This window comes from Staurois parvus, unplaced genomic scaffold, assembly GCF_062004578.1.
Source record: "Staurois parvus isolate SC_StPar_1 unplaced genomic scaffold, SC_StPar_1.0 ptg001035l, whole genome shotgun sequence".
NCBI lineage: Eukaryota > Metazoa > Chordata > Amphibia > Anura > Ranidae > Staurois > Staurois parvus.
In genome coordinates, this window is record NW_028318831.1 from 498,951 (window position 1) to 571,039 (window position 72,089).

At 46.5% G+C, this 72,089-nt stretch overlaps 1 protein-coding gene across 1 annotated transcript; it reads right to left on the reverse strand.

Annotated features, from left to right (window-relative positions):
• Positions 1–37,858: 37,858 nt before the first annotated feature.
• Positions 37,859–53,345, reverse strand: LOC149441037 (serine protease 53-like). Its single transcript, XM_089657851.1, has 14 exons — positions 53,313–53,345; positions 51,482–51,542; positions 49,576–49,738; positions 48,837–49,129; positions 48,519–48,685; positions 48,008–48,251; positions 47,645–47,795; positions 46,413–46,675; positions 45,945–46,105; positions 45,455–45,695; positions 43,053–43,215; positions 42,264–42,532; positions 40,422–40,564; positions 37,859–40,279 (listed from the first exon to the last, which is right to left on the reverse strand). Exons 1-14 carry the CDS (start codon positions 53,343–53,345, stop codon positions 39,572–39,574), a joined length of 3,060 nt encoding a protein of 1,019 aa, XP_089513977.1. The 3' UTR covers positions 37,859–39,571.
• Positions 53,346–72,089: the final 18,744 nt, after the last annotated feature.

A 72,089-nucleotide genomic window follows, 5' to 3' on the forward strand; every position in this document is an offset into this window, starting at 1 on the left:
TTCTCTAAGTCTTTGGGCTACATAGTAGTTTTAGGCCAGTGAATTCACTTGGACTTGTGTTCAATGTTACTACTTTGTATTGTGAGGTCAGAGAAGGGCTTTGAGATGGGCGCTTTAGTCAGTGACCTATTCATATATATATATATTTTTTTTTCCTTTGTGAGCATTGGAACATCTCTTCATCTCTTGCATCAGGAAGTTTGTTTAGAAGTTCTGAAGGCTGCAAATCTCTGAAGGGCTGTGTGATGTCTGAGCCCTCATCCAAATAGGGCCCTTTTTCTAATGGGGACTACCCATTGGGGGGGAACTGATACCCTAAAGCCAGTCTGTGGTCGTCGGAGCCAAGCTCAGCTTTGCACAGGCTGTGGGAGGTAATGGGCTGGTGACTAGAAGTTAACAGGTTGAGGTTTTCGGGCAGTTTTAGGAGATGCACCAAGAATGTGTTACTTTAAAAAAAAAAAAAAAGATTTTTTTTGGATACTTCAAAAACTTGACAAGCATAAAAGGTAAAATATAAATATATATAGAGCTTTATATAGGTATTTGATGAGGATTTCACTGTCATGCCTGATGTTTATAGAACAGTGGATTTGGGATCTACAGAACAACGTGCTTCTGTCTCATTCTGGGTTTATTAGTTTTTGGCATGTTGGGCCCCCCCCCCCCCCTTGGAGGGCCTAATAATATAAAGAGGGCCTCTGAATGTGTGACGGGGGTTAGGCTTGACAAGCATCTCTGTGCAGCTATTTCTTGGGGGGTAGGTGGGGTGTGGGGGGGTTCGGAGAGAAGCGCAGTATTGCAGGTGCCGGACTCTTGTGTCGCATGTTACAGGCACGTGATGGAAATGTCTCTCCATCCCCCCTTTGTTCTTGCCGCCGGTTATTGCGGTTTCTAATGTTCTTCTCTGTTAATTTGTTCTTTTTTTTTATTTTATATAAAGTGTTTTTTTTGTATAGATGTTGTCTGGTTTTTATTGTGTATTGATGTGCCGGTGTCTCTGAAGGGCCTGTATCTGCAGATCTGGTTAGATTTTAAACAATCAAACTGAACCTGTGCTTTGCATATTTTAGGACTAATCAACCTGTTCACTTTTTTCAAGCTGAATGCCAAGAATTCATCAACTTTGCAAAAAGCACAGACACACTGTGAGTTAAAGCGGAGTTCCACTCGACCTATCAAAAAATAAGTCAGCAGCTATAAAAACTGTAGCTGATGACTTTTAAGAAACCGCCACTTACCTGACCCACCATCCCGCAGCCCGTTTCACCGGCCTTCCTGTATTCCAGGAGGCCAGCATCTTCAGTGTGGGCACCCGGCTGTGATAGCTTGCGGCTTCACAGCCGGGTACCCACTGTACATGCGCAAGTAGCGTTGCGCTTCATGAATGATCCTGTAGTCTTCTGGGAACGGTCACGTGTCCCAAAAGACTACAGAGAGGGAGGGAGGACACCTTCCGTTTCCGATCGCCTGGGCAATCGGACTGGAAGTGGGAGCAGGTACTTGTCAAATTTAGGTACCCGCTCCCCAAAGGTGCCAATCCTTTAATGGGGAGCGGGGGAGCAATCCTTAAAGCGGAATTTCCCCTTTTGGGTGGAACTTCGCTTTAAGTCCAATTAGGTGCATGTCGCCTTCCGCACCGATCTCTATTACTTATATGTGACAGGTTTATTGCACTCCGGGAGGTGACACAGGACATTCCAGGCTGTGAGAGGAGAAAAGCCTGCAGAGCAGATATGCATGCCCCTCCCCTCTGCTGCTGATTCACAGAAGCCTTTGTATTATGTGAACACATTCACAAAATACAAAGGCTTCTGTGAATAGGCAGGAGGGGCGGGGTGGGCATAACCATTCCAGTACTATAGAAAGAACTAGGGTCTACCATGAGCAGTGGAATATCTTCCTGGAACACAATAAACCTGTCAGCTGTGAATAATAGAGATAAGTCTCCATGCACCTTGTTAGACGTGACTCGGTATGCCTGCAGTTTTTACAAAGTAGCTGAATTCCTGGAATTCAGCTTTAATCCTCACTGTCCCCCAAGCTTTTTATCTCCAGTGGCTCCCTATCATGTGACCCTTACATCAACTATGGCATAGGGCTCATATGCAGGCTAAAGGCTGACAAATTAAACCTTCAGTCTGCAGATGCCACTGCAGCCTGCTGGTGGGTGGTGTGCCTCTGTTTAATGCTGAAATTGTTGGATACAACTACAGTGTGAAAAAGATCCTTTTTTTTTTTTTTAAACCTACCCAATCAAAAATGGAATATTGCTTCTCCTTAGATGTGGTGGCTGTCCTCCCACGCGAAGAACGTTTTTAGCAGGTACAAAATTACATGTTGAAAGGCAGCGTCCTATTGTGATGATCTTGAAGCACAATCTTACAGCCTTTAAAGCTATCATCTGTAATCTACAAATCCCTCTCACCACCATGTAATGGAGATAGCGGATGACTAAAGTCTACTACACACGATCAGAAAATCGTACGAAAAACACCGCTTTTTAAAGCGATCGTACGATAATCAATGTTTTGTCATTGCACGGCTTTTGTCTGAAATTATTTGAAGGGACAAGCAGAAACTTTTTTCTCGTACAATACCAGATCTTACAATTTTCGGTTGATCAGTACAGTTTTCGTCTGAGAATTCTATGCAAATACATGACATCACTTCCAATTTTTTCCTTTGTCTTACAAGAAATTTTGTAACATTATTAAACTCTTCATTTTCGATATGAGACCAGCATGCAAAAAAACCCAAAAAACAAAAAGACGATCATTCTTCCGATAGTCTCATTGAGGGTACGCAGTTTTATTCGTAATCCGAGTTAGCAGTGCAGATGGAGTGATAAGCATGGCTCCTCCTTAGATACAATGGAGTTGTGAGTGTTGTCAGTCTGACAGGAATTGTTTCTGCCAGGATCTCCAGGTGAAAATAAGGGGCTAAAAAGAAAACCAATCCAGTCACCACAGCTAAGGACTGCAATATATTCCATTTTGTTTTTAGATGTACTTTAAGACTGTGTATAATAAAATATATATATGTATATATATCTCCACAAGTAAAAGTATGCAGATTAGTCAAACAGATATTGTCAAGTTAACTGGCTCATGATTATGTGGCGTAATTTGGCCGGAGTATCTAGGCATCAATGACCTCTGATCATGAAATTATTAGAGGATCTACAGAACATATTGAAAATGACTTTGTAGGCCTTGTTCACATGGGTGTGCTATAGCATGGGCCATGTTTACTCTCACAGGGAGACACAGGTGTTCCATGCATACCCGTGCAGGCAGTCCCATTCATGTCAGTTGGGACACTAGCGGCACAGACACTACTCCCAGTGTGACATATGCGTGGGTGAGGGTGCACATCCCCAAATAGTGTTCATGGATGTTGGAGTGGGAGCAGTGGTGTCCAAATCAGGGGTGGACTGACCATTCGGGCACTGCCTGAGGGCTCAGGGTCAGTACGGGGCCCCATGAGATGCCCCCTAGTACCTTTCATAGGCTTTTTTGGGTGTGGTTTGACTGTGAGGACACGTGCCCCATGATCCCCTATTGCCCGGGGGCCTCATGAGTTGCCCGCCCGCCCCTGGTCCCAATTCACTTGAATGGGATAGGATGCATGTAGTACTTGTGCATCCCTGTGGGGGTAAACACAGCCCTTGCATGAGAATGTGCTGTCTGATGTCCCATGTGAATGAGACCTCAAAGGAAATCTGTGGGGACAGAACTATAGGAGCTACTATCTGTGGGACTGTCATCGTGGCTGACTCATTTGACAGTGAAGCAAGTAGGCAGCCCTGAACTTCTGCCCTCCGATCTTGTTCTAGGTCAGTGACTAGATCAGCCTTTTACCCATGAAGGAACTCTTCCTACAAATGATTATATCTACAGCTCATTGTACCCCTGGCCCAGTGATGGTGAATAAGAGAAGAGCCTCCATCCACTGGTGGTCAGTGTAGTGCCCCCATACGAGAGACAGTGGATAGACTTCTCTTCTTATAGACCACATGATCATTGGTGTCAGTAGAAACTTACCTGAGAAACCAAAAGCACCACTGGTCCATGTTGCAGGCACTGCTGGAGTGGCACGGGCGCTGTACACCATCATGAAAGAGGGCAATGCTCAAGGAACCCGTAGCAAATTCTGGAGGGACCTTAGTTGGGAAAGGTTGGACTAGATCAGAGGTAGGCAACCTGCGGCTCTCTAGCTGTTGTGGAACTACATTTCCCATGAGGCATTGCAAAGATTACAAATTGACAGTTACAGCTATGACTTGCAGAGGCATGATGGAACTTGTAGTCCTGCGGCTCTCAGGTTGCCTACCCCTGGACTAGATCATCATTCAGTGCCCATCATCTAGTATTGTACTGACCTAAACACTTTGGCATGATCTGAGCTTTGGGTGGAATTTATCATGTTGCCAGGATATTGCCACCCATCTCCACCTGATGCCATCTTCCAACCTATTGAGGGTCATGTGCAACACACCCCGACCCACCAATATGAATTATGGCTGAAGTTGCATGGGAAATGTGCAAAACCTTCCTTCAGCAGACAAGCAACTCGACCTTTTCAAGGAACTGATGGCTGACCTCACTGGCCTAGAAATGAGCATTCTACAGATTCAGAGAAAGGTAGACATTTATTTTATACATCAGAGGGCTCTAGGTAATGGTTATGGAGAAAAACAGAAAATTGTATCAAAAACTTGTCGTAATTTTCCTTTCGTGGTGCCAATCCATGGCAGCATGCATGTGGTAGAGTGTTGCCATGTTGGCGCCAGGAAGATGAAAAATATGGTAAGAATTTGATACATTATCCGTCTTTCTGGCGCCAACATGGCAGCATGCCTCCACATGTATGCTGCCATGAATTGCCATCAAAAAATAAAATTATCCTTTTCTTGACACCAATTCATGGCAGCATACTACTACACACATGCTGTCAGGAACACAAAATATACCTGGAAATGAACCTGTTTAGTTTTGGTTAAAGCTCAGTTCTGCGCACAAAAATGTTTGTATATATTTCTCACTAACCCCAAAGCATATAAACCCACTTTGTGTGCACCAAACCCAGATATTACTTTTCAAAAGTAGCCATAACATCATCGCTGTGCTGTACATAGCCTGAGTAGAGCTGTGGGAGGGGCCTAGCAGGCTCCACCCACTCCAGGCTGCCTATAGAAAACTACAGGAGGGGGTGGAGACAAGACCAGTCACCCTGCACAAGAAGAGAGCAGCAGGGAGCAGTCTTTATTCCAGGAAGTAAAGCCTCACGCCGCATTACTGAATGGATCTGGAGAAATTCAAAGGAAAGGAAGACTCTGGCAGGTAGACAATATTTGCCTGTTCCAGATACAGGAACTGAGAGGGAAGTCTCTCCAAAGCAGGGGTGGTCTGACAACTCATGGGGACCCTGGGCAATAGGGGATCATGGGGCCCCTGTGTCTTTGCCCAAACTCAAAAAAGCCTATGAAAAAGGTACCAGGGGCTTCTTCTGGGGCCCCCTACTGACCTCGGGCCCTCCGGGCGGTGCCCGAGTTTCCAAATACTCAGTCCGCCCCTGCTCCAAAGTGAGGAAAATTTCTTCAAATTGTCCCCATTGGAAAATGTTTTGATCTCCCATCACTTCTGGTCTTGGTGAAACCAGTGACTGGGGAAAAAAATGGAGAGGGTGAACTTTTCCAGTGGGTGACATGGCAGTAAAAACCTGACACACGGTCTAACCCTTCCACTCGCCATGTAAGGTTTGGATTTAGATGACCTTCTGGACTGGAGACAATATGGCCGAAGCATCGCCAATTCAACAGCTGTACTTTCGTTCTTCTGAACGATCAAAGTGTGCAGCCAATGATCTCAATTAGCTTCCCATTATGGAATTGTTTCCCAGCTGTGTCACCGTGATGTTACCCTAGTGGCGGTGGGACGGGGCACAGCGGCGGGTGCGCTCACCCCTTAGGCGTTGTGCTTGGCAGCGAGTTTCTGTCTGGATTCCTCTGCGCTGACAGAGAGCGAGGTTTCCCCCTGACGCTGCCGCCAAACCACATGAGCTGCTTTGTGCCACTAGGCAGACAATGGGGACACTGTGACAGGGGCACACCCCACGGGGCGAAACTAGCCCTGTCATTCCCTGGGAGGGGGTCATTCTCTGCCGCAGCAAGGATGACCTCATTCCTGTTTTCCAAATGTGTATTCCCTGTCTGCATGTCACTGTCGTTATGCAAATTATTTACTTTGTTTAAATAATTGATTCTAATTTAGGTCAAGAGCCATGGCTGTACCTGTACTAAAGGTTACACATCAAATCTGAGCGGCTGAGAGCAGCTTCCTATAATCATGGAAAGGTGGTCAAACTACAAAATTAAGACAATGTATCGCAAATTTGTAAATATATTTTCTCATGGTCCGGAATGAGAACGGGTGGGCAGGGTTGGTAAAAGCAGGCGCTTGAGTTATGTTTTGGCCTCCCCTGATCACCAACCTGAAGAAGAGCATGCAACCACCTAGGGCTGCGCACATGCCATGGCTGTGGCAAAAATGATACCAAATGTCATGTTTGGCAGGCAGTACAGCCGCCAAATGTTATCCAGCTAAGTGTATGTGACGCAATTGTGGAAAGTTGGTTCTGCCATTACAGGGTTGAAACAGGCAACGTATCACCGTCTGGCAAACGCCCTCTAAAAGACAATCTACCATGGAAATGTATTTTCTTTTTGCGCTAGCAAGTGGATCTTTAGGTTCAATTCACATCTTTTTTCAAAGGATTAATTCGCCTTTTCAGAAAAAACAAAAAACATAGAATAACACCCTACGACTTGTGGCCATATCAGGTCAATGATGTCACACGTAGACCTGCCCATTTGGCCAGAATGCTTTGGTAATTGGCCCAGAACAGACAGTTTCCTCCTGGGTTTGGCTGAACATGCGCTATATTGCCAAAAGTATTGGGCCAGCCCTCCATATCATGTGATTCAACTGTTCCGATCCCCTCCCAATCATGTGATTCAGGTGTTCCAATCCCCTCCAAATCATGTGATTCAGGTGTTCCGATTCCCTCCAAATCATGTGATTCAGGTGTTCCGATCCCCTCCCAATCATGTGATTCAGGTGTTCCGATCCCCTCCCAATCATGTGATTCAGGTGTTCCAATCCCCTCCCAATCATGTGATTCAGGTGTTCCAATCCCCTCCCAATCATGTGATTCAGGTGTTCCAATCCCCTCCATGGACACAGGTGTATACAATCAAACCCCCAGGCATGCAGACTGCTTCTACAAACATTGGTGAAAGAATGGGTCGCTCTCAGGAGCTCAGTGACTCCAAGCGTGGTCCCGTGATAGGTGGTCACATGTGCAATAAGTCCATCCGTGACATTTCCTGGCTACTAAATATTCCACGCTCAACTGTTAGCGGGATTATAACAAAGTGGAAGCAACTGGGAACAACAGCCACTCAGCCACCAAGTGGTAGGCCACGTCACATGACAGGGCGGGGTCAGCGCATGCTGAAGTGCACAGTGCGCAGAAGTCACCAACTGTCTGCAGAGTCAATAGCTAAAGACCTCCAAACTTGGTGTGGCCTTCAGATGAGCCCAACAACAGTGTGTAGAGAGCTTCATGGAATGGGTTTCCATGGCCGAGCATCTGCATCCAAGCCTTCCATCTCCAAGTGCAATGCAAAGCATCAGATGCCGTGGTGTAAAGAACACCGCCACTGGACTCTAGAGCAGTGGAGACGTGTTCTCTGGAGTGACCAATCGCGCATCTCTGACAAAACTTTTTGGTACATCAGCTCCATGTGCACAGATGAAACGAAGCTGTCAAAGAAAAGAACACCCTACCTACTGTGAACAATGGAGAGGCTCGGTTATGTGTTGGGGCTGCTTTGCTGCAAATGCCATGGGGTGCCTTGTATCTGTGCAGGACATGGTGAAATCTCAAGACTAACAAGGAATTCTGTTACAAAATGTACTGCTTAGTGATGGAAAGCCCAGTGCTGGTCATCCAACAAGCTATAGGAACTCATGTAGTGCCTACGGCCACACCACCCAGAATGCACCTGATCTCCTCTGAACTTGGAGGCTAAGCAGAGTTAGGCTTGGTTAGCCCTTGGATGGGAGATTGCCTAGAAATACGAGGTGCTGGCAGGAGGGAGAGGGGAGCAGTGAAATTATATTATAAATACATATATAAATAGCAAAAAAGTCCAAAAAAATCCAGTATCCAAAAGTGTAGAATAATAATAATAATGGAGCGACATCCAGGAGCCTACGTGCTGACGTCAGGGGCGGACTGACCATTTAGGCACTCGGGCACTGCCCGAGGACCCGGGGTCAGTAGGAGGCCCCATGAGATGCCCCTGGTACCTTTCATAGGCTTTTTTGGGTGTGGTTTGAGTGTGGGCGAGGACACAGGGGCCCCATGATTTCCTATTGCCCGGGGGCCCCATGAGTTGTCAGTCCACCCCTGGCTGACGTCATGCTGCCGCGTCCATGTGACGGTCCGGCGGCCATCTTTTTAAGTGTGGCTGTATTTGTTTTTTAGCTCCACTTGGATGCAATTGCCTTTTACATTATAAATACTACCCCATAAGCAGCTTCTCTTGGACTCCGGTCTGTGAGCTTTCTCCCTTACAGTCCTGAGCCCTCTATGAGGCTGCTTTCACAGTGATGAGCTGCGGTTTACCCCCACCGTGCGTGCGGCGTAGTGCAGCTGCGTCATTCCTGCGAGTTAGCTGCATTTTACCATAGACTTCTATTACATCTTTTGGGTGCGGTGCAGTTTCTGAAGGCGCACCGAAACTCCTTCCACTGCTGGCTTGATGCTCTGGGATGGTGATCAATGGATTGCCAACCCTGGACATGGTCCAGTTTAACCCTTTGCCCAGGAGGAATTTGATCCAGTTTAACCCTTTGCCCAGGAGGAATTTGATCCAGTTTAACCCTTTGCCCAGGAGGAATTTGATCCAGTTTAACCCTTTGCCCAGGAGGAATTTGATCCAGTTTAACCCTTTGCCCAGGAGGAATTTGGCCCAGTTTAACCCTTTGCCCAGGACGAATTTGATCCAGTTTAACCCTTTGCCCAGGACGAATTTGATCCGGTTTAACCCCTTGCCCAGGACGAATTTGGTCCGGTTTAACCCTTTGCCCAGGACGAATTTGGCCCAGTTTAACCCTTTGCCCAGGACGAATTTGGTCCGGTTTAACACTTTGCCCAGGACGAATTTGGTCCGGTTTAACCCTTTGCCCAGGACGAATTTGGTCCGGTTTAACCTTTTGCCCAGGATGAATTTGATCCGGTTTAACCCTTTGCCCAGGACGAATTTGGTCCGGTTTAACCCTTTGCCCAGGACGAATTTGATCCGGTTTAACCCTTTGCCCAGGATGAATTTGGCTCAGTTTAACCCTTTGCCCCGGACGAATTTGGTCCGGTTTAACCCTTTGCCCAGGACGGGTTTGGTCCGGTTTAACCCTCTGGCCACCTTCTATTCTCAGATGTTTAATGCTTGATTGCCTGTTACCTGTTTTCATCTGGTGAGTGTACATCCAAGAGAGGTGGTGGATTCTTTTGTGTGATCATCAGCACCAGGGGCAGACTGACCATTTGGAAACTCGCCCACTGCCCGAGGGCCCGGGGGCAGTAGGGGGCCCCATGAGATACCCCTGGTACCTTTTTCATAGGCTTTTTTGGGTGTGGTTTGAGTGTGGGCGAGGACACAGGGGCCCAGGGGCAGACTGACCATTTGAGCACTCGGGCACTGCCCGAGGGCCCGGGGTCAGTAGGGGGCCCCATGAGATGCCCCTGGTACCTTTTTTATAGGCTTTTTTGGGTGTGGGCAAGGACACAGGGGCCCCATGATCCCCTATTGCCCGGGTGCCCCATGAGTTGTCAGTCCGCCCCTGCAGGGGCCCCATGATCCCCTATTGCCCGGGTGCCCCATGAGTTGTCAGTCCACCCCTGCAGGGGCCCCATGATCCTCTATTTCCCGGGGGCCCCATGAGTTGTCAGTCCGCCCCTGCTCTGCACCTTAATGATACTGCGCCTTATAGTTTCACGGACAATTGCTTCCATTTATGGATATTTGACTATATAATTAGCACGTTTAACCACAGACATCGATGTAGAGTTTTATCCCATTTATATATCTCAGATGTTATATTGGACCATCATTTACTATTGCACTTTACTTCACGGATCACCACGGACATTATTGTATATAGATTCTGCCCGTGATACACTTTACTGTTTGGCATTTGCGGTTTGAGCTGTTTAGCTGATATTTTCATGCTTTTACATGATGCACTTTACTGTTTCACTCAGCTCATTACATTCATGATGCACTTTACCATATTGTTTGATTTTTAGATTTCGCATTTACTAATGTTTTTTGCACTTTTATGTGTTGCACTTTACCATTCCGCAATAATTTTTTTTTTTTAATGCTGCATTTTCTTACATTACTATTGTAGGGGATTGTTACCTTCACCTTGTCTGCTAGCTGCTCCCCAGATATCGCCAGCGCTCACCTATATATTAGATTCTGTTACAGATGAAGATTTGTCAACACTGACATCCTCTAGGTAACCCTTGTGACCAGGGGTGGACTGACAACTCATGGGGCCCCCGGGCATTAGGGGATCATGGGGCCCCGGTGTCCTTGCCCAAACTCAAAAAAGCCTATGAAAAAGGTACCAGGGGCATCTCATAGGGCCCCCTACTGACCCTGGGCCCTCAAGCAGTGCACAAGTTTCCAAATGGTCAGTCCGCCCCTGCTTGTGACAGATCCGAAAAACAAAAGGTCACTTTAGGAGCGTCCGTGGCGCAGACGTCGCACACCACCCCGGTCCGGCAGTAGGGGGCACACAACCATCGCCTTCTGCTGCAGAGTATCATTCCATGGTGGGGGTCTATGTATGTCACAGGATGGAATTCCCAGTGCAGTTGATTCTGAGTCAGAGAGGAGGAATGTTCCTCTAATGAGGAGAATGCTCCAATCTGGGACTGTTCAGGCGGTTTTGGGTTTATCCATTAACAATGGGACGGTGTGAGGTCCCCGGGCACAATGCCGGCCGGTGTTCTCTGGAAATGGCCGGTGACACGTCAGTCACTTTGTTCATCCTCGGGTGACTCAACCGGCTGACAGATTGCAACTTTGTTACACTGAGGCTGGAAGTGAGTCAGTTGGGGGTCCTGGGAGCATCCACATGGCATGACATCATCCTAGACCAGGACAGGATGATGTCATAATGACACACCATCTGCCATAGGCTGCCTTATAATGTCCAACCCCACGCATCTATTCTCACCCGGCCATGTGACCCCTCCGTTATGTAAGGCTCCATTCACAGAGCTGTTCTCTGCCTGTTTGGTGTCATTTACTCAGCGATGTGCCATACATAACTCATAAAGCTGCGGCCGCCATCATGCAGCCCTTTGGTATGTGGTGTGCGGTCCTCGGACCCCAGTCAGAGTGTGAGCAATCATTTGTAAAAGGTCAGCCATGGCAATGATTTGTAACAGTCTCTTGTAACGTGTCCACAATAACTGATTGTTTTCAATCCCCAACTACGGCTAGCATGGCTGCAGTCTCTGACCATGTCCTGTAGTGAGGCTGCGGTCTCTGACCATGTCCTGTAGTGAGGCTGCGGTCTCTGACCATGTCCTGTAGTGAGGCTGCGGTCTCTGACCATGTCCTGTAGTGAGGCTGCGGTCTCTGAACATGTCCTGTAGTGAGGCTGCGGTCTCTGACCATCTTCTGCAGTAAGTCTTCAGTCTCTGACCATCTCCTGTGCTATGTCTGCAGTCTCTGATCGTCTCCTGTACTATGTCTGCAGTCTCTGATCGTCTCCTGTATCATGTCTGCAATCTCTGACCATCTCCTGTAGTATGCCTGCAGTCTCTCCCCATCTCCTGTATCATGTCTGCAATCTGTGCCCATCTCCTGTAATATGTCTGCAATCTCTGACCATCTCCTGTAGTATGTCTGCAATCTCTGACCATCTCCTGTATCATGTCTGCAATCTCTGACCATCTCCTGTATTATGTCTGCAGTCTCTGACCATCTCCTGTAGTATGTCTGCAGTCTTTGACCCTCTCCTGTAGTATGCCTGCAGTCTCTGCCCATCTCCTGTATCATATCTGCAGTCTCTGCCCTTCTCCTGTAGTATGTCTGCAGTCTCTGCCCATCTCCTGTATCATATCTGCAGTCTCTGCACATCTCCTGTAGCATGGCTGCAGTCTCTGCCCATCTCCTGTAGTATGGCTGCAGTCTCTGACCATCTGCTGTAGTAGGTCTGCAGTCTCTGGCCATGTCCTGTAGTATGTCTGCAGTCTCTGATCATCTCCTGTATCATGTCTGCAGTCTCTGCCCATCTCCTGTACTATGTCTGCAGTCTCTGACCCCCTTCTGTAGTGTGTCTGCAGTCTCTGACCATCTCCTGTAGTATATTTGCAGTCTTTGACCCTCTCCTGTACCATGTCTGCAGTCTCTGACCATCTCCTGTAGTATGTCTGCAGTCTCTAGCCATCTCCTGTGCTATGTCTGCAGTCTCTGATCGTCTTCTGTATCATGTCTGCAGTCTCTGACCATCTCCTGTATCATGTCTGCAGCCTCTGACCATTTCCTATAGTATATCTTCATTCGCTGACTATCTCCTGTAGTAGGGCTTCAGTCTCTCTGTCTCCTGTAGTGAGTCTGCAGTATTTGTCAATCTCCAGCAGTACGGGATCAGTCTCTGACAATCTCTTTTAGTAAGTCTGAAGCCTCTGACTATCTGCTGTTGCAAAGTTGCAGTCTCTGATCATCTCATGTAGTATGTAGCCTCTGATCATCTCATGTAGTATGTAGTCTCTGACCATCTCCTATAGTATGTAGTCTCTGACCATGTCCTGTAGTATGTAGTCTCTGATCATCTCATGTAGTATGTAGTCTCTGACCATCTCCTGTAGTATGTAGCCTCTGATCATCTCCTGTAGTATGTAGCCTCTGATCATCTCCTGTAGTATGTAGCCTCTGATCATCTCATGTAGTATGTAGTCTCTGATTATCTCATGTAGTATGTAGTCTCTGACCATGTCCTGTAGTATGTAGTCTCTGATCATCTCATGTAGTATGTAGTCTCTGACCATCTCCTGTAGTATGTAGTCTCTGATCATCTCCTGTAGTATGTAGTCTCTGATCATCTCCTGTAGTATGTAGTCTCTGACCATCTCCTGTAGTATGTAGTCTCTGATCACCTCATGTAGCCAGACTGCAGTCTGCAAAAAAAAAAAAAAAATCAGCTCAGGCTGCAGAACTCTCCTCCTCTCTGGTGCCGTCCCCCCAGTACTTTTTTTCACCACAAGATGTCCTCAGTCTTTGGGGGTTGTGAGTGTGAGCTCTGCAGGCCGCCAATGGCTGGCCAATCTCCCATCTGTAGGGGAATGTACCTATTGATCACTGTTGACACCCCCCCAATCATTGCAGCCGCAGCAGTGTCTATTCCACACACAAACATACATGATGGACAGACACAACCTGAGACTGATCTGCCCCCCCCAGTGTTATTCCAGGCCTTATCGGAGCTGTAATATTATTTGTATGAATGATTCTTTGAGGAAGGAAATCCCTGGAAGATTCGGTCTGGTGTGGAATTTTTTTGGTCTTTTTATGTTGCACAATGGGAGTTCCCCGTCGTAAGATAAACTGAGCGACGGCGTCCACTACATCGCATTTCCCTCTGCCTGGAGGGACGCTTTGATTTCCCCTGACACCGTCGCCTGTGTACTTCATCATGTCCTACATAATGAAGGATGGAGCAAGATTGGGTGCCACGGGCAACAGCTACACCTTGTCCATGATGGCCAATCACACTGCTTCATTCATGCCACCATCCAATGAGAGAGAAGAGGAAAAACCGGTCACTACGGGCAACAGCTACAACTTGTCCATGATGGCCAATCACACTGCTTCATTCATGCCACCATCCAATGAGACAGAAGGGGAAAACCGGTCACTACGGGCAACAGCTACACCTTGTCCATGATGGCCAATCACACTGCTTCATTCATGCCACCATCCAATGAGAGAGAAGGGGAAAAACCGGTCACTACGGGCAACAGCTACAACTTGTCCATGATGGCCAATCACACTGCTTCATTCATGCCACCATCCAATGAAAGAGAAGGGGAAAAACCAGTCACTACGGGCAACAGCTACACTTGTCCATGATGGCCAATCACACTGCTTCATTCATGCCACCATCCAATGAGAAGGGGAAAAACCAGTCACTACGGGCAACAGCTACACCTTGTCCATGATGGCCAATCACACTGCTTCATTCATGCCACCATCCAATGAGAGAGAAGGGGAAAAACCAGTCACTACGGGCAACAGCTACACCTTGTCCATGATGGCCAATCACGCTGCTTCATTCATGCCACCATCCAATGAGAGAGAAGAGGAAAAAACGGTCACTACGGGCAACAGCTACAACTTGTCCATGATGGCCAATCACACTGCTTCATTCATGCCACCATCCAATGAGACAGAAGGGGAAAACCGGTCACTACGGGCAACAGCTACACCTTGTCCATGATGGCCAATCACACTGCTTCATTCATGCCACCATCCAATGAAAGAGAAGGGGAAAAACCGGTCACTACGGGCAACAGCTACACTTGTCCATGATGGCCAATCACACTGCTTCATTCATGCCACCATCCAAAGAGAAGGGGAAAAACCAGTCACTACGGGCAACAGCTACACCTTGTCCATGATGGCCAATCACACTGCTTCATTCATGCCACCATCCAATGAGAGAGAAGGGGAAAAACCAGTCACTACGGGCAACAGCTACACCTTGTCCATGATGGCCAATCACACTGCTTCATTCATGCCACCATCCAATGAGAGAGAAGGGGAAAAACCGGTCACTACGGGCAACAGCTACAACTTGTCCATGATGGCCAATCACACTGCTTCATTCATGCCACCATCCAATGAAAGAGAAGGGGAAAAACCAGTCACTACGGGCAACAGCTACACTTGTCCATGATGGCGAATCACACTGCTTCATTCATGCCACCATCCAATGAGAAGGGGAAAAACCAGTCACTACGGGCAACAGCTACACCTTGTCCATGATGGCCAATCACACTGCTTCATTCATGCCACCATCCAATGAGAAGGGGAAAAACCAGTCACTACGGGCAACAGCTACACCTTGTCCATGATGGCCAATCACACTGCTTCATTCATGCCACCATCCAATGAGAGAGAAGGGGAAAAACCAGTCACTACGGGCAACAGCTACACCTTGTCCATGATGGCCAATCACACTGCTTCATTCATGCCACCATCCAATGAGAGAGAAGAGGAAAAAACGGTCACTACGGGCAACAGCTACACCTTGTCCATGATGGCCAATCACACTGCTTCATTCATGCCACCATCCAATGAGAGAGAAGGGGAAAAACTGGTCACTACGGGCAACAGCTACACCTTGTCCATGATGGCCAATCACACTGCTTCATTCATGCCACCATCCAATGAGAGAGAAGGGGAAAACCGGTCACTACGGGCAACAGCTACACCTTGTCCATGATGGCCAATCACACTGCTTCATTCATGCCACCATCCAATGAGACAGAAGGGGAAAACCGGTCACTACGGGCAACAGCTACACCTTGTCTATGATGGCCAATCACACTGCTTCATTCATGCCACCATCCAATGAGACAGAAGGGGAAAACCAGTCACTACGGGCAACAGCTACACCTTGTCCATGATGGCCAATCACACTGCTTCATTCATGCCACCATCCAATGAGACAGAAGGGGAAAAACTGGTCACTACGGGCAACAGCTACACCTTGTCCATGATGGCCAATCACACTGCTTCATTCATGCCACCATCCAATGAGACAGAAGGGGAAAACCGGTCACTACGGGCAACAGCTACACCTTGTCCATGATGGCCAATCGCACTGCTTCATTCATGCCACCATCCAATGAGAGAGAAGGGGAAAAAACAGTCACTACAGGCAACAGCTACACCTTGTCCATGATGGCCAATCACACTGCTTCATTCATGCCACCATCCAATGAGAGAGAAGAGGAAAAAACGGTCACTACAGGCAACAGCTACACCTTGTCCATGATGGCCAATCACACTGCTTCATTCATGCCACCATCCAATGAGGGAGAAGGGGAAAAACCGGTCACTACGGGCAACAGCTACAACTTGTCCATGATGGCCAATCACACTGCTTCATTCATGCCACCATCCAATGAGACAGAAGGGGAAAAACTGGTCACTACGGGCAACAGCTACACCTTGTCCATGATGGCCAATCACACTGCTTCATTCATGCCACCATCCAATGAGACAGAAGGGGAAAACCGGTCACTACGGGCAACAGCTACACCTTGTCCATGATGGCCAATCGCACTGCTTCATTCATGCCACCATCCAATGAGAGAGAAGGGGAAAAAACAGTCACTACAGGCAACAGCTACACCTTGTCCATGATGGCCAATCGCACTGCTTCATTCATGCCACCATCCAATGAGAGAGAAGGGGAAAAAACAGTCACTACAGGCAACAGCTACACCTTGTCCATGATGGCCAATCACACTGCTTCATTCATGCCACCATCCAATGAGAGAGAAGAGGAAAAAACGGTCACTACAGGCAACAGCTACACCTTGTCCATGATGGCCAATCACACTGCTTCATTCATGCCACCATCCAATGAGGGAGAAGGGGAAAAACCGGTCACTACGGGCAACAGCTACAACTTGTCCATGATGGCCAATCACACTGCTTCATTCATGCCACCATCCAATGAGAGAGAAGAGGAAAGACCGGTCACTACGGGCAACAGCTACAACTTGTCCATGATGGCCAATCACACTGCTTCATTCATGCCACCATCCAATGAGAGAGAAGAGGAAAGACCGGTCACTACGGGCAACAGCTACAACTTGTCCATGATGGCCAATCACACTGCTTCATTCATGCCACCATCCAATGAGAGAGAAGGGGAAAAACCGATCACTACGGGCAACAGCTACCCTTTGTCAATGGCAGCCAATCGCACATAAGTAAAAAAAAGGGAAAGATGAAATGGAATTGGTCTTCATGGGCAACGCCTGCACTTGTTCCACCACCACCAATCCCATTGCTTCCTCCACCTTCCTGGAGGACAATAGATGGAGCAGAATCAGTTGCTATGGGCAATGGGTACCCCTTGGGAGCACCAACTAATTGCACTTTTCATTGGCTATAGAATGGCTGATGAAGCAGAATCAGTTCCCACATTAAACAAGTGCACTTCATGCATAGACATTGATCATGTTGCATCATTCTAAATCAGGGGTCCCCAAAACTACGGCCCAGGGGGCCACAACCAGCCCCATACAATATTTTACATGGCCCTCAGCTAGGGTCAGTGGCAGGGGTGGACTGACCATTCAAGCACTCGGGCACCGCCCGAGGGCCCGGGGTCAGTAGGGGGCCCCATGAAATGCCCCTGGTACTTTTTTTTATATTTTTTTGGGTGTGCTTTGAGTGTGGGCAAGAACACAGGGGCCCCATGATCCCCTATTGCCCGGGGGCCCCATGAGTTGTCAGTCCGCCCCTGGTCAGTGGTGTGTCACTAATGTGCACAGATTGAAGATTGATGTCAGCAGAGGCTGCTTATTGTCTGTGTTTCAACCCCGCCCCCCCCCCCTCCTAATCTGGTGCAAGGGGGACCCTATTGTAAAGGGGACTGTGATAGGGACCCTGAAGTAAGAGGACTCTGATAGGGACCCTGATGTCAGAGGACTCTTATAGGGACCCTGATGTAGGGGGGCTCTATGAGGACCCTGATGTAAGTGGGAGCTGTAATGTAAGGAGGGACTCTACTGGAGATCCTGATGTAAAGGGGACTCTGATGGGGACCCTGATGTCAGGGAGATTCTGATGGAGACCCTGATGTAAAAGGGACTCTGATGGGGACCCTGATCTAAGGGGGGCTCTGAATGGAACCCTTATGTAAGGGGGACTGTAATAGAGACCCTGATGTAAGGGGGCATCTGATGGGGACCCTGATGTAAGGGGGGCTTTGATGAAGACCCTGATGTAAGTGGGACTCTGATGGGGACCCTGTCGTAAAGGGGATTCTGATGGAGACCCTGATGTAAGGGGGACTCTACTGAGGACCCTGATGTAAGGGAAGGGTCTTTTTGGGACCCTGATGTAAGGGAGGCTCTAATGGGGACCCTAATGTAAGCGGGATTCTGATGAGAACCCTGATGTAAGGGGGACTCTGATGGAGACCCTGATGTAAGGGGCCTTAAAAATGTGTAAAACATACGATGTGGCCCTCACACTGAAAGGTTTGGGGGCCCCTGTCCTGGATGAAGAAAGGTGTGGGATTCGTGGCTCTCATCAGTGCTTGTACCTTGTCCATCACGTGGCTTTTATTTCATGTATAAGGAATGGCAGAGGTAACAGACTTGGCTATTGCACTCTGTCTGCCTCCACCAATCACATGACTTCATTTGTGCCCCCCCCCCCAAGAAGAAAAAAAAATAAACTACAATTTCTCCATAGCGACCAATCCCATTGCATCTTCCATGCCCCGGAGGGCAGACCTGGTGGCTGTTCTTTCCCTGTCCCTTCCTCTCAGGATCGTGCAGGCGAGATGCCCGCTGAGCCGGCCACACACACACGCATGATCGCTCCGACATGCCCCGTGTGTGTACGTGTGTGCTGCCGCAGGACCGGCCCGTGCCAAATCCCTGGGAGAGAGAGGCGGGTGATTCACATAATACCTCTAAGGGGGGTGCATTACCGGCCGGTAACCCTACCCCTCCAGCCGCATTGTCCCGGCACCGACTTCCGTCAGCTCCTTTCAAAGCCGATAATTGCAGCGAGCGAGGTGGCGGCTCTGGGGGGTAATGAGGAGGAAGAGTCACCTGTCCGCCCTCTCCGCCGGGCGCCCTCCCCTCCCCCAAATACCTTCTCCTCGACTCACCTCTCCAGCCCGCCCCCCCCCCCCGCCACTCCCGGCCCCCCCGGCCCCCCTCCTCCTTCTCCGCCGTTTCTTAGAAGGAAGCAGCTGGTGAGAATGGAGATTCCTCTGTGAGCGGCGTGGCGGGGGGTGGCGGACGTCCCACTGGACCCAGAAGAGACATGGGGGGGCGGGCGGCTATAAAGTCCCGTCACCTGGCGCAGGTGCAGCACAGGGAGCCGGCCGCAGGATGCTGACAGCAACAGGTGAGTGCCGGAGGAACAACGTGGTACTCTGATACTGAGCATCATTGGATGGGGAGGCAGGAGGAGAGCTGATAGCAGGCAGACCGAGGGATACAATGTAACAGGGACAGAGGGATACAATGTAACAGACACAGAGGGATACAATGTAACAGGGACAGAGGGATACAATGTAACAGGGACAGAGGGATACAATGTAACAGAGACAGAGGGATACAATGTAACAGAGACAGAGGGATACAATGTAACAGGGACAGAGGGATACAATGTAACAGGGACAGAGGGATACAATGTAACAGGGACAGAGGGATACAATGTAACAGACACAGAGGGATACAATGTAACAGGGACAGAGGGATACTGACAGAGACAGAGGGATACAATGTAACAGGGACAGAGGGATACAATGTAACAGGGACAGAGGGATACTGACAGAGACAGAGGGATACAATGTAACAGGGACAGAGGGATACAATGTAACAGAGACAGAGGGATACAATGTGACAGAGACAGAGGGATACAATGTAACAGAGACAGAGGGATACAATGTAACAGAGACAGAGGGATACAATGTGACAGAGACAGAGGGATACAATGTAACAGAGACAGAGGGATACAATGTAACAGAGACAGAGGGATACAATGTAACAGGGACAGAGGGATACAATGTAACAGAGACCGAGGGATACAATGTAACAGACACAGAGGGATACAATGTAACAGGGACAGAGGGATACAATGTAACAGAGACAGAGGGATACAATGTAACAGAGACAGAGGGATACAATGTAACAGAGACAGAGGGATACAATGTAACAGGGACAGAGGGATACAATGTAACAGAGACAGAGGGATACAATGTAACAGACCGAGGGATACTGACAGAGACAGAGGGATACAATGTAACAGACACAGAGGGATACAATGTAACAGGGACAGAGGGATACAATGTAACAGAGACAGAGGGATACAATGTAACAGAGACCGAGGGATACAATGTAACAGAGAGACAGAGGGATACAATGTAACAGGGACAGAGGGATACAATGTAACAGAGACAGAGGGATACTGACAGAGACAGAGGGATACAATGTAACAGAGACAGAGGGATACAATGTAACAGAGACAGAGGGATACAATGTAACAGACACAGAGGGATACAATGTAACAGGGACAGAGGGATACAATGTAACAGACACAGAGGGATACCAACTGACAGACACAGAGGGATACAATGTAACAGACACAGAGGGATACAATGTAACACAGAGACCGAGGGATACAATGTAACAGAGACAGAGGGATACAATGTAACAGAGACAGAGGGATACAATGTAACAGACACAGAGGGATACAATGTAACAGGGACAGAGGGATACAATGTAACAGAGACAGAGGGATACAATGTAACAGAGACAGAGGGATACAATGTAACAGACACAGAGGGATACAATGTAACAGAGACAGAGGGATACAATGTGACAGACACAGAGGGATACAACGTGACAGAGACAGAGGGATACAATGTGACAGAGAGACAGAGGGATACAATGTAACAGAGACAGAGGGATACAATGTAACAGAGACAGAGGGATACAATGTAACAGAGACAGAGGGATACAATGTAACAGGGACAGAGGGATACAATCTAACAGAGACAGAGGGATACAATGTAACAGAGACCGAGGGATACAATGTAACAGAGAGACAGAGGGATACAATGTAACAGAGAGACAGAGGGATACAATGTAACAGGGACAGAGGGATACAATGTAACAGAGACAGAGGGATACAATGTAACAGAGACAGAGGGATACAATGTAACAGACACAGAGGGATACAATGTAACAGAGACAGAGGGATACTGACAGAGACAGAGGGATACAATGTAACACAGAGACAGAGGGATACAATGTAACAGAGAGACAGAGGGATACAATGTAACAGAGACAGAGGGATACAATGTAACAGAGACAGAGGGATACAATGTAACACAGAGACAGAGGGATACAATGTAACACAGAGACAGAGGGATACAATGTAACACAGAGACAGAGGGATTCAATGTAACAGATACAGAGGGATACAATGTAACAGAGAGACAGAGGGATACAATGTAACAGAGACAGTATGCTACTAAGTAACTGAGAGACAATGATAGAAAGTAATAGAATAAGAATGATAAAAGGTAACAGAGAGTAAGAAAAATCTAAAGTTACTGAAAGACAGAATGATACAAAGTAAGAGGTATTAGGATAAAAAGTAATAGATGAGTGCCAATGCTGGAAGGAAATCTGTGGATCTCTGATACTGAGCATCATTGGGTGGGGAGCCAGGATGATATAAAGTATCAGAGATCCAGAATGATATCAGGTATCAAAAACAGAATGATTCAAGGATCACAGATCAAAAATGATACAAACTATCAGAGATAGAGGATGACTCCAGGTATCAGAGTAGATTGATAAAAAAAGATATCAGAGATCCAGAATGGTACAAAGTAACAGAGAGACTGAGTGATACCAAGTATTATAAACAGAGGTATACAACGTATTGGGGACAGAGGGATACGAAGTATTAGAGACAGAGGGATACAAAGTATTGGAGACAGAGGGATACGAAGTATTGGAGACAGAGGGATACAAAGTATTAGAGACAGAGGGATACGAAGTATTAGAGACAGAGGGATACGAAGTATTAGAGACAGAGGAATACGAAGTATTGGAGACAGAGGGATACAAAGTATTAGAGACAGAGGGATACGAAGTATTGGAGACAGAGGGATACAAAGTATTAGAGACAGAGGGATACGAAGTATTAGAGACAGAGGGATACGAAGTATTAGAGACAGAGGGATACGAAGTATTAGAGACAGAGGGATACAAAGTATTGGAGACAGAGGGATACGAAGTATTGGAGACAGAGGAATACGAAGTATTGGAGACAGAGGAATACGAAGTATTAGAGACAGAGGGATACGAAGTATTAGAGACAGAGGGATACAAAGTATTGGAGACAGAGGGATACGAAGTATTGGAGACAGAGGAATACGAAGTATTGGAGACAGAGGAATACGAAGTATTGGGGACAGAGGAATACGAAGTATTGGAGACAGAGGAATACGAAGTATTGGGGACAGAGGAATACGAAGTATTGGAGACAGAGGAATACGAAGTATTGGGGACAGAGGAATACGAAGTATTGGAGACAGAGGAATACGAAGTATTGGAGACAGAGGAATACGAAGTATTGGAGACAGAGGAATACGAAGTATTGGAGACAGAGGAATACGAAGTATTGGAGACAGAGGGATACGAAGTATCGGGGACAGAGGGATACGAAGTATCGGAGACAGAGGGATACAAAGTATCGGAGACAGAGGGATACAAAGTATCGGAGACAGAGGGATACAAAGTATCGGAGACAGAGGGATACAAAGTATCGGAGACAGAGGGATACAAAGTATCGGAGACAGAGGGATACAAAGTATCGGAGACAGAGGGATACAAAGTATCGGAGACAGAGGGATACAAAGTATTGGAGACAGAGGGATACAAAGTATTGGAGACAGAGGAATACAAAGTATTGGGGACAGAGAGATAAAAAGCAACAGATCCTGAATGATGCAAAGCACAGAAAGCCAAAGTGATACAGAGGCAGATTAATGATAAGAAGGAGATCATGCAATCAGATTGCATTGTATGTGGTCATCTTTACAGTGGTGGTTGTAGCCAGACTGTGCCATGTTATTGCACATTTACCCTCTTAGCATACATCAGGTCACATCAGGTCACAAAATGTCTATAAGTCTTAAAAGAATTCTAATGATATTGGAGATTCGGCTTTGTTAGGTCTTAGCTATTTCAAAGGTGTATGGAGGGATTTTACAGTCAGTGGGTGGTCGGGTGTGCCTTGTGGTGGTGGGTGTCAGTGGCGGTGCTTGGATACTCTGACTGTAAGGGGGAGAACCACGGGACTGTGCAGGGAATTTGAAAAGTATTAACTTTACATTGTTCTTGTTATGTATTTTTTCCACCTGTATGTGCTGAATGTTTTATGTATTGTATTACTTATACAAGGACAGGTGTGGGGGGTATGACAGCAGGTAGTATGTACAGGAGAGGAGTGTGGAAGGTATGACAGCAGGTAGTATGTACAGGAGAGGAGTGTGGAGGGTATGACAGTGATCGGTATGTACAGGAGAGGAGTGTGGGGGGTATGACGGTGATCGGTATGTACAGGAGAGGAGTGTGGAGGGTATGACAGTGATCGGTATATACAGGAGAGGAGTGTGGAGGTATGACAGCAGGTAGTATGTACAGGAGAGGAGTGTGGGGGGTATGACAGTGATCGGTATGTATAGGAGAGGAGTGTGGAGGGTATGACAGTGATCGGTATGTACAGGAGAGGAGTGTGGAGGGTATGACAGTGATCGGTATGTACAGGAGAAGAGTGTGGAGGGTATGACGGTGATCGGTATGTACAGGAGAGGAGTGTGGAGGGTATGACAGTGATCGTTATGTACAGGAGAGGAGTGTGGAGGGTATGACAGTGATCGGTATGTACAGGAGAGGAGTGTGGAGGGTATGACAGTGATCGGTATGTACAGGAGAGGAGTGTGGAGGTATGACAGTGGGAAGTATGTACAGGAGAGGAGTGTGGAGGGTATGACAGTGATCGGTATGTACAGGAGAGGAGTGTGGAGGGTATGACAGTGATCGGTATGTACAGGAGAGGAGTGTGGAGGGTATGACAGTGGGCAGTATGTACAGGAGAGGAGTGTGGAGGGTATGACAGTGATCGGTATGTACAGGAGAGGAGTGTGGAGGTATGACAGTGGGCAGTATGTACAGGAGAGGAGTGTGGAGGGTATGACAGTGGGCAGTATGTACAGGAGAGGAGTGTGGAGGTATGACAGCAGGTAGTATGTACAGGTGAGGAGTGTGGAGGGTATGACAGTGATCGGTATGTACAGGAGAGGAGTGTGGAGGTATGACAGTGGGAAGTATGTACAGGAGAGGAGTGTGGAGGGTATGACAGTGAGCAGTATGTACAGGAGAGCAGTGTGGAGGGTATGACAGTGATCGGTATGTACCGGAGAGGAGTGTGGAGGGTATGACAGTGGGCAGTATGTACAGGAGAGGAGTGTGGGGGGTATGACAGTGGGCAGTATATAGAGGAGAGCAGTGTGGAGGGTATGACAGTGGGCAGTATGTACAGGAGAGGAGTGTGGGGGTATGACAGTGGGCAGTATGTACAGGAGAGGAGTGTGGGGGTATGACAATGGGCAGTATGTACAGGAGAGGAGTGTGGGGGTATGACAGTGGGCAGTATGTACAGGAGAGGGGTGTGGGGGGTATGACAGTGGGCAATATGTACAGGAGAGGAGTGTGGGGGTATGACAGTGGGCAGTATGTACAGGAGAGGGGTGTGGGGGGTATGACAGTGGGCAGTATGTACAGGAGAGGAGTGTGGGGGTATGACAGTGGGCAGTATGTACAGGAGAGGAGTGTGGAGGGTATGACATTGGGCAGTATGTACAGGAGAGGGGTGTGGGGGGTATGACAGTGGGCAGTATGTACAGGAGAGGGGTGTGGGGGGTATGACAGTGGGCAGTATGTACAGGAGAGGGGTGTGGGGGGTATGACAGTGGGCAGTATGTACAGGAGAGGGGTGTGGGGGGTATGACAGTGGGCAGTATGTACAGGAGAGGAGTGTGGGGGTATGACAGTGGGCAGTATGTACAGGAGAGGAGTGTGGAGGGTATGACAATGGGCAGTATATACAGGAGAAGAGTGAGGAGGATTGTATGAGGAAATCTCTACCAAGTGACTAAATTCCCTCTTTAACAGATGTCACCAGAACAGGTGCCTCCATTTAAGTTATTCCATTACCTCTTGCACTGGTGACAACTGTAAAGTTTTGGATTTTCTATCTTGGTGACAATTGTCCCCAGGACAGAAAAGGAGAATCCTGCCATTTGAAATACAGACTGCAATAGAAAATGCTTTGAAAAATACCAGTTTTGACTTGGATGCACTTTAAATGTCATATGAAAGGGGACAGTGCTGTGTATTCTGTTTTGGTGTGCAGGTTGTAGTATTGGCTGTATTCATAGAGAACTGTTCTTATCTCAGCAGCAGTGTTGGCCCTCAGTGTCGGCTTCTGGTACCGAGGATGTGTCGCGGCGCCTCTCTCATCAGAAGAGATCATCACCCAGATCCACAGCCTGTCCACGCTACACCGCGAGAACGCCACGCTGATACTGAGCACATATGTGAGTGACCTAAACTCCACTGTGCACTTAAAGATTGCCACACACATAGAAGCTGGATTGTACAATGTATCAAATTCAATTATTATACAGGATTTCTATAGAGCCAACAGTGTGCTCAGCGCAGGGACGGACTGACCATTTGGAAACTCGGGCACAGCCCGAGGGCCCGGGGTCAGTAAGGGGCCCCATGAGATGCCCCTGGTACCTTTTTCATAGGCTTTTTTGAGTTTGGGCAAGGACACAGGGGCCCCATGATCCCCTATTGCCCGGGGGCCCCATGAGTTGTCAGTCCGCCCCTGGCTCAGCACTTTACAATATAAAGGGAGACAATACAGCAACAATACAGTTCAATACAAGAGGGAAAGGGGGGCACTGATCCTGGGAGCTTACAATCTAAGATTGTATGTAGCTGAAATTTCAATGTGCGTGTCATCAAACTTTAAAATGTAACTTCTTTACAATTTTTGTACAATTTTTTCAAATGCTGTGTAAAATAGTAATATCTTACAACTGAAACTAGATTGTAAGAGCATATTGTACTGCATGTGCCAGGCCAGATTTGTTGGTAGACAGGAACCTTGCCTGCTGCTAATATATAGATACTGAGATAAGCCATGATGGTACTTTTGCTAATAGTTAGGAGCAGGGGAGGACTGACAACTCATGGGGCCCCTGGGCAATAGGGGATCATGGGGCCCCTGTGTCCTTGCCCAAAGTCAAAAAAGCCTATGAAAAAGGTTCAAGGGGCATCTCATGGGGCCCCCTACTGACCCCGGGCCCTCGGGCAGTGCCAGAGTTTCCAAATGGTCAGTCCGCCCCTGGTTAGGAGGCTCCTCCTTGACAATTACAACTCAATTTATTGAGGAACATTTTAATGCCCCGCTTCCCTTTATATGTTCAACACTCTTTCCTAGTATCATTAAATATGAAACTCCGACAGGAAATTGTTGGGGATGGCTGTAGTTTGAATTCAAGCACTGTGCAGGCATCTGGGAAAAGAATTGAGCTCCATATAAAAGCAGGTGATTGAGGATTAGGAGGAAGTCCTGTCCCCAAAGTTTTATCCGCATGCTTGCAAAAAGGGAAGTTCTTCTGTTGAGTTCTCTGACTCCTTGTTCTGCTTGTGTTTCCTCATACAGCTGCAGTACCAAGGGTCGCCATTCAGCATGACTGGGTTCAGCTTCCCCTACTGGTTGGAGAAAGGGCTGCCCACTGCAGCACTGGGCTACAGGATGTGGAGATGTCTTTGCCCCGGAGAACGCCTCCTTCAGGCCAGAGATGCCTTCTCTGCTATTTCCGAGTTCTTCCAACTGGTCCTGGATGATCAGAACTCCTTAAACCCGACAGCTGCTGATCTTCTTCGGCTCCTGGAGGTGGCTCAAAGAGCCTCAGAGGCCTTACTTCGGAACCTGAAGGATGCCTTGATCATCCTGGGATACCAGCCTCCGCCGACCCAGCCAGAGTCACTGAGCTGGGCCCAGACAGATGACAATGCCTTCAAGAAGAAGGTAAGGGGCTATGTGCTGTGCAGAGAGTACAGGGACTGGTTGACCAGGCTTCCCGAAGACATGAAGATACTGAGAGCAACATGGAGGCTCAAAGACAGCTCTGGGCAGGAGAAAAAAGACTGCTGTAGGTCTTAAATGATGCTAAAGGGATAAAACTCTGAGCAAGAGGACAGAGAGGTGGAGCAAAGGAAGGTTGGAGACAATTCAAGGCAATGCTGAAGAGGGAGGAGATCTTGGTGGAAGACCTCTAACAAGCTGGCAAAGGATTTTGAAGGCATGGCCAACTGGAAACAAAGGCAAAAGAGCCTCTCTTTGTAAAACAAAAATGGTGTCAGTCCTCTAACATGGTAGCCACAAAGGCAGACAAAGGAGCTTCTTCCAAAGATTTTGGTGTAAGACATCTAAGAGAGTGATACAAGCTTCTGAAGACATGGTTAAAAGAACAAAATACTTTTTTTGGCAAAGAACTTGTCGCAACACCTCTGGTAGAATTGCAAAGATTTCTGATGACATGGTCAAGTGAAGGCTAGGTACTTCTTCTATCAAGATCTTGGCAAAACACCTCTGAGAAAGTGACTGATGGCATACCAAAGCGTAGGCCAAATGGAAGATCTATGTATGTACCTTATATAGCACTTGGTGCAAAACCTCTGAAAGAGTGACCAAGCCTCCTGACGGCATGCCCAGATGAAGGCCAATGGAAGATCTTCGAAGGTGCCTTATTTGGCACTTGGTGCAAAACCTCTGAGAGAGTAACAAAGGCTTCTCATGGCATGCCCAGATGAAGACCAATGGAAGATCTACATAGGTGCCTTATTTGGCACTTGGTGCAAAACCTCTGAGAAAGTGACAAAGGCCTCGGATGGGATGCCCAGATGAAGGCCAAATGGAAGATCTACATAGCTGCCTTATTTGGCACTTGGTGCAAAACCTCTGAGAAAGTAACAAAGGCCTCGGATGGGATGCCCAGATGAAGGCCAAATGGAAGATCTACATAGGTACCTTATTTGGCACTTGGTGCAAAACCTCTGAGAAAGTAACAAAGGCCTCGGATGGGATGCCCAGATGAAGACCAATGGAAGATCTACATGGGTGCCTTATTTGGCAGTTGGTGGAAAACCTCTGAAAAAGTGACAAAGGCTTCTGAGGCATGTCCAGGTGAAGGCCAAGCAGCTAGGTCCTCTATCTGGAAAATGATGTGGGTACAACGCGTCTGCAAGGCGGACAAAGATAAGAGATGGCAAGTCACAGCTAAATCAGAAGATACATGTGCTGACATGGCCGAGTAAACAAAAAGACAGCGTGGGCCTTTGGCACAATTTACACCAAGTTCCCAGTGGAGATTTGCGAAGGATTTATGCACTTTTTTCCCCCAAAGGTATTATTTGCACTGACTCAAATCTGAATCACATCCTGAAATGACGTTACGATATCTCTACTGGCAAACTTACCAAATTCCTAATATTTCTGCAGAAGACGGACTGACATGACTTCCTGTTATCCGGGTCGTGCACTAAGCCAAGAGCACACAGACTACTTATGTGTTAATAAAATGCACGGAATTATGCAACACAAAATTTGCATCATATTTATGCCAAAGAACAAGGACTTTGGAGCTGGATGGGGCCCATGTTTATCTTGCAATCGGATCTCCCTGGCCTGGAGTCTCAGCCCCCCTGGCAAGACGAGTAATGGCGGCTGAGAATTGATGAGGTTGGGATCTCAAGTGTGGAGATTTCACAATGTCGGCAGAACACGGGCACAAGCAATGCAGGAGATGGGAACGCACAACTGCCTCACCACCCTCCTCGGTGAGACCCATCAGTAAGCAATCAACTCTAATATGTCGGTTCTGAGTGGACTGACCTCTGAGGCACCCAATGCCATCATCAGTTCTACTCCTGAGTGTTGTTTTAGGCAGAAGGAACACAGAAATGTCGTCTTTACGCTGGTTTTCATTTTCCAGGGAAGTTACCTTGTCATGTTCACCGAGGTGGTTTTTGTTTGCTTGCTTAGTTATATTTTCCATTCTTAAGTTTCATGTCAACAAACACGACTTGTAAATCTACCTCATACCTGCTCTTGCGACATTGTCAACTAAAGTGTTCCAAAATTCCAGGCTGGCTTCCTGGTGGTGGCCCTTCCTCATCTCAGCCACAAGGTGGCATCCCAATCCTGCAGGGAGGGAAGTCCCATCGAAGAACTTCCCTGCCTTGCGGAAGTATGGAGTCCACCAATACTGACCTCTCCTTCTGGAAATACTAGTCGCCTGGCCTATCTGCTGACCCAGCAGCTTCAGGACCTCTAAGCCAATGGCTGGACCAAGTGCACATTATAAGGGTTATGCGTTTGCTCTGACTTCACTTGGCACATGCTTGTTCTGGGTCAGTGATTCAAATATTGAAGCCGGATCAGGGGCGGACTGAAGACTCATGGGGCCCCCGGGCAATAGGGGATCATGGCGCCCCTGTGTCCTTGCACAAACTCAAAAAAGCCTATGAAAAAGGTACCAGGGGCATCTCATGGGGCCCCCCACTGACTCCGGGCCCTCGGGCAGTGCCCGAGTTTCCAAATGGTCAGTCCGCCCCTGAGCCGGATAAAATAGAATAAAAAAAAAAAACTTAGAAGCCGGAGACAGTCAGGACACTTAGCATTTTCAGAACAACGGCACTGTAGGGTTTGCTTCTTTGGTTTTCTCTGAATTCATAAAGAATTGCTGCTCATTTTGGCCTGACGCGCACAGAATCGCTTTGCCCTTCAGCAGACGCGCGGCGGTGCCATTCATTCCTAATGGCACCCCCTTGCATCTCCTAATGTGCAGCGACTTCCCTTGTGTGCTTCTTGCATGTAGGGCAGCCCATTGAAATGAATGGGCTGCCCGACACGCGGTGTGCAGAAAACACGTTTGACACAGGAAGTCATGGCGTTGAAGTGCAGTTTAAAAAAAAAAAACACGAATGAGAAAATATGTAAAAAGCAGCTGTAAAAAATGATGTCATTTTCAGGAGAATTTCTATATAAGCAGAACTGTTTGAACTTTAGCCAAAAATCACAATATCCTCGGGGAGTTTTTATAAACCGATCGTGCTGTTGGCCACCACGAAAAAACCGCCCACGTGTGTCTGTGTTACTCAGTGTAGCCTGACTTCCTATAGTCACATAGTTAGTCTGGCTGAAAAAAGAGAAAAGTCCATCCAGTTCAACCATTAAAACAAGTTATAATCCTACACCCACAGTGGATCCAGAGGAAGGCAAAAAAATCCAGCAAAGCACGATCCAATTTGCTCCTGCAGGGGAAAAATTCCTTCCTGATCCCCCGAGAGACAATCAGATATTCCCTGGATCAACATTCCCTATAAATGTTATATCCAGTTATATTCTGTGTATCCAAGAAAGAATCCAGGCCTATGACATCATTAGTGGCTCTCGATGACATCATCTCACTCTGTGATCCATAGGTGCCAATAGAAGTGTCTCATCATTAACACGACTATGGGAGGTCACAGCAGTGCTCTCCAGACCATTCCCACCACCGGGCCGGGTGCCCACCCACATGGAAAAGAAATATATGTCCAATATATTTCTAAAAAAAATTATATAACGTGAGATATATTTACAATATATTGGCCTACGCTAATATATTTTAACATGTATTCTAAAAAATTTTAAATTTAAATATATTTTCTAAAGTCATATATATTTAAAAATATATATTTTTTTAATTTTTTTATTCAGATTTTTTTTAACATTTAAAAAAGTAATTTTAGCATATATTTGTAAATGCATTCCAAAAATGTAGATTCAATGTTTTTTCAATGACATATTTTTGAAAATGTATTTTTAAAAATATTTTTTATATGTGTCTTAAAAAAAACACATTTCAACTTACAGTGTGTATGTATATATATATATCCTGAAATATATTTTTGAAATGTATTGAATACAGCCAACATAGGTATTATGGGTTGTCCCTGAACATTTAGAGGCGGGGTCTGAGCGCGACGACCCTTAATGTAGGTATAATGGGCTGTTCCTGAACATTTAGAGGCGGGGTCTGAGCGGGACGACCCTTAATGTAGGTATAATGGGCTGTTCCTGAACATTTAGAGGCGGGGTCTGAGTGGAATGACCCTTAATGTAGGTATAATGGGCTGTCCCTGAACATTTAGAGGCGGGGTCTGAGCGGGACGACCCTTAATGTAGGTATAATGGGCTGTCCCTGAACATTTAGAGGCGGGGTCTGAGCGGGACGACCCTTAATGTAGGTATAATGGGCTGTCCCTGAACATTTAGAGGTGGGGTCTGACCTGGACGACCCTTAATGTAGGTATAATGGGCTGTCCATGAATATTTAGAGGCGGGGTCTGAGTAAGACAACCCTTAATGTAGGTATTATGGGCTGTTCCTGAACATTTAGAGGCGGGGTCTGAGTGGGATGACCCTTAATGTAGGTATAATGGACTGTTCCTGAATATTTAGAGGCTGGGTCTGACCTGGATGACCCTTAATGTAGGTATAATGGGGCTGTCCCTGAATAATTAGAGGCGGGGTCTGAGTAGGACAACCCATAATGTAGGTGCAATGGGCTGTTCCTGAATATTTAGAGGTGGGGTCTTGGCTGGACCAACCCAACACCCACCCAGAAAGTGGGCAGATAAAATGCTCACCATAGACTAACTTCTTGTCTGCCAAAACCGTTGTCACCAGACCAGGATGTGAGGGGAAATCTCTGGATAGCAGTAAAAACTCATCAGAGGTTCTAATCCTTCCAATATAGAAAAAAAATGTCTTGCAGGACTTACACTTCACTGATTGGATGTTCTGGGTCAGCGATCTAATTGATAGACAAAGAAGAGCCTGCACCTTTAAGATCAAGTCAACAATGGTTGTTCCTGTTGTTCTACAGCTGACTATAGACTATGCAATCTGATTGTACAATCTCTTTTAGATCCATTGTCAACTATATAGTGCAAGGGCCTGTCTGATTGAATACGAATTGAATGGGCTGTTTAGGTTTGTCCTCGTATTACATAGTTTTGATAAATCTAAAGATAATAGTGCAATCAGATTGTATAGTGTATGGCCAGCCTAGGTCTGAAGGAGATTGTACGACCAGATTGTATAGTCAGCCTAGGTCAGAAGGAGATTGTACAGCCAGATTGTATAGTGTATAGCCAGCCTAGGTCTGAGGGAGATTGTACAACCAGATTGTATAGTCAGCCTAGGTCAGAAGGAGATTGTACAACCAGATTGTATAGTGTATAGCCAGCCTAGGTCTGAAGGAGATTGTACAACCAGATTGTATAGTGTATAGCCAGCCTAGGTCTGAAGGAGATTGTACAACCAGATTGTATAGTGTATAGCCAGCCTAGGTCTGAAGGAGATTGTACAACCAGATTGTATAGTGTATAGCCAGCCTCGGTCTGAAGGAGATTGTGCAACCAGATTATATAGTGTATAGCCAGCCTAGGTCTGAAGGAGATTGTACAACCAGATTATATAGTGTATAGCCAGCCTCGGTCTGAAGGAGATTGTACAACCAGATTGTATAGTGTATAGCCAGCCTCGGTCTGAAGGAGATTGTACAACCAGATTATATAGTGTATAGCCAGCCTAGGTCTGAAGGAGATTGTACAACCAGATTGTATAGTGTATAGCCAGCCTCGGTCTGAAGGAGATTGTGCAACCAGATTGTATAGTGTATAGCCAGCCGAGGTCTGAAGGAGATTGTACAACCAGATTGTATAGTGTAGTGCCAGCCTAGGTCTGCCATTAACTATATAGTACACGGGTTTCTGATTTGATACAAATTAAGTTTTGTCTTCCTATTAGATATGTTTGGTAAATCTTGTACGGAGATTGGACAACCGGATTGTACAGTGTGTGGCCAGCTTTACACCACTTTAAGCACTTTATATGGATCTGCCATAAGTGAGGCAGGATGATGGGGATTCAGACCAAAGATTGGGCCAATGCACAAATCGATTTGTAAATTGTATTGAGGATGTTGCTTTTATTGTGGAGTAACCAGCAGTGGGAAACCAGCCGTGCTTTTATTGAGATGTCCAGCATTTTTGCAGAGCATTCCTCCGGGCTGCATGGAGTCAGCAGCTCTGGACACTGAAGGCCGTGGTCACATGGTCACTCCCAGGGCAGATATATAGACTATATTATTGTCAATGTGACCACACACACACAGGCGGGGATCTGTCAGATGAAGCAAACTAACCAATAGCTGTGCAGGGTGAGGGGTCACCTGACTTGGCAATGTGCAGGCAGAGCTGACACTCTAAACCTCATCTATGTGTGTGTGTGCCACCATCTGATCGGTAATCTGCGCACTGACAGACTCGGGGAATACCGGTTACAGGTCTCAGGGTTCTCCTGTCGGTGACAGGTTCTCTTTATAGACAGGAAACTTCTGTAACCAATCACTATTTATGTCATTGCTGCAAATATTTACACGCTGCACTGTACTCTCTACGTGTTTTATATTTTGTATTGTATTGGTGTGTTTGTATATTTATATTATTTATAGAAATAAAAGATATTTTTGTTTACAAATTCGTTTCGGTTGTCACACCTTGTGGAAATTGGAGAAAAATCAGGATTACTTGAAGTGTATTTATAGCAGGAAATGTATTCATTACTGAAATACAGGCGTACCTCGGTTTACGAATTTAATGCGTTCTTCGGGACGTTTCGTATTGCAAAAAATTTGTAAACCGAAACGCGGTTTCCCATAAGAATGCATCGAAAACCAATTCATCCGTTCAGGAGGTCAGAAAAAAGTAAAAAAAAGTTGCTGGCAATATAGGTCAGGTTTTTAAATATAATTACCGACTTTTTTTTTTCTTCACTATAGCTCAGAGAATCAGCTGTCACTTTCCCCGGAGCTAAAAGAAACAGTTTCCTTTTAGTTTACTTCCCAAGAAACAATGTTTCCTTTTAGTTTACTTCCCAAGAAACAATGTTTCCTTTTAGTTTATTTCCCCAAGAAACAAAGTTCCCTTTTTGTTTTCCCGAGATAAAAGAAACAAAGTTTCCTTTTAGTTTATTTCCCCAAGAAACAATGTTTCCTTTTAGTTTGTTTCCTGAGATAAAAGAAACAATGTTTCCTTTTAGTTTGTTTCCCCAAGAAACAAAGTTTCCTTTTAGTTTATTTCCCCAAGAAACAATGTTTCCTTTTAGTTTGTTTCCTGAGATAAAAGAAACAATGTTTCCTTTTAGTTTGTTTCCCCAAGAAACAAAGTTTCCTTTTAGTTTATTTCCCAAGAAACAAAGTTTCCTTTTAGTTTATTTCCCCAAGAAACAAAGTTTCCTTTTTGTTTTCCCGAGATAAAAGAAACAAAGTTTCCTTTTTATTTCCCCAAGAAACAAAGTTTCCTTTTAGTTTATTTCCCCAAGAAACAATGTTTCCTTTTAGTTTGTTTCCTGAGATAAAAGAAACAAAGTTTCCTTTTAGTTTATTTCCCCAAGAAACAAATTTTCCTTTTAGTTTATTTCCCCAAGAAACAAAGTTTCCTTTTTGTTTTCCCGAGATAAAAGAAATAAAGTTTCCTTTTTGTTTATTTCCCCAAGAAACAAAGTTTCCTTTTTATTTCCGCAAGAAACAAAGTTTCCTTTTAGTTTATTTCCGCAAGAAACAAAGTTTCCTTTTTATTTCCGCAAGAAACAAAGTTTCCTTTTAGTTTATTTCCCCAAGAAACAATGTTTCCTTTTAGTTTGTTTCCTGAGATAAAAGAAACAAATTTTCCTTTAGCTCCGGGGAAAGTGACAGCTAATTCTGTGAGCTATAGTGATGAAAAAAGGCGGCAATTGCATTCGAAAACCGGCACCAACATGCACTTCATATTGTGAAAAATTTGTACAAAATTCGTAAACCGAGGCATTATTTTCAATGGATTTTCATTCGTAAACCAAAAATTACATTAACCGAGGTGTTTGTAAACCGAGGTACACCTGTACTCCATTTGGGGGCGCCTGCCCTTGTGATTACTGCGCGGGGAATCCCCCTCATTTTATAGATATTTCCTCCTCCTGTGGGGTCTCTGATACAGGAAGTGAAGGAAAATCTCCCATTTGATACACATATAGCAATAAATAATGTTGCTGTGTGACTAGGCTTTGTTTATAAACAAAGCCATGTGATCCCCATGTCAGCTTCAACAACATCTGGCCTCCCATGCAATGCATATGTCTGCCATCAAAGAGGGCCGGCTTTTATGCCCACATGTCGCACATACGCGTCCATGGGGGGGGCAGAGCTTTCTGTGCTGAGAGCGCGGGCACTGTGTGCTCACTGCACAGAGACTGAGCTGTCAAAAGAACTGTCACTGATCAGGAGTCAGTGGGACTGGCTTCCGATCATGTGACCACTGTGACAACCAATTACAGTGGTCATGTGATCAGCAGGTCCTTCCTCAAAGCGGCAATAAACTGCGAAAATTCCAAAAAATCTCCTTGCAAGCTAAGAGCGTAATGTGCTAGTAGGCATCGCATACCCGAAAACGAAGCCCTCCAGTGCAGCGCCTTCACGGCTCACCGAGGTTTCCATCCTCACCCAGTCTTCCTTCCAGGTTCGCAAGCTGTAGCCATCTGATTGGCCGATGTCATCACTCCCGCGCGTGCGCAAAGGGAGTTTCACCCGTGCCACGGCTCTCTCAATGGACGGCATGCGATCCATTGAGAGGGAAGTGCACATGTGCCGGGGACATCACTGGCACTTCTAAAGTATTTACAGTACCTACAGGTAAGCCTTTTACCCCTCGCCCTCCAGAGGATTCCCCCCTTCCTGACCAGGCCACGTTTTGCGATATGGCAATTGCGCGGTCATACAACGCTGCACCCAAATGAAATTTATGAATTTGTTTCCCCACAAATAGAGCTTTCTTTCGGTGGTATTTGATCATCTCTGCATTGTTTATTTTTTGTGCTTTAAATAAAAGACTGACAATTTTGGAAAAAAAACAATATTTTTTACTTTTTGCTATTAAACATGTCCAGGAAAAAAAATATTAAAAAATCAAATTTTGTCATAAATTTAGGCCAAAATGTATTCTGCTCCGTGTCTTTGCTAAAAAAAATCCCAATACATGTAAATTAATTGGTTTACGTGAAAGTTATAGCGTCTACAAATGGCAATGACACTGCATAACCCCTTCTGCCATTGGTGGTCAGTGGCTGGCCGGAACAATAATCCCTCCTAGCATTGGTGGTCAGTGGCTGGCCGAAACAATAACCCCTCCTAGCATTGATGGTCAGTGGCCGGCCAGAACAATAACCCCTCCTAGCATTGATGGTCAGTGGCCGGCCGGAACAATAACCCCTCCTAGCATTGGTGGTCAGTGGCTGGCCGGAACAATAATCCCTCCTAGCATTGGTGGTCAGTGGCTGGCCGAAACAATAACCCCTCCTAGCATTGATGGTCAGTGGCCGGCCAGAACAATAACCCCTCCTAGCATTGATGGTCAGTGGCCGGCCGGAACAATAACCCCTCCTAGCATTGGTGGTCAGTGGCTGGCCAGAACAATAACCCCTTCTAGCATTGGTGGTCAGTGGCTGGCCGGAACAATGGCCACCCCCCTTCTCCCCAGATTTAGTGGTCAGTGGCTGTTTGGTATAATCTCCCCCTAGCATTAGTGGTCAGGTGGCTGGCTGGAATGATAATCCTCTCCCTTCCCCCCCGCCACCTTTCTGCCCAGCATAAGTGGTCAGAGGCTGTCCGTAACAAATATCCCCCCCTAGCATTGGTGTACAGTGACTGTCTAGAACAGTAACCCCCCAGCATTGATGGTCAGTAGCTGTCTGGAACAGTAAATCCCTATTGGTGGTTAGTAGCTGCCTGGAACAATAAACACCGCGTTACTGTTGGCCAGTGGTTGGCTGGAACAATAACCCCCAAGCATTAGTGGTCAGTGGTAGGCTGGAACAATAACCCCCTAGCAATAGTGGTCAGTGGTAGGCTGGAACAATAACCCCCTAGCAATAGTGGTCAGTGGCTGGCTGGAACAATAACCCCTCCTAGCATTGGTGGTCAGTGGCTGGCAGGAACAATAACCCCTCCTAGCATTGGTGGCCAGTGGACGGCTGGAACAATAACCCCCAAAGCTTGGTGGTCAGTGGTAGGCTGGAACAATAACACCCAAAGTTTAGTGGTCAGTGGTAGGCTGGAACAATAACCCCCAAAGCTTGGTGGTCAATGGTAGGATGGAACAATAACCCCCAAAGCTTGGTGGTCAGTGGTAGGATGGAACAATAACCCCTAAGCATTAGTGGTCAGTGGCTGGCTGGAACAACAACCCCCAAGCATTAGTGGTCAGTGGCTAGCTGGAGCAATAACCACCAAGCTTTGGTGGTCAGTGGATGGCTTTAACAATAACCCTCAAGCATTGGTGGCCAGTGGCTGGCTGGAACAATAACCCCCAAGCATCCGTGGTCAGTGGCTGGCTGGAACAATAACCCCCAACATTGGTGGTCATTGACTGTAACAATAATGGTAACCCCCCACCAGCATTGGTATTTTCTTACCTGAACACACAGTCCCATGCCCAGCTATCTGTCCCAGATGGGATGGGACCATATTAGGTGTTGGGATGGGACCATATTAGGCTTTGACTGCCAGTTCCGGCTTCTTTCAGAAAGTTTTCCAGCACTGGACACACTGTTACCACTCCGCATATCACTGACGACACCAGGGTGCCCTTTAAGTGGTGGTGCTCGGACCCCCCAGATATACCAGTGTAATACTTTGTAATACTTTGCATTCTTATGAATTTTTTAGACCTTTTTTTATACATCAGAAATATTGTGTGATTGCTGTACATTGAAAAAAACTTTTTATTTTTTTTACAGCAATAAATTCACAAATCTTGACAATAATCATTAAAACAAACTTAAGTTGATTTTTATTCTTCGTTCTGCTAATACTGTAGAGAATGAAGACACGGGAGGTAAAGTGATGACATTCATTTAGTAAATACTGTTCCTATGACTGTAACATGTCTACTACACGCTACAAAACTGCTAATACATATCTTTGTCCTAAAGTAGATGAAACCCCATCTGACGGACATTTGTTTTGCCCTGCGCATCGTGAACAATTGTCATTTCTTTCCACAAAAAATCAATTTTTTACTTTTTTTTTTATCCTTTTGCCCTTCTCAGTTGTGTTGATCTCCTCCGGCCTCTTTCATCCAATTCCTGTCTACATGCACTTGCCTGAGAATCGACTGCACACCGTAGGTCAGGACCGTTTTCCTGATAATGACAACGGTGAACCATGCCTGCCCAATTGCAAGCTGCATGTAGTCACCACCAGGGGAGCACATGACAGGGTGACAACACAGAACGGCAGTTGGGAGACAGTTGTCACCCTATAACAGGAAGTGCCTAAACAAGGGCCCTCATGGCAATAGCATGTTAAAGATTTTATGAGATTTTAGTGATGAGGGTTACATCTACTTTAGGTTTGCATTGTTTATTATTTCACAGTTTTTCTTAGTCTCCTCTACCCAAGCAGCCGTCATCTTAGTGTGCAATACTGTAAAAAGATTTTATATTTCAGCAAATAAATAAAAACACTCGGCGTTTCCCTGTACAAAACATGATTTTTGTAGGCTTTATAAAGGTATATATTACACAACAAGCATTACAAGGTTGATCTCTGGGCTCACGCTCCCCACCCCCTCTAACTGATTGCCCCTTTTACTCACCTAAAGCCACAGTCACATGACACTCCAGTCCCAAGTCTTCTATCTTCTTCTGTTTGCAGAGACGGAGTTCTCCTTTGTGTGTCCTTGTCATTGCCCGCATGACATAGACACTTCCTATTGGCTGTCCATCAGCGGGGTCCTCTCAGGATCTACAGTGGTGAGGTCATCATGGAATGACCATCAGGGACCAGCAACAATAAAGGACCCGAATAGCATACTTAGGTCTGCCTGTGCTGCACTGATATCCCAAGTCCAGTTCACCTCTGTGGACTATAGAACAGCCATCCTGACTATGTTATGGAGATGAGAATAGAGGGAGCTGTTTGTAGGCAAGATCAGACGGGCAACCTAGGTTGACCATGCTGTTCCTCCAGTGAGTGTTCACACCTTAGGACAGGAAGTGTGTTACTGGCAGGATCACCAGGTGAAAATAAAGGGGAAAGACCTGGAAAAAAAAGAAAACAAATCCGGCCTCTACATTTAAGCATTGGTAAGTTGAATTATAAAAAATGTTTGGTCTTGGGTTTACACAAGAAATGGGAAATGCTAATAAGGCAAAGGCCAACATTGGCCTCAAGACTTTGTTGATCCTTTGAATGGGAGTTGGCTCAGAGAGAGGGACAGGGCTTCATCCTGTGCTTCACATATGTATGTAATCATTCAGTGCACAATAATATGTTTGACTGATGACATTGGCTCATAGAAATGCATTTCCATCAGTTTGTAGGTTGTGGATGAAAACCCATTGACTGAATTCTTAATTACTGTAACACCTCTAGATTAAGTTTTTGGCTGGTCAGAAGGTCGGCTGTCTGCACATCTAGTCTCCAGAAACCAATAAGCAGTAATGATAAAGAAAAAGAACAGCCAGGAGATCATGGACTTTCCAGCTCCTCCACAAGGCCTCCACTCGAGAGGCTGCTGTGCTCCCTGTTGAGCCATTGTTTTGAGTCGTTATTGAAGAAGACAAGGTTGAGTTTTGAATCTGTGGTGGCACCGTTGTGTGCCCAGAACAATTGATACCACTTCCATTGTTGGCTCCTAGACAGGAACTTTGGGTGCTCTTAGCAGTGAAATTGTGGACATCTGTAGACACAGTACTCTCTTTGTGGACATTGTGGACATCTGTAGAAACAGTACTCTCTTTGTGGACATTGTGGACATCTGTAGAAACAGTACTCTCTTTGTGGACATTGTGGACATCTGTAGAAACAGTACTCTCTTTGTAGGATGTGGTAGTGCTTTGTGGACCCCCCAAAGTGGTGTTCAGAGGATTTGATATCGGTGTTGTATAAGGAGAGGCCAATGACTCATTGTAGCCAGGTGTCGGAACTGTTGTGTTCCTCTCCAAGAGACTCAGGTCCTTTTTGGGAACCACCCTTCTGATCCATGATAACATGGGAACCACAGAAGTGAAGTTACTTGGACAGGGATTCCTTTTGGTTGGAGAAGTTTGGCTGCCAAAACCGAACAGGAACCAAGGACCTTTGGAGATCGGTTGGCATACAAGAGGGGCACTGTCATCCAGCTGAAGAAAAAGTGCAGAAAAATGAATATGAAATGACAGGGGGAAGAGACGTTTTAAGAAGAAGAGTTGCCTCGTCCCATCATGCACCAGCCATGCACCAGTTCCTTTTCTTTATCCCACCACCAAGTCCTCAGGTACATACCAAGCATGAAAATTCAGTACTGTTAGCAGCTACACAAATCTGCCCTGGTCCACCAGTCTGTGTTATGTTTTTCACAGACCCACAGTCCTTTCCATCCCTGAGATGGACCCGAAGGTGCCTCAATGGAGGAGAGAAGGTTTTATCTGGAAAAAGAAGGGACACAGAATAATACAGAACTGTTACTTGATACATAATGCAAACATAGCATTTCTCTAGGATGAATCACTTGTAAAGTCATAATATGGGGGACATGTTTGGCCAGTGTAGAGGACATTAGAGATTTTGTAAAGGTTCCTTCATGGGAAACCATACCATAAAGATATAATACATCTGAATAAACATACAAAATCTAAACAAAAAAAGCTTGGGGAAAAGGGTGACTTAGAGGTGATCTAACAATTACGTTTAAACAGATCCAATATAAGATTGAATAGTTACATATTTAATGGTTGAAAAAAAGACACAAGTCCATCTAGTTCACCCAATAGAAAAAATAAATAAATAGAATAGCCAATAGCCATGAGTTCTGGCTAATTGGATGGTGCCTGCATAGTTTCAGGACCAACGCCAGTTGACAAAGCCAGCAGCATGGCACTAATTATCTCATTAGCTGTCTTTAGGGTACCATTGGGCGGCACAGTGGCTTAGTGGTTAGCACTTCTGCCTTGCAGTAATTGGGTCATGGGTTTGATTCCCAACCATGGTGCCTCCTGCATGGAGTTTGCATGTTCTCCCTGTGTTCACATGGGTTTCCTCTGGGTACTCCAGTTTCCTCCCACACTCCAAAGACATGCTGGTAGGTTAATTGGCTCATGTCTAAATTGTCCTAGTTTCATCCCTGGCCATGTGGGATCTCCTGCATGGTAGGGGTTGGGGAAAGACCTGGCAACCTACCCTGTAAAATAATTGCTAAGAAAATTCATGGAAAAAGTTGCTTACGAGTGACGGTCCATGCAATTGCAAGGGCTGGATACGACTGAATGGATAGATAGAGAGTAGCATTCTGACCAGTACTGTAAGGGTTCCATTTTTCCTACTGACCACCAACATAAGAAGCATTCCCATTGACCCCCGTTTAATTATTTTTAGGAAGGTACCTTGAAGACATGAAAATTATCTTTGGGGTTCCTTTGGGGTAAATGGGTTGAGAAAGGCTGAAATTGAAATAAATAAATAGAAAACCAATACACAGAACCTTTTACCTACAATTGATCCAGAGGAAGGCAAAAAAAGCAGTTAGGGAATAAAAAATGTCTTCCTAATTCCCCCAAAGGCAATCAGATATTTCCTGGTTCAACAGCCTCATGAATGTTTATTTTTCTGCCAAGGACTGTTATCAGATCTTGAGTTCCATGTACAGGAAAGACAATATCTTCAAAGCATTGCAAAAACGTTAAGAGTAAAGTTGGAGAATTTCCTCTTGTATGATAATTCCCCAGTTTATCTTAGGTGAATGGGGATGAGGGTAGGGAGCCTTGCTTTGGTCTACAATGTTTTGCAGTTATTGGAGGTTAAACTTGATAGTATCTCAGCCAACAAAACATGGGCTTAGACAAGAGACTGACATGATGAAATGGAGTGGTGGGTAAACCATACATCTGAACACAGAAACTTTTTTTTTCCTGAAGGCTGCTGAGTGCATACTAACATATAACTTTATGGCCATCTATGAATATGTAGCATGTTCCCGTTTATTACAATCTGTCTCAGCCGTGTAAATGACTCATTCTATACATTGTATAAACATCACAGAGTTCTTACTCTTTGTAAACAAAGTATGAATAGTTTGATGACATCTAAGAAAGACTATTAAATGGCTCAGTGTTCAGAGCAGTGACTTGCCTGAAGGGTACACCCTTCCCCATCCGATGACCCAGCATTCGTCAGTGGGGGGTGAAGACTGGTCAGGCGCCAAGCAGATCGGCAGGATGTAATCGCTGAAAGTGACACCGTAGTTCATCTCCACCAAAGCCGCATCATTCTCTCCCGTCTCTGGCTTGTAGCCTGGGTGGCGCTCCACCTTCTTGATCTGACGCTGTACCTCTCGAGGGCTTGGCTCGTTCTGCTCCTTGCGGCCTAGGATGATGTTGTATTCATTAGGAGATGTGTAGCTGCGGAGAATGTAGAGAAGAAAACATATTGCAAGTATTGGGATCAATAAAATTAAGGAAAAGTTCTATGTAGCATTCCATAACCATTTCTTGGGGGGAGCTGGATTGGCTCATTTCCATTGAAGCAACCACTTTCATCATCTCAAAGTATTACGGCACACCCAAATACAGGCAATCCTTTCTTTAAAGTATTCCCTTCAGTGTATGAGATAAAAGCTAGTACATGAGGTAAAGTAGGCACCATGAATGCATCTACACTACAGCTCAAGTCTACCACTACAACGTTAGTTGAACAAAATGTGAAAAGGTCCGAAGGAAGACTAAAGGGCTCACATATCAAAGTATTACTAATGACAAGGCATTGATGGCCAGAGTTTGAATTAACCGGCAAAAATTTGCCCATTCATCAAACTGTAGTAATGCTGAAAGGAAAAAAAAAAGTTTAAACATTTTCAAAAATGTGATACTTTAGTCATGAGCATAAAAGTAAAATAAAGTTACTGTGTACCAAGCCATGTACCTGGGAATGCAGTGAGCCGCTGTGAGGATCCAGGTCTCTGTAATAAGGACTCCGGAGCAGATGTGGGACTCAAACTGTTGAAGATTGACCTGCCATGGCCACATCTTATCTGTGGCATCCCCGATGAGCTCACGACTGGGAGATACAGCCGGTTTTCCACAACCTGCCGAGCACAGGAGATTAGGTGTGATTAACTATTACCCTTTAAAAACATTGGGCCAAGACAGTGACTGAATCATAGCCCCGGCATATCAAATATATGGCCAAACTGTCCAAAAGAACAATAAATAGTATTTATGAACTGGCACACTGCTAAATGGGTGGTATACTAGAGTCAAGAGAAAACATTCAACAAACTGCAACATATTTGATATGTTCTAGAAGTGGTGGAGAGGCTTATGGGCCCTCCAGGAACAAGGACCCTGGCACTACGTACATCACAGCAACCATTGTTCCCAAACTATTAGCAAAAACATATCATGACTTCATCCAGGGGCGGACTGACCATTTGGAAACTCGGGCACTGCCCTAGGGCCCGGGGTCATTAGGGGGCCCCTTGAGATGCCCCTGGTACCTTTTTCATAGGCTTTTTTGAGTTTGGGCAAGGACACAGGGGCCCCATGATCCCTTATTGCCCGGGGGCCCCATGAGTTGTCAGTCCGCCCCTGCCTTCATCTAACTCTGATGTAACAATGATATCATCACCTTGGATTCTTGTACTGAAGGAGCCTATGTGAACTTGCAGCAAGATTTAAGAGAAGCCTCTAAAACTACAGGAAGACCAGGCCTAACTGCAAAACTTAGGGACCACCCAGGAACCAAACACACATATTGTATGTAGTGAAGCCTTTATGCTCAGGAACCAGTAGTACGTTTGGAAGAGTGAAGAGAGCGCCAGACACATGGTTTAGAGTCCAGTACAATTTTTATTAGTAATAATAGTAAAAATGATACCCAATGCATTTTGGGGATTCCACCAAATCCTCTTTATCAGGGGTTATACAGGTGAGGGTCTGAATAAAGCTGGACTGAAGTTGATATATCTAGCATGGATTGAGGCCTGCTCTGGCCAATGACCCTGTTGCAAGACCCGGAGCAATTAGAGCAAGCCTTTTTTTTTCTCAGCCATAGATCTGGTGCTCTTCTTACGCTACCAAACTTACTACTGGCAATCTGAGGACCTCTTTCTCTGATTCGTTGGACCTGAGATAGCAGCCTCCTAACGAGAACATCAACAGGTCTAAATATCTACCAAAATCCTGATCCAGAGCCCCACCAGCATATCTTCATTTAGCACATAAGGAACCAGATCATCACCAATGATATACGAATGTAGTAAAGCTTCAACCCTAAGGAACCAGACATAGCTTCACCCCGTATTCCCCATACCACCAGTGATATACAATATGTATGAAGTAAAGCTTCCACCTTCAAGAACCAGACACAGTTCCGCCAATTATGTCTCATACCACCAGTGATATACAGTATGTATTTGGTAGAGCTTCAACCCTCAGGAACCAAGACAATGTTCCACCACTTGTGTCTCATGCCACCAGAGATATACAATATGTATGTAATAAAGCTTCCACCTTCAGGAACCAGACACAGTTCTACCACGTATGTCTCATACCATCAGAGATATGCAATATGCACAGTATGTGGTAGAGTTTCTACCCTCAGGAACCAAGGCAAAGTTCCACCACTTATGTCTCATACCACCAGTGATATACAATATGTACAGTATGTAGTAGAGTTTCTACCTGCAGGAACCAAGGCAAAGTTCCACCACGTATGTCTCATACCACCAGTGATATACAATATGTATGTAGCAGAACTTTCACCCTCAGGAACCAGACACAGTTCCACCACTTATGTTTCATACCACCAGTGATATACAATATGTATGTGGTAGAACTTCTACCCTCAGGAACCAAGACAAAATTCCACCAAGTACAGTATGTCTCATACCACCAGTGATATACAGTATGTATGTAGCAGAGCTTCCACCCTCAGGAACCAGACACAGTTACACCATTTATGTTTCATACCACCAGTGATATACAATATGTATGTGGTAGAACTTCTACCCTCAGGAACCAAGACAAAGTTCCACCACTTATATCTAATACCACCAGTGATATACATTATGTATGTAATAAAGCTTCCACCCTCAGGAAGCAGACACAGTTCCACCACATATTTCTTATACCACCAGTGATATACAATATGCACAGTATGAGGTAGAGTTTCTACCTTCAGGAACCAAGGCAAAGTTCCACAACTTATGTCTCATACCACCAGTGATATAAAATATGTATGAAATAAAGCTTCCACCCTCAGGAAACAGACACAGCTTCACCTCCTAAGTCTCAAAGCAACAGTGATCTACTGTATATATGTACCTCTTGGACTGTCAGAAGAACATCTGTCCGTGTCTGGCTTGGGTGGTGGTGCATGGATTACAGGTCGGAGAAACATTTCTCTTGTCTCCTTGTCTATCCAGTCCTCATACATGGTTACTTGGGTAAACACTCTTGGCTGTGTAGAATCTGTTCCTTCCCTGCATCCTCCTCCACAGTTATACACACCCAGCAGGAACCAAGTCCCATTTTCTTTACACACAAGGGGTCCACCCAAGTCACCCTGCAAACACAACAGTGGATTAGAAAGTTGGAAACTTGGCTTATAATTAGTGTCATCAAATTGGCTAGAGCAAACTACCATCTAACTGCTGGTATTCAGCCAACATTGTCTGATGACATAGGAAACAAGGAATGCACATATAAAAAAAACAGAAACATGATTTTAAATTGCCAAATGCCTGCCACCCTGCCACCTGAGTAGCCATATGCAGGAGAGGATTAAAGGTAGTAGAGCTGTGGGGTCACTTACCAGGCATTGGCTGCTGTTCACACCCTCTCTGGATGCACATATCATCCCCTCCAATACAGACTTAGTGCGGTTGTCGGAGTTTGGTCGGCTGTAGATGCAGTTACACTGGTTGGGGCCTAACAGCTCCAATTTGTCTCCATGTGGTGCACCCATCTGGTCTTCTAAGGATCAGAAATGAAATACAGGTTGACAGTTGCTCCTAGAATTATGTATTATTTGGCATTAGAGGATTGTGGAGGTTAGAAGTATGAGTATAATTTAAAAATTGAGATCTTATCTTACCTCAGCTGAGCAACAAAACTGTCATTAAATTAAAAATGCACATATGCCCACCATGGTCCCGTCATCCATGGTCCATAGCAGGAGTCATTGAACCTTCACAATATAAAACCAAGATTTGGCAACCCAAGCTTACTTCTACTTGGATTGGAATATATTACGATTAATTTAGCAGACTTTCCTACTTACCATGATGGGAATTGTTCCCAACTATGTGCCAGCATGAAGAACCATATGGCATAGGATAGGAGGAATCGGGCAAGCAGACAGCTTGGCTGTATGGTCCCAAGGGCACGGGCTGAGCCAGCATAACCAGAGCCAGGTTGGAACCCTTATCAGGACTGATGTAAGACCCATGAACACTGATCTTCTGCACCGCAATGTCCCTCATCACGGATGTCCCGCTACCCACTGTGACTGACCAGTCCTTTGGCAGCTCAGAAGAGTCAGAGCTGTAAGAGAAATACAAATAGTGATGTAGTAGTCGCAGGTAAGCCATAAAGCAAGACCCTATAGCATTCCAGATAAATTTACTCTACAAATGAGTTTGAGGCCTTTAAAGGCAAATCCCTGTACGTTGCTAACATTCCCACTGGAGGGAAGCAATTTATATTCTACCAGGCACAGTCTTACAATTGGTGGAGCAAAAGTAGACTGGATTAAATTAATGGTGGGGTCGTTTTGCACGTGTGACTGAATTGTATTCCATATCCTGACAAATGCTGATTTTGCTGCTGTTCTGCTTTTTCGAGAGCTTGGTGCATCCCTTAGATCTTGGTTTCAGTGACCCACAGACAAAAAATCTTGTTGGGAGTCGGTATGCTCTCACCAAGATAGTAGGGTTTACTCCAGGGTATTCAGTTTCCTACCAAACCTGAAATCATAACGGGAGGAATAAGTGGATTCCATCTAGTATTGGATCTTGGCCATGTTTGTACAAGCAGTAAGGTGGGGTATAAACGTCATGGGCTTGATGCTTCTACTCTGTAATGCTAGCGCTAGCATGCTGGTGCTATATTATAACTAGTTTTTTTATTACTCTAATATAAGTCCAGCAAAGAATAGTAAACCTGACTTGACATATGTGCATGTACAGTATTTACTGCCCTCCAAATTTGTTCAGCCTCAAGGCTGTTGGCAAGGATATAGTCCTTTATTCCTCAGACTATTGGGGGTTTATTTACTAAAGCTGGAGAGTCCAAAATCAGACTCCCTTCTGCATAGAAACCAATCAGCTTCCAGGTTTCATTGCCAAAGCTTCATTGAACAAGCTGAGGTTAGAAGCTGATTGGTTTCTATGCAGAAGGGAGTCTGATTTTGGACTCTCCAGCTTTAGTAAATAAACCCCTTGGTGTCTTTATTGCTGTAGATTGCGTTCCAATTGACTTAATGTCTCACAGCTCTGCGGCACAATATCTTACCCAATAAAACATTCTGCAGCTGTTATCACCCAAGTGGCTGAGATAAGGGTCCCGCTGCATGCCCTCTTCCCATCTCTCCAGAGGTCCACCTGCCATGGCCATGTTCCAGGACTGCTGGAAGTAGGATCACTGACCTGTGAGATTCCACAACCTCAAAAAAGAAGAATTATGAGATATCCTGTCATATTTTGTCTTACACACAGTTGTGTCAGCTGAGAGAGTAGTCATGACCAATGTCACCTTGTCTACAGCTTGAGATGAAATAGATAAATGACTACAGCTGAGTCTTTGGTGTTGCCTAACTGCTGTTGCTAAGAATTGAGAAGCCAAGGAGATGTTAGGTGTGTCCATTCTAGATGTTACCTGCTGTGTGATTACTGAGAAGGTCGCTGCAAGTGTCATTGTCCGCATCGTCCACCACTGCCAAGGTCTGGGGAGAGAAGGAGGCCTGATGATCAGTCTTTTGCTTAATCCAGTCTTGGTAGAAGGAGGCAGAAGATAGAATGGTGGGACTGTTCAGCAAGTGACAACCTTGGGAAAAGCTGATGACTCCAGCAATGAACCAGACCCCCTCTTCCTCACAAACCACAGCCCCGCCAGAGTCTCCCTGAAAAAGAAACACAAGATTGATCCATCGTATGCCATCACCAGGGGCGGACTGACAACTCATGGGGCCCTGGGCAACAGGGGATCATGGGGCCCCTGTGTCCTTGCCCAAACTCAAAAAAGCCTATGAAAAAGGTACCAGGGGCATCTCATGGGGCCCCCTACTGACCCCGGGCCCTCGGGTAGTGCCCGAGTTTTCAAATGGTCAGTCCGCCCCTGATCATCACCATGTCCAAACACCAGTGGTATTCCATGTCCATGTACTCACCTGACATGGGCCCTTTTTTCCGTCACTCTCTGTAATGCACAACATGCTGGGGTTTGCGGGGTTGCTTAAATCAGGTCTCATGTGTGTGTTGTAGATGCAATTGCAGGTTCGCCAACCAATCAAAATTTGGCCAACTTTCTGTAAGAACCGCTTGCTGTCCAGGGGCACTAAATAAGGTAAGAAGAAGAAAAGTTCATTCAAGGCTGTGAAGGATGCTTGAAAAACAAAGTCCCCAAACATGGAAGAGTCAGTATCTGAAAGATGCTGACATAAGGTGCATAGGACTCCCATTTCCCATGCCCCACCTCTTCTACTCACCGCCTTCCGGCACGTTCTGCAGGCCGGTGGCATAGCAGGTTCTGCGCAGGTTGAATCGGTGGGTTCTCTCCGGGAGGCAAATAGGAGAGATGAAATTAGTGAAATTCACTGCAGCTGGCAGCTCCACCAGAGCGATGTCGAAGCCTTTGAGGTATTTCGTATAACTCTCGTGGATCACAATCCGGGATGGTACCACGGTGACCACGCTGCTTTCCACTGGCTTGAACCCCATTTTGGTGACACCCAGGTGAACTTGCCATAACTTGGGGTCCCTTTTGTCCTCAGTGGCTGTACTTAAATAAGAGAACTGATATTAATTATTTTGAGGTTTCTTCACCTTGAAATCAACATTATAAACCTTTGACAGAATCGTTCAATACAACGTAGAATGAAGCAATAAACGGGTTCGGAAATGGAATGTTCTGTGAGATGAAGACAATATTGTTTCTGTATAAAACCGCAAAGATTAGACTAGACAGAACAATATGGTCCACCATTGTCATTATCAGGAACCTGGTCCAGACTTATGATATGAGGCTCGTGGATACTTCTCCAGCTGGGTCCAGTGCTCACCGTGGAGACAAGATATCAGAGTATGTGTGTATGATTGTCCATGTGATCCATTCACTATGGAAACATCCACCAACTGGATCACGTTTCCCATTTCATTTATCTTCCACAAAAGGACAATGTCCATTCCCCATGGCCCCAACTAGACGTATGGCTACATTCCACTTACCGATCGAAGCAGTGAGAGGCGGTGATCACCCACCTATCAGAGACCAGGCTCCCCCCGCAGTATGGCTTCCCTTTGTAGGTCAATGTGGTGTGCCACGGAAATTCACTCGGAACAACTGAACTTCCACCGAAGATCCTGGACTGCAATCCCGCCTTCCCACAGGCTGCCAGAGAAAGAGGAGCTTCATCAACTACACGAGATTCTCTATTCAGATATCTATCTATCTATCTATCTATCTATCTATCTATCTATCTATCTATTATCTATCTATTTATTATCTATCTATCTATCTATCTATCTATCTATCATCTATCTATCTATTATCTATCTATCTATCTATCTATCTATTTATTATCTATCTATCTATCTATTATCTATCTATCTATCTATCTATCTATCTATCTATCTATCTATTATCTATCTATTATCTATCTATCTATCTATCTATTATCTATCTATCTATCTATCTATCTATATATCTATTATCTATCTATTATCTATTTATTATCTATCTATTATCTATCTATTATCTATCTATCTAGCTATCTATCTATTTATTATCTATCTATTATTTATCTATTATCTATCTATCTATCTATCTATCTATCTATCTATCTATCTATCTATCTATTATCTATCTATCTATCTATCTATTATCTATCTATTATCTATCTATTATCTATCTATCTATCTATCTATCTATCTATCTATCTATCTATCTATCTATCTATCTATTATCTATCTATCTATTATCTATCTATCTATCTATCTATCTATTATCTATCTATCATCTATCTATTATCTATCTATCTATCTATCTATCTATCTATCTATCTATCTATCTATCTATTATCTATCTATCATCTATCTATTATCTATCTATCTATCTATATTCTATCTATCTATCTATTATCTATCTATCTATCTATCTATCTATCTATCTATCTATCTATTATCTATCTATTATCTATCTATCATCTATCTATCTATCTATCTATCTATATTCTATCTATCTATCTATCTATTATCTATCTATCTATCTATTATCTATCTATCTATCTATCTATCTATTATCTATCTATCTATCATCTATCTATTATCTATCTATCTATCTATCTATATTCTATCTATCTATCTATCTATTATCTATCTATCTATCTATCTATCTATTATCTATCTATCATCTATCTATTATCTATCTATCTATCTATCTATCTATCTATCTATATTCTATCTATCTATCTATCTATTATCTATCTATCTATCTATCTATCTATCTATTATCTATCTATCTATCTATCTATCTATCTATCTATTATCTATCTATCTATCATCTATCTATCTATCTATCTATCTATCTATCTATCTATCTATTATCTATCTATCTATCTATCTATTATCTATCTATCTATCTATCTATCTATCTATCTATCTATCTATCTATCTATTATCTATCTATCTATCTATCTATCTATCTATCTATCTATCTATTATCTATCTATCTATCTATCTATCTATCTATCTATCTATCTATTATCTATCTATCTATCTATCTATCTATCTATCTATCTATCTATCTATCTATCTATTATCTATCTATCTATTATCTATCTGTCTATTATCTATCTATCTGTCTATCTGTCTGTCTGTCTGTCTGTCTGTCTGTCTGTCTATCTATCTATCATCTCCCTCACTCACAGTTTAATAACAAACCATTATACATATTATAAACACTCTCACTATATGAATATTTGTTCCTCAGTTTTATTTATTTATTTAACGGAAATAGATAATAAATTCTGTTATTCCCCCCCCCCCCCCCCCCCCCGCTGTGTGTTTCCCCAGAACTCCCCGGTGTGAAATGTACCAAATACCTCAGTAACTGCTGGTGACCCCGATCACTTACCTGTGGTTGCTGTCACTGCCTGGAGCGCTGCAGAGAGAGGACACAGGCGGGTTAGTGATTTCTATAGGGATGTGCACGCTCTATTTCACTTCTATAGAACATTCCAGACCCCCCCCCCACGTCAGGGATGGTGACTCAGCTGCACCTTTCTCCTCTCCTGCTTGGTTCTTCCCTGGAAGCGATCCCACCCGCCTGGGGGGCCAGTTCCTTCCACCATTCACTCTACTGTCACCTGTAAGGTCGTGTCCCTTTAACAATCATGTCAGGGCAGCCAATGACACGGCGAGTTCTCTTTGTTGGGGAGCGTGTTGTACATTATCCCCGCTGCACCCATCACTGCCGGATCCCAGCTCCGTACAGCAGACTGGCGCTGGGGGGACATCACTTTTACTTCCTGCACTGTGGCTGTTATTGCTCAGTAATCAGCAGTGGAAACAGTGTGATCATAGATGCTCCAGCTGGGGGCATATAAATTTCATCAGATTTAAGATATTCTAAATAGTTCTAAAATCTTTGATTGGTTGCTGAGAGTCACCCCACACCATATTATTTTGTTAAATATAAAAGACAGAAATGAATGCAGCTTTATATTCATTAATACATCGTTCAATCTACCAGGGGCAGACTGACCATTCGAGCACTCGGGAACTGCCCGAGGGCCCGGGGTCAGTAGGGGGCCCCATGAGATGCCCCTGGTGCCTTTCATTGGCTTTTTCATAGGCTTTTTTGGGTGTGGGCGAGGACACGGGCCCCATGATCCCCTATTGCCCAGGGCCCCGTGAGTTGTCAGTTTGCCCCTACAATCTACTGTTACAATGCACACAGTGTAAGTCCCTGAATGTAGCCCAGTATCAGCTTTTTGCAGTCTCTGTACAGCTCAGTTGCTGTGTGAGAGGGAGAAGCAGCACAAGGAGCCAAACAGTTGATGAGCTGACAAGAAGCATGCTGATAGGAGGACAGAGCAGAGTAACAGAGAGATGAGCTCATCATTGTGCTGCTTCTCCTTTCATTGTCCAGTCAACAGGCTGGAGGCAGGCCCTGCATGACAAGGGCTCAGAGGAAGTGGGCTGAAGGATGTTGTCCATCAGACTAAGGACATCTAGTGGCAGAAAATGGGACTGCAGGTGTATCTTTGAATTGAAGCCTGAACATTGCAGAAGATGAGGGTTTTGCTATTTGGATATGAGACCCAGAGCTGATGAACAAAGTCTAATGAGAGCACTAACAATATTGGTATTGGTTCATCATCAGAAAACCTGAAAATCCCCCACGCGTTTCAGAAGCTTGAACATCTCCCCCCTTCATCAGGGCTCATCTTTTGTAAGTAATAGGACTTGGAAAAGGCAATCAGATCATGGCAGGACACAATGGGGTTTATTTACTAAAGCTGGAGAGTCCAAAATCAGACTCCCTTCTGCATAGAAACCAATCAGCTTCTAACCTCAGCTTGTTCAATGAAGCTTTGGCAATGAAACCTGGAAGCTGATTGGTTTCTATGCAGAAGTGAGTCTGATTTTGGACTCTCCAGCTTTAGTAAATAAACCCCAATGACTCCAGTAAGGTGTTCTTCACCACAACAGGACACACCTTGAAGATGTTGGAACCAGAGTGGAGGATCAACATGTACAAGATCTAGTAAGAGCGCCAATAATGTTGGTATTGGTTCATCAGAGTTTGACAAGGCACAGGGCTCCAGTAGGTGTTCTTCACCACAACAAGACACCCCTGAAAGGTAATGGAACCAGAGTGGAGGAACAACATGTAGAAGGTCTAATGAGAATGCCAAAAATGTTGGTACTGGTTCATCATGGGAACACCTGAAACAACCAACGTGTTTCGGAGGCTCGAAGATCTCCTCCTTCATCATGACTCATCTGATGTATAATAATAGGACTTGCAAAAAGGCAATCAACATATGGCAGGGCATGGTGGCTTCAGTAAGGACTTCTTCACCACAACAGGACACCCCTTGAAGATATTGGAACCAGAGTTGAGGATCAGCATGTACAAGGTCTAATGAGAATGCCAACAATGTCAGTATTGGTTCAACATCGGAAAACCTGAAACAACCAACACGTTTCGGAGGCTCGGCGGTTTCCCCATCAGGGCTCATCTGTTGTAAGAATTAAGGCCATCAGTGTATGACAACGCACAGGGCTCCAGTAAGGTGTTCTTCAAAAAAACAGGACATCTCTTGAAGATATTGGAACCAGAGTGGATGATCAACATGTTCAAGATCTACTAAGAGCGCCAATAATGTTGGTATTGGTTCATCAGAGTTTGACAAGGCACAGGGCTCCGGTAAGGTGTTCTTCACCACAACAGGACACCCCTGAAAGGTAATGGAACCAGAGTGGAGGAACAACATGTAGAAGGTCTAATGAGAATGCCAAAAATGTTGGCATTGGTTCATCAAGGGAACACCTGAAACAACCAACGTGTTTTGGAGGCTTGAAGATCTCCCCCTTCATCAGGACTCATCTGCTGTATAATAATAGGATTTGGAAAAGGCAATCAGATTATGGCAGGGCATGGTGGCTCCAGTAAGGACGTCTTCACCACAACAGGACACCCCTTGAAGATATTGGAACCAGAGTGGAGGATCAGCATGTACAAGGTCTAATGAGAATGCCAACAATGCTAGTATTGGTTCAACATTGGAAAACCTAAAACAATCAATGCGTTTCGGAGGATCAAAGATTTCCTCATCAGAGCTCATCTGTTGTAAGAATTAGGACTTAGAAAAGGCCATCAGAGTATGATAAGACACAGGGCTCCGGTAAGGTGTTCTTCACCAAAACAGGGCATCCCTTAAAGATATGAGACCCAGAGCTGATGAACAAAGTCTAATGAGAGCACCAACAATGTTGGTTTTGGTACATCATCAGAAAACCTGAAACAACCAACATGTTTTGGAGGCTCAAAGATCTCCCCCTTCATCAGGGCTCATCTTTTGTAAGTAAAAGGACTTGGAAAAGGCAATCAGATCATGGCAGGACACAGTGACTCCAGTAAGGTGGTCTTTACCAGAACAGGACATCTCTTGAAGATATTGGAACCAGAGTGGAGGATCAACATGTACAAGATCTACTAAGAGCAGGGGTGGACTGACCATTTGGAAACTCGGGCACTGCCCGAGGGCCCGGGGTCAGTAGGGGGCTCCATGAGATGCCCCAGGTACCTTTTTCATAGGCTTTTTGGAGTTTGGGTAAGGACACAGGGGCCCCATGATCCCCTATTGCCCGGGGGCCCCATGAGTTGTCAGTCCGCCCCTGACTAAGAGTGTCAATCATGTTGGTATTGGTTCCTCAGAGTTTGACAAGGCACAGGGCTCCGGTAAGCTGTTCTTCACCAAAACAGGACACCTCTTGAAGATATGAGACCCAGAGCTGATTAACAAAGTCTAATGAGAACACCAACAATGTTGGTTTTGGTTCATTATCAGAAAACCTGAAACAACCAACATGTTTCGGAGTCTCGAAGATCTCCCCCTTCATCAGGTCTCATCTGTTGTAAGTAATAGGACTTGGAAAAGGCAATCAGATTATGACAAGGCACAGGGCTCCAACACGGTGTTCTTCACCACAACAGGACACCTCTTAAAGGTAATGGAGCCTGAGTGGAGGAACAACGTGTAGAAAGTCTAATGAGAATGCCAGAAAAGTTGGTATTGCTTCATTATGGGAACACCTGAAACAACCAATGTGTTTCAGAGACTCGAAGATTTCCCCCTTCATCAGGACTCATCTGCTGTATAATAATAGGACTTGGAAAAGGCCATCAGATTATGACAAGGCACAGGGCTCCAGTAAGGTGTTCTTCACCAAAACAGGACACCCCTTGAAGGGACCCAGAATGAAGGATCAATTTGTGAAAAGTCTGTTGGTATCAGTCCATCATAGGAAAATCTGAAATATCCAATGCATTTCGAAGGGGGGGTTGAAGATTTCCCCCTTCTTCAGAGCTCAGATGTTGGACTGGGAAATGGGCCAATCACCAGGAATAATTATGTGTTATGGGGGGGCGGGGTGCAATACCCGGGATCAATGTATCAAAAGAGTAGTTGATGCTTGGATCAGTGGTAGGGAGTTGGTCAACAGTAGGTGGATTCAGACATACTTGGGACAAACATAGATCTATACAAAGACATAAAAACAAATAAATAAAAATACTATAAACATGTAGAAATGGGCAGACTTGATGGACTACTTGGACTTTTTTCTGTTGTCGCTCTTGTATGTATCAGCAAAACCTAAATTTTAAAAAGTAGATGATGCTTGGAACAAACTTCCAGCAGAGGCAGGGAGTCAGTCAACAGTTGGTGGGTTCAAACCTACTAGGAGGCCTACACAAAAATGTAAAATAAATAAATGGAGCAGACTTGATGGACGCTTGTTCTTTTTCTGCCCTCACTCTTCTATGTGGGCAGAATTTATATTTATATATTAATACCAATATTAAATATTCAGGACTCCCAGAGTTTTGGTTTGGAGCTCCCAGAAGACTTAGCAATAAACACCTGACAGAGGTTCAACCCTTTACTCGCTCCATCCTAAACTAAAAAGATCATTTGTGACTTCAGGTCCACTTTTCCATCTCAGCCCAGAGCAGTCCTCACGCTAGACGCAGAGCGGTCCTCATTAAACAATTATCCATAACGAGGCGTGGGAACTTTCCGTGACTCTTCCCTAGACACTCGGTGACTCAGAGCTTGCACTGTCACTGGCAGCTGAGTTCATCTCTCACCGAGGAATTTTCTGATCCATGACTCCCCCAGTCTGGGGGATTATTTGCCACCCGGCCAAAACCTTAATGTCTGGAGGGAGGCTCACTGCCAGGATGACTCAATTGGGTCTGCTGCTGCACTGGCTGTTGCCACACTTTATAGTACTGCAAGGGAAATGTTCAATTTTCAAATTTCACTGAAGATAAAACTCCTAAATATGTTCATCGAGCTGCTTAGGTGAAATTTACTTGAAAAAAAAAATCAACCCTTTTTAAAAAATTTTATTTATATAATAATATTATCATTATTAGTAGTAGTATTATAATTATTAAAAATAAAATCAAATGATATTATTATTATTGTTGTTATTGCTATAATTATTTTAATTACAGTTATTAATTTTTTTAAATAATAATTCATAATAGTTTTTTTAACCACTTCAACACCGAACACGTTCCCATTTTCTGCCCAGGTCAATTTTCAGCGCTGTCACAATTTGAATGCCAGTTACTCAGTCATACAACACTGGGCGCAAATACATTTTTATCATTTTGTTTTTAGACAGAGCTATCTTTTGGTGGTGAAATAACTCATGAGAAAAGATGATTGTCCAATGTAATAATATCAGATGTGGTAAGCAGTTCAATTATGAAAAAACTTCCAAAAACGTTGGTGTAATCCAATATCGAGGGATAGATAGATTGCCCACTTACCAGGAGGAGGAGCCTTCGCACGCCTTGACGTCACGCCGCCGGATCAGGAGGTCCGGCGGCCAACCCTTGATTTTCACTGGTCAGTGTTTTAGATGTTTTTTACAGCCTCTTCTACTGGCTACAGGCTGCAGACATGTGCTTTGTAATCCTTATTTGATTTTTTCACATTGGATTTAATAAATGTTTTATTTAAAATACTACACTATGAGTACCTTTACTTCTTATATCTGGCACTGAGTCCTCATACCTCAGCCCCAGCTTTTTTAGGCTTCTGCGTGGATCCAAGGAGCAGTGTGATCCGACCAGACCAATATCTTCTTATCATTGAGGGACCACCCGGGTACCACCAAGCAGCGCCTGGATGAGACCTCGGCTACATGTGACCTGTACATGCGCATTGAGATTGCGCTTCTGGTAAGTGGGCAATCTACCTACCCCTTGATATTGGATTGGATTACACCAACGTTTTTGGACGTTTTTTTCATAATTGAACTGCTTACCACATCTGATATTATTACATTGGACAATCATCTTTTCTCATGAGTTATTTCACATAATTGTTATAAAGATATTGTTTGTAGCGCTGCACTTTTATTTTGTCAATTTCAGTTGGAAAAGTTTTGTGGTTCCTTTTAGTGCATTTGCTGCTCACTGGAGTGCGCTCACTAACTTACCTACATATATCTTTTGGTGGTATTTAATAACCACTTTGTGGGGTTTTTTTTTAGCGTTGTCACCTTAGTAAAAGAAGTGTGTTACTGGCACGAATCAGGAAAAAAATCTTGAGAAAACGATACATTTTATAATTTAGATACATTCTATAATACGCTCTTAGGATTCAGATGCATTTTAAAGAGTATGCTTCCCTAACATTTCCTATTCCTGATCTGTGCCTGCTGTCCCATGTATTTGTATGTAGAAGTCTCCTTTTCTCTTTGTATTGCTTCCTTTGTGTGATCCTGCCAGTCCCTCTGATCTTCCGGTTCATACTGACCACACCAGGGCATGGAAGCACATCCTTCTCAGTGTGGTCAGTTTTCAGGCTGAGCTGGGAAAACAGCCAGCCTGCCTATCCTCCAATGATCAGACTTGTGCTGACACGCCTCCCGTTCACTAGGAAGACCAGTGTTCTGCTGTCTCTCCTCCCGCAGCTCTTATGCAGCTGAGAACAGAGGGAATGTGATTTCTAAAAAAATAAAAGGAGGAAAGGGTATTTATAATATATTTTATATCTACACACCAATTTTTGGCCCTTCATTTCTATTGTAGCCTGAATGGGTTGTTTTGAAAGCTGAGGGTTCATATCTGAGGATGAACGTCTTTCCTCTTTTATTTTCCAGGAAGGGGTGTTATCAGGGGCGGACTGACAACTCATGGGGCCCCCAGGCAATAGAGGATCATGGGTCCCCTGTGTCCTTGCCCAAACTCAAAAAAGCCTATGAAAAAGGTACCAGGGGCATCTCATGGGGCCCCCTACTGACCCCGGGCCCTCGGGCAGTGCCTGAGTTTCCAAATGGTCAGTCCACCCCTGGGTATCATAGAAGGCATCAATAATTCTGTCTCATTTCTGTGCGCAGGATGATTCTCTGTAACACAGGACAGCCATTGTGTATTTCCTCCAGTCCGTGGCGCCCCCGTGCCTGGGGGGGGTCATTGTTAGTACGTGTTGAAGATGATTTCTCCCCGCAGCGCTCCCTTAAAGAAGACCTTGAATCTCCAGAACCTCCAATGCTTGTCCATCTTTCTAGAATACCAGTTTCCGGGAGGTCTCTATTGGAAGGTCCTGGATCAATGTCACAGCCAGGAAAACAGCATTTTCAGGAGGAGAGGTTTGCAGTGGCAGCCCCCATATTCTTTAAAACTCGAACTTTCAGTGCAAAGTTCACTTGGTGCAAGGTCCTCTTTTTTAGGTGCCCCCACCCCTGTAACTACCTGCCAAAGGGTTTGCATTTCTGTCCATCCTGTCCTGAAATGTAAACAGCACTGTATCCAAGAAAGAATCCAGGACTTTCCTACAGCAATCCACTGAGCTGGCCACAACCAACACTTGAGGGAGTCTATTCCACATTCTCACAGCTCTTACTGTGAAGAAACCTTTCCGTGTTTGGAGATTAAATCTCGTTTCCTCCAGACGTAACAGCTCTGTACATGCCATGCTCTCTGCCAAGCTCCTTGTGAACCATGCCATGCTGGAAACAGTTACTTTGCATCTTCTGCACAATGATAGAATAGAAGTGTTTTGCACATACTTGTTTGGACATACACACACCATACATACACCATAGAAATACACACACCGTACATACACCATAGAAATACACACACCGTACATACAGTGAAGGAAATGCGTATTTGCCCCCCTGCTGATGGTGAATGTTCGCCCCTCACAAAGAAATGATCGGTCTAAAAATCAAATGTTCGGTGTATTGTAACACTGAGAGACAGAATACAACAACAAATTCAGCAGAAATGCGTCTAACAAATGATGACCGATCTGCATGTTCATGAGGGAAAGAAGGATTTGATCCCCTTCACAAAACATGACTTAGTGCTTGGTGGCAAATCCCTTGTTGGCAATCACAGAGGTCAGACGATTCCTGGAGTTGGCCCCCAGGTTCGCACACATCTGAGGAGGGATTTTGGCCCACTCCTCTTGGCAGATCCTCTCCAAGTCATTAAGGTTTGGTGGCTGACGTTTGGCAACTCGAACTTTCAGCTCCCTCCACAGATTTTCAATCGGATGAAGGTCTGGAGACTGGCTAGGCCACTCCAGGACCTTAATGTGCTTCTTCTTGAGCCGCTCCTTTGTTGCCTTGGCCGTGTGTTTTGGGTCATTGTCATGCTGGAACACCCATCCACCACCCATTTTCAATGCCCTGGCTGAGGGAAGAAGGTTCTCACCCAAGATTTGACAGTACATTGCCCCGTCCATCGTCCCAAAAAACACCCCAAAGCAGAATGTTTCCACCACCATTTTTCACAGTTGGGATGGTGTTCTTGGGGTCATAGGCAGCATTTCTCCTCCAAACACGGCAAGTTGAGTGGATGCCAAAGAGCTGGATTTTGGTCTCATCTGACCACAACACATTCCACCAGTCCTCCTCGGCATCATTCAGATGTTCAGTGGCAGACTTCAGACGGGCCGGGACATGTGCTTTCTTGAGCAGAGGGACCTTGCGGGCACTGCAGGATTTCAATCCTTGTCGGCGTAGTGTGTCACCAATTGTTTTCTTGGTGACTGTGGTCCCAGCTGCCTGGAGATCATTGACAAGATCCTCACGTGTAGTTCTGGGATGATTCCTCACTGTTCTCATGATCATTGACACTCCACGAGGTGAGATCTTGCATGGTGCACCAGACCTAGGGAGACTGACACTTGTTTTGTGTTTCTTCCATTTGTGAATGATTGCACCAACTGTTGTCACCTTCTCACCAAGCTGCTTGGCCATAGTTTGGTAGCCCAGTCCAGCCTTGTGTAGGTCTACAATCTTGTCCCTGACATCCTTGGACAGCTCTTTGGTCTTTGCCATGGTGGAGAGTTTGGAATCTGATGGTTTGATTGCTCCTGTGGACAGGTGTCTTTTATACAGGTAACAAAATGAGATTAGCAGCACTCCCTTTAAGAGACTGCTTCTAATCTCAGCTTGTTACCTGTATGAGAGACACCTGGGAGCCAGAAATCCTGAATGATAGGGGATCAAATACTTATTTCCCTCATGATCATGCAGATCAGTCATCATTTGTTAGACGCATTTCTGCTGAATTTGTTGTTGTATTCTGTCTCTCAGTGTTACACCGAACATTTGATTTTTAGACCGATCATTTCTTTGTGAGGGGCGAACATTCAACATCAGGTGGGGAGCAAATACGCATTTCCTTCACTGTATACCATGTAAATACACACAGCGTACACATACCATGTAAATACACACACTGTACACGTACCATGTAAATACACACTGTACACGTACCATGTAAATACACACAGCGTACACATACCATGTAAATACACACACTGTACACGTACCATGTAAATACACACTGTACACGTACCATGTAAATACACACAGCGTACACATACCATGTAAATACACACACTGTACACGTACCATGTAAATACACACTGTACACGTACCATGTAAATACACACACTGTACACACGCCATGTAAATACACACACCGTACACACGCCATGTAAATACACGCAGCGTACACACACCATGTAAATACACACACTGTACACATACCATGTAAATATACACACTGTACACATACCACGTAAATACACGCACCGTACACATACCATGTAAATACACACACTCTACACATACCATGTAAATACACACAGCGTACACATACCATGTAAATACACACAGCGTACACGTACCATGTAAATACACACACTGTACACATACCATGTAAATACACACACTGTACACATACCATGTAAATACACACAGCGTACACATACCATGTAAGTACACACACTGTACACACACCATGTAAATAAACACACTGTACACATACCATGTAAATACACACACCGTACACATACCATGTAAATACACACACTGTACACATACCATGTACATATACACACACATACGGTATATAGAAAGGTAATGACAAGCCTCCCAGTGATGTAAGGTGAAGAATTGTGACGTAAGTGAGCGCAGATCTCTGGGATTGGTCACATTGCGATGTTTCCCGAGGGATGAGTGTACACGGCATTGTCATACCACATCATCACCCGGCAATGATTACACTGTGACTGATGGACTGTAATGTGTGTAAAACACAATATAAACAAGGAATTAGAGAATGAAACCGAATCCATGGGTGGAGCCGAGCCGGACCAGATCTCATTACAATTAGAGATGAGCGAAGAAATGAAAAATTCGATTCGACTGATTCGGCGAATTCGTGGACAATATTCGATTCGAGTCGAATAAATTCGCTGTGAATTTAACTTAAAAAAGGGTGTTTCTAGGCTTCAGAGAGACTTAATATTAGTGCAGAACACTGTACCTTTAATTTAAATGCCCTTGGAGTCTGCTGGGGAAGAGAAATAATACTGTCAGTCAGTATGACATGCAGATGAGTGCCGTCGATCTTAGAATCACCGCACACTTCACTCATTTGGGCAGTCACGGGGCCAAAACCAGAGTGTGGAGCCACAGTGTGGCGGTGGAGGCAGCAGCAATGGGAGGCCATACAGCACCCTATGACAAAAATGGAAACCACCAGCAGTGTGAGGAGACCTGAAAGTGGCACATGGCAGAGTGTGGCGATAGAGACAGCAGCAATGGGAGGCCGTACAGGGACCCATGACACACTCTGGACCTGGCAGCAGCATGAGGAGGCGGTACAGGGGCCCATGACAGATTACGGGCCTGGCAGCAGCATGAGGAGTCGGTACAGGGGCCCATGGCAGATTACGGGCCTGGCAGCAGCAATGGGAGGCCGTACAGGGACCCATGACACACTCTGGACCTGGCAGCAGCATGGGGAGGCGGTACAGGGGCCCATGACAGATTACGGGCCTGGCAGCAGCATGAGGAGTCGGTACGGGGGCCCATGACACACTCTGGACCTGGCAGCAGCATGAGGAGGCGGTACAGGGGCGCATGACAGATTACGAGCCTGGCAGCAGCAACTTGGACAGGAGGACGTTCAGCTTCTGCACCGTCGGGTGCGTGCTCGCAAACTGTTGTCTCTTGGAAACGGATTCCAAGAAAGACTGCTGACGGAATCCGTGAAGAGGAGTAGCAGGAGAAGGAGCATCTGAACGAGCGGAATATGCCAACAAGCGACAACAGTGGCCCATGACAGATTACGGGCCTGGCAGCAGCATGAGGAGTCGGTACGGGGGCCCATGGCAGATTACGGGCCTGGCAGCAGCTATGGGAGGCCCGTAATCTGCCAGCACCCTATGACAAAAAATGGAACCCACCAGCAGTGTGAGGAGACCTGAAAGTGGCACATGGCAGAGTGTGGCGATGGAGACAGCAGCAATGGGAGGCCGTACAGGGACCCATGAGAGACTCTGGACCTGGCAGCAGCATGAGGAGGCGGTATAGGGGCCCATGGCAGATTAGGGGCCTGGCAGCAGCTATGGGAGGCCCGTAATCTGCCAGCACCCTATGACAAAAAATGGAACACACCAGCAGTGTGAGGAGACCTGAAAGTGGCACATGGCAGAGTGTGGCGATGGAGGCAGCAGCAATGGGAGGCCGTACAGGGACCCATGAGAGACTCTGGACTTGGCAGCAGCATGAGGAGGCGGTATAGGGGCCCATGGCAGATTAGGGGCCTGGCAGCAGCTATGGGAGGCCCGTAATCTGCCAGCACCCTATGACAAAAAATGGAACACACCAGCAGTGTGAGGAGACCTGAAAGTGGCACATGTTTGGGGCATGATTCATGGCGGATTTAGTCAGTTGTGTCAGGAACTGGTGGTTTGAAATCCAGACTAATCCACGCCTGATTCATTTTCACAAACGTCAGTCTCTCCACACTTTGGGTGGACAGTCGTGTCCTCCGCGGAGTTGCAATACCTCCTGCCGCACTAAACACGCGCTCCGATGCCACGCTACTGGCCGGGCATGACAGCCTTTCAAGGGCAAATTCAGCTAGTTGGGGCCAAAGGTCAAGTTTCGTTGCCCAGTAGTCAAGGGGATTGTCTACCTCGGTTGGCAGGGTGCTGTCCAAGTAGGCCTAAGCCTGTTGTTTGAGGTCCTGCTCCAGGTCCACCTGATGCTGCTGCTGCTGCTGCGGCTGGTTAGTAGTTTCCTCACTGCGCTGGTGAAGAAAGCTACTCATCATCGACTGCAGACTGAGGCAGCCGCTGCTGGTGGAGCTGCCACTGCTCCTACCACCCCACCCCTCCCCTGCTGCCATGGCAGCGGAACACGAGCGCACAGGGCCCACAGTGTCTGAGGATGGACGTTGGCGCAGACAGGCAGAGACCAGCTGACTACATAGGTGTTTTTTATAGTACGTTATTTTGGCCTCCCTCTCAGCAGGTGTGAAAAAGGCCACCATTTTTGAACGGTAGCGAGGGTCCAACAAGGTGGACAGCCAAAAGTCATCCCTCTGTCTGATGGTTATTATTCGGCTGTCGCTACGCAAGCAACCGAGCATGCTATGGGCCATTTGTGCCAAGGAATGCGAGGGACTCCCTGCCTCCATCTCCACAGCATACTGCCACGGTGCGTCTAGGTCCTCTGTCTCCTCTTCCTCCTCCTCTACCAGATGCTCCTGCTCCTCCACTCCTGTCCGCTGAGTGGAAAAACCACCCATTTCACTCAATAATTCCTGAGCACCAATGTCCTCCTCTACCTCCTCCTCTTCTTCCAGTCCTGCCCCCACAGGGGCCATGTGGCGTTGAGATCTGTGCGCCACGTCTACCGCACCCTGACCAGCCATTGTTAACAGCATTTGTTCCAGGACGTGCAACAGAGGAATGACGTCGTTCATCCCATAGTCCTGCCGACTCACGAATAGCGTGGCCTCCTCAAAGGGCCTGAGCAAGCGCAGGTGTCACGCATGAGCTGCCAATGGCTGACATCTAAGTTACACAGGGAGTACCTTTATCTGCTTTTAACATCAGGAAATCTGTGATGGCCTTTTGCTGTTCGTAAAGGCGGTCTAACATATGTAGGGTTGAATTCCACCTTGTTGCAACGTCACAGCATGAGGAGTCGGTATAGGGGCCCATGGCAGATTAGGGGCCTGGCAGCAGTTATGGGAGGCCCATAATCTGCCAGCACCCTATGACAAAAAATGGAACACACCAGCAGTGTGAGGAGACCTGAAAGTGGCACATGGCAGAGTGTGGCGATGGAGACAGCAGCAATGGGAGGCCGTACAGGGACCCATGAGAGACTCTGGACCTGGCAGCAGCATGAGGAGGCGGTATATAGGGGCCTACGGCAGATTAGGGGCCTGGCAGCAGCTATAGGAGGCCCGTAATCTGCCAGCACCCTATGTCAAAAAATTCAACACACCAGCAGTGTGTGAGGAGACCTGAAAGTGGCACATGGCAGAGTGTGGCGATGGAGACAGCAGCAATGGGAGGCCGTACAGGGACCCATGACAGACTCTGGACTTGGCAGCAGCATGAGGAGGCGGTATATAGGGGCTTATGGCAGATTAGGGGCCTGGCAGCAGCTATAGGAGGCCCGTAATCTGCCAGCACCCTATGTCAAAAAATTCAACACACCAGCAGTGTGAGGAGACCTGAAAGTGGCACATGGCAGAGTGTGGCGATGGAGACAGCAGCAATGGGAGGCCGTACAGGGACCCATGACAGACTCTGAACTTGGCAGCAGCATGAGGAGGCGTTATATAGGGGCCCATGGCAGATTAGGGGCCTGGCAGCAGCTATGTGAGGCCCGTAATCTGCCTGCACCCTATGTCAAAAAATTTAACACACCAGCAGTGTGAAGAGACCTGAAAGTGGCACATGGCAGCAGAGTGTGGCGATGGAGACAGCAGCAATGGGAGGCCGTACAGGGACCATGACAGACTCTGGACTTGGCAGCAGCATGAGGAGGCGGTATATAGGGGCCCATGGCAGATTAGGGGCCTGGCAGCAGCTATGTGAGGCCCGTTATCTTGCAGCACCCTATGTCAAAAAATTTAACACACCAGCAGTGTGAAGAGACCTGAAAGTGGCACATGGCAGCAGAGTGTGGCGATGGAGACAGCAGCAATGGGAGGCCGTACAGGGACCCATGAGAGACTCTGGACCTGGCAGCAGCAGGAGGAGGCGGTATATAGGGGCCCATGGCAGATTAGGGGCCTGGCAGCAGCTATGTGAGGCCCGTAATCTGCCTGCACCCTATGTCAAAAAATTTAACACACCAGCAGTGTGAAGAGACCTGAAAGTGGCACATGGCAGCAGAGTGTGGCGATGGAGACAGCAGCAATGGGAGGCCGTACAGGGACCCATGACAGACTCTGAACTTGGCAGCAGCATGAGGAGGCGGTATATAGGGGCCCATGGCAGATTAGGGGCCTGGCAGCAGCTATAGGAGGCCCGTAATCTGCCAGCACCCTATGTCAAAAAATTTAACACACCAGCAGTGTGAAGAGACCTGAAAGTGGCACATGGCAGCAGAGTGTGGCGATGGAGACAGCAGCAATGGGAGGCCGTACAGGGACCATGACAGACTCTGGACTTGGCAGCAGCATGAGGAGGCGGTATATAGGGGCCCATGGCAGATTAGGGGCCTGGCAGCAGCTATGTGAGGCCCGTTATCTTGCAGCACCCTATGTCAAAAAATTTTACACACCAGCAGTGTGAAGAGACCTGAAAGTGGCACATGGCAGCAGAGTGTGGCGATGGAGACAGCAGCAATGGGAGGCCGTACAGGGACCCATGAGAGACTCTGGACCTGGCAGCAGCAGGAGGAGGCGGTATATAGGGGCCCATGGCAGATTAGGGGCCTGGCAGCAGCTATGTGAGGCCCGTAATCTGCCTGCACCCTATGTCAAAAAATTTAACACACCAGCAGTGTGAAGAGACCTGAAAGTGGCACATGGCAGCAGAGTGTGGCGATGGAGACAGCAGCAATGGGAGGCCGTACAGGGACCATGACAGACTCTGGACTTGGCAGCAGCATGAGGAGGCGGTATATAGGGGCCCATGGCAGATTAGGGGCCTGGCAGCAGCTATGTGAGGCCCGTAATCTGCCTGCACCCTATGTCAAAAAATTTAACACACCAGCAGTGTGAAGAGACCTGAAAGTGGCACATGGCAGCAGAGTGTGGCGATGGAGACAGCAGCAATGGGAGGCCGTACAGGGACCATGACAGACTCTGGACTTGGCAGCAGCATGAGGAGGCGGTATATAGGGGCCCATGGCAGATTAGGGGCCTGGCAGCAGCTATGTGAGGCCCGTTATCTTGCAGCACCCTATGTCAAAAAATTTAACACACCAGCAGTGTGAAGAGACCTGAAAGTGGCACATGGCAGCAGAGTGTGGCGATGGAGACAGCAGCAATGGGAGGCCGTACAGGGACCCATGAGAGACTCTGGACCTGGCAGCAGCAGGAGGAGGCGGTATATAGGGGCCCATGGCAGATTAGGGGCCTGGCAGCAGCTATGTGAGGCCCGTAATCTGCCTGCACCCTATGTCAAAAAATTTAACACACCAGCAGTGTGAAGAGACCTGAAAGTGGCACATGGCAGCAGAGTGTGGCGATGGAGACAGCAGCAATGGGAGGCCGTACAGGGACCCATGACAGACTCTGAACTTGGCAGCAGCATGAGGAGGCGGTATATAGGGGCCCATGGCAGATTAGGGGCCTGGCAGCAGCTATAGGAGGCCCGTAATCTGCCAGCACCCTATGTCAAAAAATTTAACACACCAGCAGTGTGAAGAGACCTGAAAGTGGCACATGGCAGCAGAGTGTGGCGATGGAGACAGCAGCAATGGGAGGCCGTACAGGGACCATGACAGACTCTGGACTTGGCAGCAGCATGAGGAGGCGGTATATAGGGGCCCATGGCAGATTAGGGGCCTGGCAGCAGCTATGTGAGGCCCGTTATCTTGCAGCACCCTATGTCAAAAAATTTTACACACCAGCAGTGTGAAGAGACCTGAAAGTGGCACATGGCAGCAGAGTGTGGCGATGGAGACAGCAGCAATGGGAGGCCGTACAGGGACCCATGAGAGACTCTGGACCTGGCAGCAGCAGGAGGAGGCGGTATATAGGGGCCCATGGCAGATTAGGGGCCTGGCAGCAGCTATGTGAGGCCCGTAATCTGCCTGCACCCTATGTCAAAAAATTTAACACACCAGCAGTGTGAAGAGACCTGAAAGTGGCACATGGCAGCAGAGTGTGGCGATGGAGACAGCAGCAATGGGAGGCCGTACAGGGACCATGACAGACTCTGGACTTGGCAGCAGCATGAGGAGGCGGTATATAGGGGCCCATGGCAGATTAGGGGCCTGGCAGCAGCTATGTGAGGCCCGTAATCTGCCAGCACCCTATGTCAAAAAATTTAACACACCAGCAGTGTGAAGAGACCTGAAAGTGGCACATGGCAGCAGAGTGTGGCGATGGAGACAGCAGCAATGGGAGGCCGTACAGGGACCCATGAGAGACTCTGGACCTGGCAGCAGCAGGAGGAGGCGGTATATAGGGGCCCATGGCAGATTAGGGGCCTGGCAGCAGCTATGTGAGGCCCGTAATCTGCCAGCACCCTATGTCAAAAAATTTAACACACCAGCAGTGTGAAGAGACCTGAAAGTGGCACATGGCAGCAGAGTGTGGCGATGGAGACAGCAGCAATGGGAGGCCGTACAGGGACCCATGAGAGACTCTGGACCTGGCAGCAGCAGGAGGAGGCGGTATATAGGGGCCCATGGCAGATTAGGGGCCTGGCAGCAGCTATGTGAGGCCCGTAATCTGCCTGCACCCTATGTCAAAAAATTTAACACACCAGCAGTGTGAAGAGACCTGAAAGTGGCACATGGCAGCAGAGTGTGGCGATGGAGACAGCAGCAATGGGAGGCCGTACAGGGACCATGACAGACTCTGGACTTGGCAGCAGCATGAGGAGGCGGTATATAGGGGCCCATGGCAGATTAGGGGCCTGGCAGCAGCTATGTGAGGCCCGTAATCTGCCAGCACCCTATGTCAAAAAATTTAACACACCAGCAGTGTGAAGAGACCTGAAAGTGGCACATGGCAGCAGAGTGTGGCGATGGAGACAGCAGCAATGGGAGGCCGTACAGGGACCCATGAGAGACTCTGGACCTGGCAGCAGCAGGAGGAGGCGGTATATAGGGGCCCATGGCAGATTAGGGGCCTGGCAGCAGCTATGTGAGGCCCGTAATCTGCCTGCACCCTATGTCAAAAAATTTAACACACCAGCAGTGTGAAGAGACCTGAAAGTGGCACATGGCAGCAGAGTGTGGCGATGGAGACAGCAGCAATGGGAGGCCGTACAGGGACCATGACAGACTCTGGACTTGGCAGCAGCATGAGGAGGCGGTATATAGGGGCCCATGGCAGATTAGGGGCCTGGCAGCAGCTATGTGAGGCCCGTTATCTTGCAGCACCCTATGTCAAAAAATTTAACACACCAGCAGTGTGAAGAGACCTGAAAGTGGCACATGGCAGCAGAGTGTGGCGATGGAGACAGCAGCAATGGGAGGCCGTACAGGGACCCATGAGAGACTCTGGACCTGGCAGCAGCAGGAGGAGGCGGTATATAGGGGCCCATGGCAGATTAGGGGCCTGGCAGCAGCTATGTGAGGCCCGTAATCTGCCTGCACCCTATGTCAAAAAATTTAACACACCAGCAGTGTGAAGAGACCTGAAAGTGGCACATGGCAGCAGAGTGTGGCGATGGAGACAGCAGCAATGGGAGGCCGTACAGGGACCCATGACAGACTCTGAACTTGGCAGCAGCATGAGGAGGCGGTATATAGGGGCCCATGGCAGATTAGGGGCCTGGCAGCAGCTATAGGAGGCCCGTAATCTGCCAGCACCCTATGTCAAAAAATTTAACACACCAGCAGTGTGAAGAGACCTGAAAGTGGCACATGGCAGCAGAGTGTGGCGATGGAGACAGCAGCAATGGGAGGCCGTACAGGGACCATGACAGACTCTGGACTTGGCAGCAGCATGAGGAGGCGGTATATAGGGGCCCATGGCAGATTAGGGGCCTGGCAGCAGCTATGTGAGGCCCGTTATCTTGCAGCACCCTATGTCAAAAAATTTAACACACCAGCAGTGTGAAGAGACCTGAAAGTGGCACATGGCAGCAGAGTGTGGCGATGGAGACAGCAGCAATGGGAGGCCGTACAGGGACCCATGAGAGACTCTGGACCTGGCAGCAGCAGGAGGAGGCGGTATATAGGGGCCTATGGCAGATTAGGGGCCTGGCAGCAGCTATAGGAGGCCCGTAATCTGCCAGCACCCTATGTCAAAAAATTCAACACACCAGCAGTGTGAGGAGACCTGAAAGTGGCACATGTTTGAGGCATGATTCATGGCGGATTTAGTCAGTTGTGTCAGGAACTGGTGGTTTGAAATCCAGACTAATCCACGCCTGATTCATTTTCACAAACGTGAGTCTCTCCACACTTTGGGTGGACAGTCGTGTCCTCCGCGGAGTTACAATACCTCCTGCCGCACTAAACACGCGCTCCGATGCCACGCTACTGGCCGGGCATGACAGCCTTTCAAGGGCAAATTCAGCTAGTTGGGGCCAAAGGTCAAGTTTCGTTGCCCAGTAGTCAAGGGGATTGTCTACCTCGGTTGGCAGGGTGCTGTCCAAGTAGGCCCAAGCCTGTTGTTTGAGCTCCTGCTCCAGGTCCACCTGATGCTGCTGCTGCTGCTGCGGCTGGTTAGTAGTTTCCTCACTGCGCTGGTGAAGAAAGCTACTCATCATCGACTGCAGACTGAGGCAGCCGCTGCTGGTGGAGCTGCCACTGCTCCTACCACCCCACCCCTCCCCTGCTGCCATGCCAGCGGAACGCGAGCGCACAGGGCCCACAGTGTCTGAGGATGGACGTTGGCGCACAAAGGCAGAGACCAACTGACTACATAGGTGGTTTTTATAGTACGTAATTTTGGCCTCCCTCTCAGCAGGTGTGAAAAAGGCCACCATTTTGGACCGGTAGCGAGGGTCCAACAAGGTGGACAGCCAAAAGTCATCCCTCTGTCTGATGGTTATTATTCGGCTGTCGCTACGCAAGCAACCGAGCATGCTATGGGCCATTTGTGCCAAGGAATGCGAGGGACTCCCTGCCTCCATCTCCACAGCATACTGCCACGGTGCGTCTGGGTCCTCTGTCTCCTCCTCCTCCTCCTCTACCAGATGCTCCTGCTCCTCCACTCCTGTCCGCTGAGTGGAAAAACCACCCATTTCACTCAATAATTCCTGAGCACAAATGTCCTCCTCTACCTCCTCCTCTTCTTCCTGTCCTGCCCCCACAGGGGTCATGTGGCGTTGAGATCTGTGCGCCACGTCTACCGCACCCTGACCAGCCATTGTTAACAGCATTTGTTCCAGGACGTGCAACAGAGGAATGACGTCGTTCATCCCATAGTCCTGCCGACTCACGAATAGCGTGGCCTCCTCAAAGGGCCTGAGCAAGCGGCAGGTGTCACGCATGAGCTGCCAATGGCTGACATCTAAGTTACACAGGGGAGTACCTTTATCCGCTTGTAACATCAGGAAATCGGTGATGGCCTTTCGCTGCTCGTAAAGGCGGTCTAACATGTGTAGGGTTGAATTCCACCTTGTTGCAACGTCGCAGATCAGGCGATGCTGTGGAATTCCGTTCTGCCGCTGCAGCTCAATGAGGGTGTTCTTTGCGGTGTAGGAATGGCTGAAATGCATGCACAGTTTACGTGACATTTTAAGGATGTCTTGCAGTGGGATGGTGGATTTTAGGAACCGCTTGACAACCAGATTGAACACGTGAGCCATGCATGGCGCATGGCACAACCTTCCTTGACGCAGAGCAGACACCATGTTCTTTCCGTTGTCAGTCAACATGGTTCCGATTTTTAGTTTGCGCGGAGACAGCCATCTGTCGATTTCTCTGTTCATTACACTCAGCAGTTCCTCCCCTGTGTGACTACGTTCGCCAAGGCATACCAGGTGCAGCACAGCGTGACACCGTTGCGCCCTGCACATGTGATATGCCGGTCGGGTAATGGGACTTGGCACGGGGGTGGCGGCTGAGGACACGGCGGAAAAAGAGGTGGTAGAGGCGGACATGCTTGCTGGACCAAGGACGTGCAAACGTGGAGGCAAAAGCGTCGTGACCTGTCCAAGTTGCTGGTGCGGCTGTGCCGGCACCACGTTCACCCAGTGGGCCGTAAATGACATGTACTGTCCCTGACCGTAGTTACAGCTCCACACGTCGGCGCTGCCGTGCACTTTGGCAGAGACCGACATGCTCAAAGACTGGCCCACCATCTCTTCTACATGTGAATGCAGGGCTGGCACTGCCTTTTGGGCAAAGAAATGACGGCTTGGCACTCTCCACCGCGGCGCGGCACAAGCCATCATTTCTCGGAAAGGTGCTGAGTCCACCAGTTGGAAAGGGAGGGACTGCAGCACCAGCAACTTGGACAGGAGGACGTTCAGCTTTTGCACCGTCGGGTGCGTGCTCGCAAACTGTTGTCTCTTGGA

Bases quoted from the DNA above. Each gene is read 5' to 3' on its own strand.
- LOC149441037 (XM_089657851.1), bottom strand. From the start codon at position 53,345: ATGAAGGAGGAGATCTTCGAGCCTCCGAAACAC. The intron at 48,686-48,836 runs GTGAGTAGAAGA...TACCTTATTTAG, and splicing joins GCAGAACGTGCCGGAAGGCG to TGCCCCTGGACAGCAAGCGG. The intron at 48,252-48,518 runs GTGAGTACATGG...TTTCTTTTTCAG, and splicing joins GAAAAAAGGGCCCATGTCAG to GGAGACTCTGGCGGGGCTGT.